The sequence below is a fragment of the Staurois parvus genome, unplaced genomic scaffold (assembly GCF_062004578.1).
Source record: "Staurois parvus isolate SC_StPar_1 unplaced genomic scaffold, SC_StPar_1.0 ptg001181l, whole genome shotgun sequence".
NCBI classification, from domain to species: domain Eukaryota; kingdom Metazoa; phylum Chordata; class Amphibia; order Anura; family Ranidae; genus Staurois; species Staurois parvus.
In genome coordinates, this window is record NW_028318977.1 from 1442203 (window position 1) to 1514291 (window position 72089).

The 72089-nt window shown below is 44.2% G+C and overlaps 1 protein-coding gene and 1 long non-coding RNA gene across 2 annotated transcripts in view; both read right to left on the reverse strand.

Moving 5' to 3' along the window:
* Positions 1 to 4127: 4127 nt before the first annotated feature.
* On the reverse strand, positions 4128 to 56295 carry LOC149438561 (uncharacterized). Its single transcript, XM_089659648.1, has 8 exons — positions 56146 to 56295; positions 53523 to 53618; positions 51573 to 51716; positions 39222 to 39368; positions 15247 to 15399; positions 12959 to 13105; positions 8721 to 8882; positions 4128 to 4286 (listed from the first exon to the last, which is right to left on the reverse strand). Exons 2-8 carry the CDS (start codon positions 53587 to 53589, stop codon positions 4282 to 4284), a joined length of 825 nt encoding a protein of 274 aa, XP_089515774.1. The 5' UTR covers positions 53590 to 53618; positions 56146 to 56295; the 3' UTR covers positions 4128 to 4281.
* Positions 56296 to 70740: 14445 nt separating this feature from the next.
* The window catches only part of LOC149438562 (uncharacterized), a 9040-nt gene continuing 7691 nt past the window's right edge, over positions 70741 to 72089 (reverse strand). The window contains exon 2 of the long non-coding RNA XR_016307889.1: positions 70741 to 70892. This is a non-coding gene — a long non-coding RNA (uncharacterized LOC149438562). The remainder of the gene's footprint in view (positions 70893 to 72089) is intronic.

Here is a 72089-nt window from a genome sequence, read left to right on the forward strand (position 1 = left end):
CCTCAGTAACAATTCTGTGTCCCTTAGTAACAATTCTGTGTCTGTCCCTGAGTAACAATTCTGTGTCCCTGAGTAACAGTTCTGTGTCCCTGAGTAACAATTCTGTGTCCCTGAGTAACAATTCTGTGTCCCTGAGTAACAATTCTGTGTCCCTCAGTAACAATTCTGTGTCCCTCAGTAACAATTCTGTGTCCCTCAGTAACAATTCTGTGTCTGTCCCTGAGTAACAATTCTGTGTCCCTCAGTAACAATTCTGTGTCCCTCAGTAACAATTCTGTGTCTGTCCCTGAGTAACAATTCTGTGTCCCTGAGTAACAGTTCTGTGTCCCTGAGTAACAATTCTGTGTCCCTGAGTAACAGTTCTGTGTCCCTGAGTAACAATTCTGTGTCCCTCAGTAACAATTCTGTGTCCCTCAGTAACAATTCTGTGTCCCTCAGTAACAATTCTGTGTCTGTCCCTGAGTAACAATTCTGTGTCCCTCAGTAACAATTCTGTGTCTGTCCCTGAGTAACAATTCTGTGTCCCTGAGTAACAGTTCTGTGTCCCTGAGTAACAATTCTGTGTCCCTGAGTAACAGTTCTAAGTCCCTGAGTAACAATTCTGTGTCCCTGAGTAACAATTCTGTGTCCCTGAGTAACAATTCTGTGTCCCTCAGTAACAATTCTGTGTCCCTCAGTAACAATTCTGTGTCTGTCCCTGAGTAACAATTCTGTGTCCCTTAGTAGCAATTCTGTGTCCCTCAGTAACAATTCTGTGTCCCTCAGTAACAATTCTGTGTCTGTCCCTGAGTAACAATTCTGTGTCCCTGAGTAACAGTTCTGTGTCTCTGAGTAACAATTCTGTGTCCCTGAGTAACAGTTCTGTGTCCCTGAGTAACAATTCTGTGTCCCTGAGTAACAATTCTGTGTCCCTGAGTAACAATTCTGTGACCCTCAGTAACAATTCTGTGTCCCTCAGTAACAATTCTGTGTCCCTCAGTAACAATTCTGTGTCTGTCCCTGAGTAACAATTCTGTGTCCCTCAGTAACAATTCTGTGTCTGTCCCAGAGTAACAATTCTGTGTCCCTGAGTAACAGTTCTGTGTCCCTGAGTAACAATTCTGTGTCCCTGAGTAACAGTTCTGTGTCCCTGAGTAACAATTCTGTGTCCCTGAGTAACAATTCTGTGTCCCTGAGTAACAATTCTGTGTCCCTCAGTAACAATTCTGTGTCTGTCCCTGAGTAACAATTCTGTGTCCCTCAGTAACAATTCTGTGTCCCTCAGTAACAATTCTGTGTCTGTCCCTGAGTAACAATTCTGTGTCCCTGAGTAACAGTTCTGTGTCCCTGAGTAACAATTCTGTGTCCCTGAGTAACAGTTCTGTGTCCCTGAGTAACAATTCTGTGTCCCTGAGTAACAATTCTGTGTCCCTCAGTAACAATTCTGTGTCCCTCAGTAACAATTCTGTGTCCCTCAGTAACAATTCTGTGTCTGTCCCTGAGTAACAATTCTGTGTCCCTCAGTAACAATTCTGTGTCCCTCAGTAACAATTCTGTGTCTGTCCCTGAGTAACAATTCTGTGTCCCTCAGTAACAGTTCTGTGTCCCTCAGTAACAATTCTGTGTCCCTGAGTAACAATTCTGTGTCTGTCCCTGAGTAACAATTCTGTGTCCCTCAGTAACAATTCTGTGTCTGTCCCTGAGTAACAATTCTGTGTCCCTGAGTAACAGTTCTGTGTCCCTGAGTAACAATTCTGTGTCCCTGAGTAACAATTCTGTGTCCCTAAGTAACAATTCTGTGTCCCTAAGTAACAATTCTGTGTCCCTCAGTAACAATTCTGTGTCCCTCAGTAACAATTCTGTGTCTGTCCCTGAGTAACAATTCTGTGTCCCTGTGTAACAGTTCTGTGTCCCTGAGTAACAATTCTGTGTCCCTGAGTAACAGTTCTGTGTCCCTCAGTAACAATTCTGTGTCCCTCAGTAACAATTCTGTGTCTGTCCCTGAGTAACAATTCTGTGTCCCTCAGTAACAATTCTGTGTCCCTCAGTAACAATTCTGTGTCTGTCCCTGAGTAACAATTCTGTGTCCCTGAGTAACAGTTCTGTGTCCCTGAGTAACAATTCTGTGTCCCTGAGTAACAGTTCTGTGTCCCTGAGTAACAATTCTGTGTCCCTGAGTAACAATTCTGTGTCCCTCAGTAACAATTCTGTGTCCCTCAGTAACAATTCTGTGTCTGTCCCTGAGTAACAATTCTGTGTCCCTCAGTAACAATTCTGTGTCCCTCAGTAACAATTCTGTGTCTGTCCCTGAGTAACAATTCTGTGTCCCTGAGTAACAGTTCTGTGTCCCTGAGTAACAATTCTGTGTCCCTGAGTAACAATTCTGTGTCCCTGAGTAACAATTCTGTGTCCCTCAGTAACAATTCTGTGTCCCTCAGTAACAATTCTGTGTCTGTCCCTGAGTAACAATTCTGTGTCCCTCAGTAACAATTCTGTGTCCCTCAGTAACAATTCTGTGTCTGTCCCTGAGTAACAATTCTGTGTCCCTCAGTAACAATTCTGTGTCCCTCAGTAACAATTCTGTGTCCCTCAGTAACAATTCTGTGTCTGTCCCTGAGTAACAATTCTGTGTCCCTGAGTAACAGTTCTGTGTCCCTGAGTAACAATTCTGTGTCCCTGAGTAACAGTTCTGTGTCCCTGAGTAACAGTTCTGTGTCCCTGAGTAACAATTCTGTGTCCCTCAGTAACAATTCTGTGTCCCTCAGTAACAATTCTGTGTCCCTCAGTAACAATTCTGTGTCTGTCCCTCAGTAACAATTCTGTGTCCCTGAGTAACAGTTCTGTGTCCCTGAGTAACAATTCTGTGTCCCTGAGTAACAATTCTGTGTCCCTAAGTAACGATTCTGTGGCCCTAAAGTCTCTTTGGCCCTAACTCTGTCCCTAATACAGAGAGGTCTGTCTCTCTTGAATGACCGGAGGCTAATGGAGAATTCTAAGATGGCCGCAATTTATAGCTCGACCATTACACAGTGCTGGCTGGCTGGCTGCTGATTGGCTAATGCGATCACATGTCATGAATGAATGCATTATGGGTCAGCGCGCCTTGTCTGCGCGCCTTCCCAGAGATCCCCGCTCCGTCGCCACACATGTCGCCGCCATTTTTGGAAAATTTCGATTCGCGCATCCGAAGTCTGCTAATATTTCCCAATATTCGAAACGAATTCCACTTCGCCATGTTCGATTCGCTCATCTCTAATCTCCACCTTGGCAATTTGACAACAATATACACTTTCAGCTATGTAACTCACAGGGTTAACTCTAGTTCCAGACTTCAGGGCACTGTGGATTGGATTAACTAAGGGGAGTTTCACAAATGTTTACACCTTCCATGTTCTTGTACAGCAAACATCTGGGTGAAGGTGTCGGTATTACCTGTGTGGCCAAGGTAGGTTCCTGACACTTGTTACGGCTGAGGAAGCCACCAGCTGCAAAACATCGCCAACATTACAGAACAAGGGGAGTTCCTCAAACTTTCACACCTCCCATGTTTTTGTACAGCAAACATCTGGGTGAAGGTGTCAGTATTACCTGTGTGGCTGGGGTAGGTTCCTGACACTCGTTACGGCCCAGGAAGCCACCAGCTTCAAAACATCTCCAACATTACAGAAGAAGACCAATTAAAGGTGACTAACTAGTATTAGAAAGAGGCCATCTATATCAACAATCCCTTAATTGTGGTTGGGGGGAGTTTGACACCATTGCCATCTTTATAAAATGCCATTTTAACATCTCCACCTTGGCAATTTGACAAGGTGTCGGAATCACCTGTGTGGCCAGGGTAGGTTTCTGACACTCGTTACGGCTAAAGAAGCCACCAGCTGCGAAACATCTCCAATATTACAAAAGAAGGGGAGTTTCACAAACTTTCACACCTCCCATGTTCTTGTATAGCAAACATCTGGATGAAGGTGTCAGTATTACCTATGTGGCTGGGGTAGGTTCCTGACACTCGTTACGGCTGAGGAAGCCACCAGCTGCAAAACATCTCCAATATTACAGAACAAGACCAGTTAAAGGTGACTAACTAGTATTGGTTATACTACGACCTGGACTCATGAGAATGTTCATAGATATCAAAACCACACAGAGAAGATTGAAATGGTTATTTATTAGTCATTGATATTAGTCATTTATTAGTAATTATTAGTCATTGACAGAATGATGCCCCACCACAAGGGAAAAGAATTAACGCCGTTCCCATCAATTGGAGCATCTTGAGACTTGTCCCGTCCTGCTGTGACTTCACTCTGGGATGAGGAGAAGATGAAGGTAGACATGAGCAATATAATGCCAACACATTACCAGTCAATATGTCACATAGAAGCGTTCTTACATGAAAAATGGACACATTGTATTTCAATTTCGGGTGGACACTATGGGGTTGAATGATCCTCCAGCTTCTTATATCAGAGTTTCCACCCACAATTATGAGACTTCCCCACTGTAGCTTGTAGACTTGAAAAAGAAAGGAAGGAGCACACGATGTCCGAAGAAAGGCAAGTTATAGGTAGGTTTAAAAGGCGTTTTTTGAAAGCAACATGTACATCAAGCCAACACGTTTCAGGGGAAAGGACTGCCCCTTCTTCAGGACTGTTTATGCACGCTATTAGATAGGAATGGTTCCCAAACTGGTATATTAATGGAAAGATTTCAAAGCAGGCTGACAGAGTGCAAGCTAAATTTGCAGAGGCAGCAATCTCTCCCATGTAATAGCATGCAGAAGCAGCCCTGAAGAAGGGGAGTCCTTTCCCTCGAAACGTGTTGGTTGCTGTACATGTCACTACTTTCAATAAATGCCTTTTAAACCTACCTAAAGCATACATTTCTTTGGACATCAGGCACTTCTTTCTGCTTCTTCAAGTCTACATGTGGAAATGACCATAGGGCCATGATGAAAAGGTAGCAGCTTAAGACCCAAGAGGGTTCACAGGCACCATCCACCATTGGGCACAACCTACTGGAAGGGATTTCTTCCTACTCGCCCACACAATTACCCACCCATTACCAGTGACTGATCCAGTCAGTCCAGCGCAGTTTCCCGCACAAATCAGATGCCACCAGGGCTTTTTTTTAATCAGAGGATAGGTGCAGGAACACTCCTCTGCCCCTACCCTGCTCTGAGTACCATTCCTTGGTTCCACCCCTACCCACCTTCCAGTCCGCCCCTTTTAGAGAGGACGGAACCAAGTATCATTTTGTGATGCTAAATAATTTGTATGGAATTTGTTCATTTTAACAAGAAAAGCAGTAAAATAGATCCCCTGCAGCCAGCAACAATAGATCCCCCAGTAACAATGGACCCACCCCAGCAACAATAGATCCCCCCCACAACAACAGACTCCACCAGCAACAATGGACCCTTCCCCAGCAACAATAAATCCTCCACACAACAATAGATTCCCCCAGCAACAATGGACCCCACCCCAGCAACAATAGGTGTCCCCAACAATGGACCCCACCCCAGCAACAATAGGTCTCCCCAACAATAAACCCAACTCCAGCAACAATAGGCCCCCGAACAATGGACCCCACCCCAGCAACAATAGGTCCCCCAACAAAAGACCCCACTCCAGCAACCGTAGATCTCCTACAGCAACAATAGACCCCCCCCCCACACAGCAACAATATACCACCAACAAAATGTAATTCCCAGAAACAAAAGATCCTCCCCAGCAGAAACAACAGATCTCCCAGCAGCCAGAAACCTCTCCCATCAACAGTAGATCCCTACCAGCAACATAAGACCCCCCCCCAGCAGCAATAGCCCCCACCAGCAACAATAGACCCTCACACAAAAACAGATCCCCAGCAGCCAGCATCAATAGATCCTCCAGCACACGCCACACTTCTTGCCATTACATACATTCAGTGCTGGAGGTGCCAGATCTGCGTTCTGCCGCGTTCTCGCTGAAAAAAACCCTGGTTACCAGTGTAGCTTGTGTCTCTGCTTCTCCTTCACAGCCCCTCCACCAGTAAGGACATTCCCTTTAACCACCTCCCGCCCACCAAAAAAGGAAATGCCGGGAGGGTGGCGGTTCTCTTGTTCTGGTAGGATGTCCTATGACATCCTCCTACTCTAGCTGTGCATGCGCACCCTGGCTATTGGTGTCCCTAGGACACAGTGGATCACCGATCACAGTAAAGAGCTGATGACGAAGGCTTTATCATGTGATCAGCTGTGTCCAATCACAGCTGATCACAAGTAAATAGGCAATGTCGGTTATCGGCAGTCCTCTACCTCACTGACAGTGCGTGAGGAGAGGAGACCCGGTAAGCGGCATGTCTCAGATGGGACATCTACACCGATCATCAGGGCACTGATGATCAGTGTAGCCCCATCAGTGCCACTTGTCGGTGCCCATCAATGCCAGCTGTCAGTGCTCATCAATGCTACATACCAGTGCCATCAGTGCACATCAATGCCACATATCAGTGCACATCAATGCTACATACCAGTGCACATCAGTGCCAATGATCAGTGCCAGTCAGTGTTGCCTATCAGTGCCACCTATCAATGCCCATCAGTGTCGCCAATCATTGCCGCCTATCAATGCCAGTCAATGCCACCTATCAGTATTCTTCAGTGCCCATCAGTGCTGCCTAAGAATTCCAATCAGTGCTGCCTATCAGTTTTTGTCAGTGCCTATCCATACCGCCTAACAGTTCCAATCACTGCCGCTTATAAGTGCCAGTCAGTGCCGCATATCAGTGCACCTATCAATGACCATCAGTGTCGCCATACAGTGCCACCTATTAGTGCCAGTAAGTGCCACCTATCAGTGTTTGTTGTTGCACATCAGTGCTGCCTAACAGTTCCAATCAGTGCCACCTATCAGTGTTCATCAGTGCCCATCAATGCCGTCTAACAGTTCCAATCAGTGCCACCTATCAGTGTTCATCAGTGCCCATCAGTGCCGTCTAACAGTTCCAATCAGTGCCGCCTATCAGTGTTCATCAGTGCCCATCAGTGCTGTCTAACAGTTCCAATCAGTGCCGCCTATCAGTGCCATATATGAGTGCTGCCTGTCAATGCCCATCAGTGCCACCTACTGTATCAGTGCCCATCAGTGCAGCCTTATTAACGCACATCAGTGAAGGAGAAAAATTATTTACAAAATTTTATAACAGAAACTAAGAAAAATCTTTTTTTTTTTCAAAATCGACTTGAAATTTTGAATTTCAAAGTTCGAATTTAGAATTTCTTTTTTTTATTCTATTCTATTCTTTCATTTATATTCTACTCTATTCTATTTTTTTTAATTCTATTCTATGCCTTTATTTTATATTCTAGTCTATTCTGTTCCATTCTATTCTATTCCTTTATTTTATATTCTCTTCTCTTTTTTTTTTTTTAAATTGTATTCTGATTTATTCCATTCTATTCTATTCCTTTATTTTATATTCTCTTCTAATCTTTTATTTTTCAATTTTATTCTGATTTATTTCATTCTATTCTTTTCTATTCTATTCTATTTTATTAAGCAGCCTAAGTAAGAATCATCTTATTTTATTATTTATTTATTACAGGTACTTATATAGCGCAGCGCTTTACATATATATTGTACATTCACATCAGTCCCTAACCCTCAAGGGGTGTACAATCTAAGGTCCCTAACTTACATTCATACATACACATACCAGGGACAATATAGACAGGAGCCAATTACCTAGCAGCATGTCTTTGGAGTGTGGGAGGAAACCGGAGTACCCGGAAGAAACCCACGCAGGCACAGGGAGAACATGCAAACTCCAGGCAGCTGGCATCCTGAATGACATTGGATCTACTTCGGAGGACGTTTTTGTTTTCAATAAAGGACTTGTCAAAGACCATTTTTTTGTGAATGGGTAGTGGTACCATGTACTCCATATGCATTCACATGAGGGGGGGGGATCTGGGAGCCCCCTTGTTAAAGGGGGTTCCAGATTCCGATAAGCCCCCTGCCCGCAGACCCCCACAACCACCGTCCATGGTTGTGGGGAAGAGGCCCTTGTCCTCATCAACATGGGGAACAGGGGCTTTGGGAGGAGCCACCCTGCCCCAAATCACCCCCCGTGTTAAGGGTATGTGACCTGGGATGGTTCAGGAGGGGGGGAACTTGCTCGTCCCTCCCCCCTTCCTGACCTGCCAGGCTGCATGCTCGGATAAGGGTCTGGTATGGGGGGGACTTCCCGCCATTTCTTTTTTAATCTTGGCATGGGGTTTACCTTCAAAATCCATACCTGACCTGAAAAATTTGGTATGGATGGGGGGGACCATTTTTTTTGCAAAATTTGTAATTGCCTGAAATTCTTTTTACATTCAGCTCTCAGTGGGGAACCCCGCTGACAGCTGAAACATTAAAGAATGTTTCACTACTAAGATACCGCATGACTTCATCATAGAACTCCAGATGCTGGATTTTTGTAACTGAGCGGGATCACACCACATGCTCAGATGCGGTATGATGTCGCTTAGTGAACTGTCCTGGTTTGAAGTTCGCGGTGGCTCGTTCGTTCATATGTTTGACTACGAACCAAACAGGGGGGTGTTCGGCCCATCAATAGACTGGAATAAGAAGAAAAGAGTGCTAAAAAAACCTGAAGAAATCAAAATGGAGATCGGACCATGGTGGGAACTTTCTATTTGGACCTTCTACAGTCATTTTGGACCCTGGACGTCATGTCAGTCCTTCACCTCCTACCTCTTGGGTCTGTGCATATATACTGGCAGCCGGACAGGCAGCACTTCTGTCTTCCTTTACAATCCAGGTCAGTGTTGCAGCGATGATCCTCCTTGGGTATCTTCTGCAGAGAGCAGGGGACATAGGGTATTGGAAATCTAGGACACGTTCCCGGCTTTGTCACTGGATGGATGGAGACAATCCATGTTAGAAGAACATCAAATGACATAAAGCAATAACAGCGATGTGTAGGGTCATCTCATCCATTTTCTTAGGCCCCTTTCACCCTAGTGGTCTGACCAGATCCACCTGTCCATTTTTCTCTATGGAGCGGAATCTGGTGGTGGAACGCCAGGGCCCATTGCAAGAATGACCTTTGCGACCCTGGTATTGCCGCCACTAGTGTTAGTAGATTTTTAGAAAGAAAGAGGGAAAGAAAAAGAAAGAGAGAAAGAGGGAGAGGGAAAGAAAGAAAGAAAGAAAGAAAGAAAGAAAGAAAGAAAGAAAGAAAGAAAGAAAGAAAGAAAGAAAGAAAGAAAGAAAGAAAAAAAGAAAAAAAGAAAGAAAAAAAGAAAGAAAGAGGGAGAGGGTAAGAAAAAAAGAAAGAAAGAAAGAAAGAAAAAAAGAGGGAAAGAAAAAAAGAAAGAAAGAGGGAGAGGGTAAGAAAGAAAGAAAGAAAGAAAGAAAGAAAGAAAAAAGAAGGAAAGAAAGAAAGAAGGAAAGAGGGAAAGAAAGAAAAAAAGAGAAAGAAAGAGGGAAAGAAAAAAAGAAAGAGGGAGAGGGAAAGAAAGAAAGAAAGAAAGAAAGGAAGAAAAAGAAGGAAAGAAAGAAATAGGGAAAGAAAGAAAGAAAGAAAGAAAGAAAGAAAGAAAGAAAGAAAGAAAGAAAGAAAGAAAGAAAGAGGGAAAGAAAAAAAAGAAAGAGGGAGAGGGTAAGAAAAAAAAGAAAGAGGGAGAGGGTAAGAAAAAAAGAAAGAAAGAAAGAAAGAAAGAAAGAGGGAAAGAAAAAAGAAGGAAAGAAAGAAAGAGAAAAAGAGGGAGAGGGAAAGAAAGAAAGAAAGAAAGAGAGAGAAAGAAAGAAAGAAAGAAAGAAAGAGGGAGAAGGAAAGAGAAAAAAAAGAAAGAAAGAAAGAGGGAAAGAAAAAAAGAAAGAAAGAGGGAGAGGGTAAGAAAGAAAGAAAGAAAGAAAGAAAGAAAAAAGAAGGAAAGAAAGAAATAGGGAAAGAAAGAAAGAAAGAGGGAAAGAAAGAAAGAAAAAGAAAGAAAGAGGGAGAGGGAAAGTAAAAAAAAAGAAAGAAAAGACAGGGATGGGGGGAGAGATAGGAGGGGTGGCCAGGCGGCACATAGAAGAACCGGACTGTGCATTTCTCTCCTGCCGCCACTGAATGTCTGCAGGAGAGAGAGGAAGAGAAGCGGACATTCAGTGGCGGCAGGAGAGAAATGTATGGTCTGACCAGATCCACCTGTCCATTCTCCTCTATGGAGCGGTGGGTGTAAGCCTTCATCCAATCCGATCCACTAAAAACAAATGGATTGGGATCCATTCCCCTCCATCTGGGCGGATCAGATGGCAGTTGGGTGGAAAAGGACAGGTGGTTCATTCAAACCTGACCACCAATAGAAGAGAGTGGGCTGTGTCTGTGTCCACTCTGCATAAGCGCAGCCAGGCCCAGACTGGGGCAAGAAATAGGCCCAGGAATATTGGACTGAGCAGCCCGAAGCTCAGAGGCCCTTTCCGCGGAATCCGGTGGTGGAACGCCAGGGCCCATTGCAAGAATGACCTTTGTGACCCTGGTAGTTCCACCACTAGTGTTAGTAGATTTTTATTTTATTTTTTACAATTTTTTTTACATTTTTTTGTAGGAGCCCTGTTGGGGGACATTGGTGAGGGAGAGAGAAAGAGAGAGAAAAAGAAAGAGAGAGAGAGAGAGAGAGAGAGAGAGAGAGAAAGAGAGATAGCAGGAAAGAAAGAGGGAAAGAGGGAGAAAGAAAGAAAAAAAGAAAGAAAGAGGGAGAAAGAAAGAAAAAAAAGAAAGAGGGAGAAAGAAAGAGAGAAAGAAAGAGAGAAAGAAAGAAAGAAAGGAAGAAAGAAAGAAAGATAGAAAGAAAGAAAGAAAGAAAGAAGAAAGAAAGAAGGAAAGAGGGAAAAAAAGAAAGAAAGAAAGAAAGAAAGAAGAAAGAAAGAGGGAGAAAGAAAGAGAGAAAGAAAGAGAAAGAAAGAAAGAAAGAAAGAAAGAAAGCGAGAAAGAAAGAAAGAAAGATAGAAAGAAAGAAAGAAGAAAGAAAGAAGGAAAGAGGGAAAGAAAAAAAGAAAGAAAAAAAAAAGAAAGAAACAAAGAAAGTAAGAAGGAAAGAGGAAAAGAAAGAAAAGAAAGCGGGAGAGGGAAAGAAAGAAAGAAAGAGAGAGAGAAAGAAAGAAAGATAGAAAGAAAGAAAGAAGAAAGAAAGAAGGAAAGAGGGAAAGAAAAAAAGAAAGAAAGAAAGAAAGAAAGAAGAAAGAAAGAAGGAAAGAGGGAAAGAAAGAAAAAAAGAAAGAGGGAGAAAGAAAGAGAGAAAGAAAGAGAAAGAAAGAAAGAAAGAAAGAAAGAAAGAAAGAAAGAAAGAAAGAAAGAGAGAAAGAAAGAAAGAAAGATAGAAAGAAAGAAAGAAGAAAGAAAGAAGGAAAGAGGGAAAGAAAAAAAGAAAGAAAGAAAGAAAAAAAAAGAAAGAAACAAAGAAAGTAAGAAGGAAAGAGGAAAAGAAAGAAAAGAAAGTGGGAGAGGGAAAGAAAGAAAGAAAGAGAGAGAGAAAGAAAGAAAGATAGAAAGAAAGAAAGAAGGAAAGAGGGAAAGAAAAAAAGAAAGAAAGAAAGAAAGAAAGAAGAAAGAAAGAAGGAAAGAGGGAAAGATAGAAAGAGAGAAAGAAAGAGAGAAAGAAAGAAAGAAAGAAAGAAAGAGAGAAAGAAAGAAAGATAGAAAGAAGGAAAGAGGGAAAGAAAAAAAGAAAGAAAGAAAAAAAAGAAAGAAACAAAGAAAGTAAGAAGGAAAGAGGAAAAGAAAGAAAAGAAAGCGGGAGAGGGAAAGAAAGAAAGAAAGAAAGAAAGAAAGACAGGGATGGGGGGAGAGATAGGAGGGGTGGCCAGCCAGCACATAGAAGAACTGGACCGTGCATTTCTCACCTGCCTCCACTGAATGTCTGCAGGAGAGAGAAGAGAAGCCAACATTCAGTGGAGGCAGGAGAGAAATGCACGGTCTGGTTCTTCAATGTGCCGCCTGGCCACCCCTCCTATCCAGGCTGCCCCGGCCCACCGGGCAAATACCCGCTGTGCCCTACGGCCGGTCCGGGCCCGAGCGCATTGGACATGTAGCAGTCATCCACCTACTCAGTGGGGGATTAGCGGATCGATCCCCTGATGAGCAAGCAAACTCCTGGTGGAGCCTCTCCCTTGTGAGGGGGCCACAAGCTCAGAAGGGTGGTCTTATCTCCTGAAAAGGTATGCTGCCATCCCATCTGATCGATGTTTATAAACAATGTTACTTTGTATCTCTCTATCTCCCGTCTGATCGATGTTTATAAACAATGTTACTTTGTATCTCTCTATCTCCCGTGTGATCGATGTTTATAAACGATGTTACTTTCTATCTCCCGTCTGATCGATGTTTATAAACAATGTTACTTTGTATCTCTCTATCTCCCGTCTGATCGATGTTTATAAACAATGTTACTTTGTATCTCTCCATGTCCCGTCTGATCGATGTTTATAAACAATGTTACTTTGTATCTCTCTATCTCCCGTCTAATCGATGTTTATAAACAATGTTACTTTGTATCTCTCTATCTCCCGTCTAATCGATGTTTATAAACAATGTTACTTTGTATCTCTCTATCTCCCGTCTAATCGATGTTTATAAACAATGTTACTTTGTATCTCTCTGTCTCCTGTCTGATCGATGTTTATAAATAATGTTACTTTGTATCTATCTCCCATCTGATCGATGTTTATAAACAGTGGTGGGGAAGAAGTTCAGGATGTACTACACACTCCCTGATGGCATGTGTAGCACTCCCAATGTGTACAATTGGATGAACACTTTTACAAAGCTGCTCAAAGCTGGACCAAAGCTCTGCAGATCTTTCTGTACACACTGTTCTTATACCAGCTGCACCGGGAGATGGAAAGGGAGGATCTGATTGGCTCCTCTGGGCAATACAGACAGCTCCACCCTCACATTTGGATGAGATCTGGTCTGTAGACCAATTAATATTTGGTCATCGACTTACTGATGGGATCCCAGCAATCAACAGAGCAGCCTGTTGCACAGCATTTCTTCTTCCCGGTACAATCCGAGTCCAATTTGCAGTTCTTGGGGATGGGTTCCTTACATGCTACAAAGGTGTAGACCACGGGACAGATGCCGTCTTTCTCCGCTGCAGGAAAGAACATCATCAGCTGCATTCCCAGCAACCACAGATATGACATTTTCAGAGTCCATTTTTCACACCTACGCTGGCTGCGTTTGAGCCGTTTGTGCATTGGATTTTGCGTTTTTCATGCGTTTTGCGTTTTTCCCCCATTTTTTTTTGTTGCTAGGCAAATTTGAAACACAAAATGCATCAAAAACGCAATACATGCAGGTTACGTTTGAACCGTTTCTGCATTGCATTTAACATTTTTTTGCCACGTTTTTCATGAGTTTTGCATTTTTTCCCCCGTTTTTTTTCATTTTTTTTTGTTGCTAGGCAAATTTGAAACACAAAATGCATCAAAAACGCATTTTGCGTTTTGCATTTTTTTGCCGCAATTTTTATGAGTTTTGTATTTTCCCCCCCATTTTTTCCCCTATTGTTGCTAGGTAGATTTGAAACACAAAATGCATCAAAAACGCAATACAAGCAGGTTGCGTTTGAGCCGTTTCTGCATTGCGTTTTTGATAAATTTTGTGGTTTTTTTCTTTTTCTTGTTGCTAGGCAGATTTAAAACACAAAATTAATAAAAAACACAACAAAAACGTAATACATGCATTTCTGCAGCGTTTCCATTGAAGTCTATAGAACCAAAAATGCAACCTTTTAAAAAGAAAAGTCCCTGACCCTTTCCAAAAAACGCACGGGGTGAAAACGCACAGGTGTGAACATGTCCCATAGGAAATCGTGTTAAATGGACTGTACTGCGTTTCTGCAAAACGCTGCAGAAAACGCATAGGTGTGCACTTAGGTATAGGCTAGGTTCACACCTATGCAGGTTGTGTTTGAGCCATTTCTGCATTGCATTTTGCTTTTTTACGTTTTTGCCACGTTTTTCATGTGTTTAGCATTTTTTTCCTCATTTTTTTTGTTGCTAGGCAGATTTAAAATGCGAAACGCATAAAAAATGCAACAAAAATGCACTCTACGCTTTTCTGCAGTGTTTCCATTGAAGTCTATAGAATCAAAAATGCAACTTTTTGCGTTAAAAAAGTGGCTGACCCTTTCCAAAAAAAGCACCGGGTGAAAACGCACAAGCTGTGAACCTAGGTACAGGCTAGGTTCACACCTATACAGTTGCGTTTGAGCAATTTCTGTATTGCGTTTTGCATTGCATTTTGCGTTTTTGCACTTGCCTGTTTGCCACGTTTTTCATGTGTTTTGCGTTTTTTCCCCATTTTTTTTTGTTGCTAGGCAGATTTAAAATCAAAAACACAGCAAAAACACAATACATGCTTTTCTGCAGCGTTTCCATTGAAGTCTATAGAACCAAAAACGCAACTTTTTGTGTTAAAAAAAAGTTCCTGACCCTTTCCAAAAAACGCACCGTGTGAAAACGTGGAGATGTGAACCTGTTCCATAGGAAATCGTTAAATGGACTGTACTGCGTTTCTGCAAAACACTGAAGAAAACGCATAGTTGTGAACCTAGGGTTAGGTAGGTTCAAACCTTTGCAGGTTGTGTTTGAGCCATTTCTGCATTGCGTTTTGCATTTTTGCAGCGTTTTGCATTTTTCTTTTTCTTGTTGCTAGGCAGATTTAAAATGCAAAATGCAGCAAAAACGTAATACATGCTTTTCTGCAGCGTTTCCATTGAAGTCTATAGGTTCACACCTATGCAGGTTGTGTTTGAGCCATTGAGTCACCTCAAACGCTGCTATGAAACCGTGCGACTTACAGTGAAATCACAGGTTTTCAAAGTCGGGTGATGCGCCGATTTCAGGGGAAATTTGCAAGACTTCTGATACAGATGTCTATGCAAATCGCACCAAAAGCAGTGCAGGTACTACTTTAGAAATCAGTGCAGCTCCGACCTAGTCGGAACGGCACCGATAGAACCGCACTAATTGCAGACAATAGGCATGCGATTTGCAAGTTGCATGGCATGCAAATCGCATGCCAATTCGCATCCGGTGTGACCAGGGTTACCCTTTACAAAAAACGCACCGGGTGAAAACGCACAGGTGTGAACATGTCCCATAGGAAATCATGTTAAATGGACTGTACTGCGTTTCTGCAAAACGCTTGGGTGTGAACCTCGGGTAAGGGTCCGCGGCTTCGGCAGTCACTTGGATTTGTGTGCCACAGGTGCTGTGTCTTACTTACATTCAGGCTCTTTACACATCTTGTTACAGAGGGAGTTGCAGCACTTCTTCGTCCCCATACAGTCAGAGTCCTGATTGCACTGGATGAGCGCTTTAATGTGTTTACAGCTGGCAGGCCTGGCCGGAGCCGCGGGGCACGAGCCCCTCTTGTCCACTGGAGAAGGAAACACATGTTTATTGCTCATCGTGACAACATGGACTTGTGAATACTCACATTTACTAAGCAGTGAAAAGGAAGAATTTAGGCTGGGAAGGGAAATTTGGAGGGGGTTGGGCCCAACCTAGCCCAATCTAGCCCAACCCCCTCCAAATTACCCTTCCCAGCCTAAATTCTTCCTCCCCACCCAAATCCCCCCTCCTAGCAGAAATCCTCCCAATCTCACCTCCTAGCCCAACCCCCTTCAAATTACTTTTCCCAGCATAAATTCTTCATCACCTGAACCCCCCTCCTAGCAGAAATCCCCCCAATCTCATCTCCCAGCCCAACCCCCTCCAAATTACCCTTCCCAGCATAACTCCTTCCTCTCCACCCAAAACCCCCCTCCTAGTATAAATCCCCCCAATCTTACCTCCTAGCCCAACCCCCTCCAAATTACCCTTCCCAGCATAAATTCTTCATCTCCACCCGAATCCCCCCTCCTAGTATAAATCCCCCCCAATCTCACCTCCTAGCCCAACACCCTCTAAATTACCCTTCTTATCATAAATTCTTCATCTCCACCTTAATCCCCCCTCCTAGTATAAATCCCCCCAATCTCACCTCCTAGCCCAACCTAGCCCAACCCCCTCCAAATTACCCTTCCTAGCCTAAATTCTTCCTCCCCACCCAAATCTCCCCTCCTAGTATAAATCCCCCCAATCTCACCTCCTAGCCCGACCCCCTCCAAATTACTCTTCCCAACATGAATTCTTCCTCTTCACCCAAATCCCCCCTCCTAGCAGAAATCCCCCCCAATCTCACCTCCTAGCCCAACCCCCTCCAAATTACCCTTCCATACATAAATTCTTCCTCTTCACCCAAATCCCCCCTCCTAGCAGAAATCCCCCCCAATCTCACCTCCTAGCCCAACCCCCTCCAAATTACCCTTCCCAACATAAATTCTTCCTCTTCACCCAAATCCCCCCTTCTAGCAGAAATCCCCCCCAATCTCACCTCCTAGCCCAACCCACTCCAAATTACCCTTCCCAGCATAAATTCTTCATCTCCACCCGAATCCCCCCTCCTAGTATAAATCCCCCCCAATCTTACCTCCTAGCCCAACCCCCTCCAAATTACCCTTCCCAACATAAATTCTTCCTCTTCACCCAAATCCTCCCTCCTAGCAGAAATCCCCCCCAATCTCACCTCCTAGCCCAACCCCCTCCAAATTACCCTTCCCAACATAAATTTTTCCTCTTCACCCAAATCCTCCCTCCTAGCAGAAATCCCCCCAATCTCATCTCCTAGCCCAACCCCTTCCAAATTACCCTTCCCAGCATAACTCCTTCCTCTCCACCCAAAACCCCCCTACTAGAATAAATCCCCCCCAATCTCACCCCCTAGCCCAACCCCCCTCCAAATTACCCTTCCCAGCAAAAATTTGTTCTCCGCACCCAAATCCCCCCTCCTAGTATAAATCCCCCCAATCTCACCTCCTAGCCCGACACCCCCCAAATTACCCTTCCCAGCTTAAATTCTTCCTCTTCACCCAAATCCCCCCTCCTAGCAGAAATCCCCCCCAATCTCACCTCCTAGCCCAACACCCTCTAAATTATCCTTCTTATCATAAATTCTTCATCTCCACCCAAATCCCCCCTCCTTGTATAAATCCCCCCAATCACACCTCCTAGCCCAACACCCTCCAAATTACCCTCCCCAGCATAAACTCTTCCTTTGCAACCAAATCCCCCCTCCTAGTATAAATCCCACCAATCTCACCTCCTAGCCCAACCCCCGAATTACCCGTCCCAGGATAAATTCTTCCTCTCCACCTGAATCCCCCCTCCTAGCATAAATCCCCCCCCCCAGCACAACCCCTCCCAATCCCTCCTCTTAGCACAGCCCCCCATCCTCTCCTCTAACACATTCCCCCCCATCTCCTCTCCTAGCACAAGTCCTCCCAATCCCCCCTCCTAGCACAAATCCCCCCAATCCCCTCTCTCGGCACCAGTCCAGTGGCCATGGCTGTGCCCTAGGCAGCAGTTACCCTAGGTGGCTGCTTAGTTTTCCTGCCTTTAGATGGATTGTCTGAGGGTGACTGTTGCCTCGTGCTTGATGGGAAATCTGTGAGGAGTGTCAGTGATATGTAAATGTATAAATCTAGGGTCACATCTACACAGGACGTGGCTGATGCTAATTTCCAGCTTGTTTTGCGGTGTGTTGGTGAAAACATGTCTTTTACTGCAATTTGTGTTTTTTTTGGGAGACTAATAAGAAAGTATGACAGTCCTGTTCATGTAGTGCGACTTTGATGCGACTTTACACTCTCTGGCACTCAAGTAGCATCAAAGTAGTGCGGGAACCTTTATGTGTCTCTGACCACAACCTGATTACCTTCTCTATCTCCTCGTCCTCCAACACCTACCCCTCCAAATGTCACACTACTACCAGCCGTAACCTCCGCAACCTTAACCCTGCCCCCCTCCGCTCTGCAGCTGATCAACTCCATGACCGCATCCTCCCCCTGTCCTGCCCTGTCTTGGCTATGACCGCCTACAACAACGCGCTCTCAACAGCCCTTGACTCATTAGCGCCTTTAACCACACGCAACATCAGACCCCGACCGCTCCAGCCCTGGCAGACTGATCACACCAAAACCCTCAAACGACACAGTCGTGCCCTGGAGAGACTATGGCGCAAAACCAAATCCCAACAAGCCTTCACCCGCTACACATCTGCCTTCCACACCTACACCTCCTCCCTCCACGCAGCCAAACAAGCCTACTTCCTGACCCTCATCAAGACCCTCTCCTCCAACCCTCGCTGACTCTTCTCCACCTTCAACTCTCTACTCTCGCAACCCCCACCTCCACCCAGCACCTCACTCATTGCCCTTGAGATTGCCAATCACTTCAAAAACAAGATTGACACAATTCGCAAGGACATTGCCGCAACTCACACGCCCTCTCAACCCGTCCCCTCTCACACAGCTACCTCCTCATCCCCCCTCCCCCTCGACATAACCCACAGGGACTTCGTCGCTGCTCAAACTCTCTCCTACCCCCTTCACCCTCACTCAGCTACCCCCTTATCACCCCTCTCCCACGGCCCCACCACTGCTCTGACCTCCTCTTCCACCCCACCCTACATTCCTCATATTGAAGCCCCCACAACACGCCGCACCTTTGACCTTACTACCATCGAGGAAGTCTCCAAGATCCTCTCTGATGCCCGCCTCACCACCTGCCCCCTCGACCCTATCCCCTCACAACTCCTACGACCTCCCTCCCCCTCCATCCTACGCTCTCTCACCCACATCTTCAATCTCTCCCTCTCCTCTGGCACTTTCCCCTCCCCTCTGAAACATGCACACATCACCCCCATACTTAAAAAGCCCTCCCTGGACCCCAATGACCCGAACAACCTCAGACCCATCTCCCTGCTCCCATTTACATCTAAACTCCTTGAGCGCCTAGTCTACACCCGCCTATGCTCTCACCTCAACGACAACCACCTCCTCGATCCCCTACAGTCCGGCTTCCGTCCCTTACACTCCACTGAAACCGCCTTACTCAAACTGTCCAACGACCTGCTAACCGCCAAACCTAATGGCCATAATTCAGTGCTCCTACTCCTTGACCTCTCTGCGGCCTTCGACACAGTCGACCACCCCCTCCTCCTCAAAAAACTACACTCCCTCGGCCTCAGAGATTCTGCTCTCTCCTGGCTCTCATCCTACCTGTCACAACGCTCCTTCAGCGTTACCTATAATGCTACCACCTCCCCCTCACTCCCCCTCTCTGTTGGGGTCCCTCAAGGCTCTGTCCTCGGGCCCCTTCTCTTCTCCATCTATACCTCCTCCCTTGGCCAACTCATACACTCTCACGGCTTCAACTACCACCTCTATGCCGACGACACACAAATCTATCTCTCAACCCCCCACCTCACCCCCTTGGTCTCAGCCCAAATCACACACCTGCTGAGCGACATATCAGACTGGATGTCGCTCCACTTCCTTAAACTGAACCTCTCCAAAACCGAGTTTCTTGTCTTCCCCCCAGCCCGGACCCCACCCCCCATTGATTTCTACATCACATCCAACAACGCCACCATCAAACCCGCCCCGCAGGCCAGAGTACTTGGCGTTATTCTGGACTCCAACCTATCCTTTCAGCCCCAAGTCCAATCTTTAACAAACTCGTGCAGACTCCACCTCTGCAACATCGCCAAAATCCGCACGTTCCTAACCCCAGAAACCACTAAACAGCTCATCCACTCCCTCATCATATCACGACTTGACTACTGCAACTCCCTCCTCACTGGCCTGCCTCGCCGCTGGCTATCCCCGCTTCAGTCCATCCTGAATACGACTGCCAGACTCATTCTCCTCACCAACCGCTCCGTCTCCACCACCCCCCTCTGCCAATCCCTCCACTGGCTTCCGATTGCGCAACGGATCAAATTCAAAATCCTAACACTGACGTACAAAGCCGTCCACCACACTGCCCCGAACTACATCACTGACCTAATATCCAAGTACCGCCCAGCACACACACTCCGCTCCTCACAAGACCTCCTTCTCTCTAGGTCTCCTCCTCCCATGCCCGCCTCCAGGACTTCTCCAGGGTGTCATCCATCCTCTGGAACTCTCTGCCCCAACCCATCAGATTATCACCTACCCTCCTCTCCTTTAGGCGCACCCTGAAAACCCATCTCTTCAGGGAAGCCTACCCCACCCCCTGCTAACTAGCCGACCTCCTCCACTCTTCCTACCACTCCATCCCCCACAGCTATCTCCTCCTGTACCACCATCCCCTCCCTCCTAGATTGTAAGCTGGAAAGAGCAGGGCCCTCGATCCCCTCATGTTTTGCATTGTATTGGTATTGTTCTGTCACATGTTCTGTCCCCCTCTGTAATGTACAGCGCTGAGCGAACTATTGGTGCTTTATAAATACTGTATAATAATAATAATAATAATGTGTCCAAAGTCGCATGTTAGGGTTAAATGTTAGGTTTAGGGTTAGAGTTGGGGTTAGCGATAGTCATTAGGGTTCTTAACCCTTAACTCTAACCCTAATAGTTAACCCTAACCCTTAACCCTAACCCTAATATTTAACCCTAACCCTAGCTCTTAACCCTAACTGGTAACCCTCGCCCCTAACCCTTAACCCTAACGCTAACTCTAACCCTAATATTTAACCTTAGCCCTTAATGTAAACCCGAACATTTGCCCTTAGCCCTAGCACTAATATTTAACCTTAACACTAACATTTAACCCTAACCCCTAACCCTAACATTTACCTCTAACCATTAACCCTAACATTTACCTCTAACCATTAACCCTAACATTTAACTCTAACCATTAGCCCTAACATTTAACTCTAACCCTTGCCCTTAGCCCTAACTCTAACATTTAACCCTAGCCCTAACCATAACCCTAGCCCTAAACCTAAATCTTAACCTTAATAGTTAACCCTAGCCCTAACCCTAATATTTAACCCTAACTCTAATATTTAACCCTAACCCTAATATTTAACCCTAGCCCTAACCCTAACTCTAAACACTAACCCTAACACTAATATTTAACCCTAACCCTAATATTTAACCCTAGCCCTAACCCTAACTCTAAACACTAACCCTAACCCTAACATAGCCCTAATATTTAACCCTAGCCCTAATATTTAACCCTAACCCTAATATTTAACCCTAGCCCTAACCCTAACTCTAAACACTAACCCTAACCCTAACATAGCCCTAATATTTAACCCTAACCCTAATATTTAACCCTAGCCCTAACTCTAAACACTAACCCTAACCCTAATATTTAACCATAGCCCTAATATTTAACCCTAGCACTAACCCTAACTCTAATATTTAACCCTAACCCTAATATTTAACCCTAATCCTAACCCTTAAAGCGAACCCTAACCCTAATATTTAACCACAACCCTAATATTTAACCCTAGCCCTAACCCTAACTCTAAACACTAACCCTAACCCTAATATTTAACCATAGTCTTAACTCTTAACCCTAACTTTTAACCCTCGCCCCTAAACCTAATATCTAACCCTAATATTTAACACTAGCTCTAGCTCTTAACACTAACTTTTAACCCTAGCCCTTAACTCTAACCCTAATATTTAACCCTAACAATTATTATTATTAAACAGTATTTATATAGCGCCAAAGGGTTTGCTCAGCGCTGTACATTAAAGTGGGGGGACAGTACATAAGACAATACAGTAACAATACAATACACGAGGGGTATGAGGGCCCTGCTCTTTCGAGCTTACAATCTAGGAGGGAGGGGGTAGAGGTACAGGAGGAAGTGGCTGTGGGGGATGGAGTGGTAGGAGGAGTGGAAGAGAACGGCTGTTAGGTGAGGGTGGGGTAGGCTTCCCTGAAGAGATGGGTTTTCAGGGTGCGCCTCAAGGTGAGGAGGGTAGGTGACAGTCTGATGGATTGGGGTAGGGAGTTCCAGAGGATGGGGGAAGTCCTGGAGAAGTCCTGCAGTTGGGCGTGGGAGGAGGAGACCAGGGAGCTGGAGAGTAGGAGGTCTTGTGAGAAGCGAAGGGCACGGGTAGGGTGGTATTTGGGTATCAGGTCAGTGAGGTAGTTTGGGGCAACGTTATGAATGGCTTTGTATGTCAGAGTTAGTAATTTGATTTTAATGCATTGGGCAATCAGGAGCCAGTGGAGGGAATGACAGAGGGGGGTGGAGCCAGTGGAGGGATTGGCAGAGCGGGGTGGCCGAAGTGGAGCAGTTGGTAAGGTGGATGAGTCTAGCCGCTGAGTTCAGGATAGTCTGGAGCGGGGACAGCGTTCGTTTGGGTAGGCCGGTGAGAAGGGAGTTGCAGTAGTCCAGGCGTGAGATGATGAGGGAGTGTACGAGTTGTTTGGTGGTGTCTGGGGTGAGGAATGTACGTATCTTGGAGATGTTGCGGAGGTGGAGCCTGCATGAATTTGATAGTGATTGGACATGAGGTTGGAAGGAAAGGTTTGAGTCCAGGGTGACACTTAGGGCTTTGGCGTGTGGGGTGGGATTGATGGTGGCGTTGTTAGTCATGATGGAGAGGATGGGGGGGGGGGGTGCGGGCTGGGCTAGAGTGTAAGCGCCTCTGGTACAGAGACTGATGTGACTGGCTCAGTGTTCTCTGTACAGCGCTGCGGTATATGTCAGAGATATATGAATGTATAATAATAGTGTGTGACTGTGGGGGGACATTAGAGTGTAAGCTCCTCTGGTACAGAGACTGATGTGACTGTGGGGGGACATTAGAGTGTAAGCTCCTCTGGTACAGAGACTGATGTGACTGTGGGAGGACATTAGAGTGTAAGCGCCTCTGGTGCAGAGACTGATGTGACTGGCTCAGTGTTCTCTGTACAGCGCTGCGGTATATGTCAGAGATATATGAATGTATAATAATAGTGTGTGACTGTGGGGGAGACATTAGAGTGTAAGCTCCTCTGGTACAGAGACTGATGTGACTGTGGGGGGGACATTAGAGTGTAAGCTCCTTTGATACAGAGACTGATGTGACTGGCTCAATGTTTTCTTTACATCTCTACGGTATATGTCAGAGCTATATGAATGTATTATAATAATAATAGTGTGTGATTGTGGGGGGGAGGACATTAGAGTGTAAGCTCCTCTGGTACAGAGACTGATGTGACTGGCTCAATGTTTTCTTTACATCTCTACGGTATATGTCAGAGCTATATGAATGTATTATAATAATAATAGTGTGTGATTGTGGGGGGGGGGACATTAGAGTGTAAGCTCCTCTGGTACAGAGACTGATGTGACTGGCTCAGTGTTCTCTGCACAGCACTCCGGTATATGTCAGAGCTATAGAAATATATAGTAACCTTAGCACATTATCACATTATTATTATACAGGATTTATATAGCGCCAACAGTTTGCGCAGCGCTTTACAATATAAGGGAGACAGTACAATTACATTTCAGTACAGAAGGAATGTGAGGGCCTTGCTCGTGGAGCTTACAATCTAAAGGAAGGGGGAGGTGATAGCTGCGGGGGATGATCTGGCGGAGGTGATTCAAGTACAGTTCTTAGGTGGAGGTGGGGTAGGCTTCCCTGAATAAGTGAGTTTTCAAAGATCGCCAAAAGGCAGACAGCGTGGGGGCTGACCGGACATGCTGTGGTAGGGAGTTCCAGAGGATGGGAGAGGCTCTGGAGAAGTTCTTGAGGCGAGTGTGGGAGGAGGTGATGAGGGAGCTAGAGAGGAGGATATCATGGGAGGAGCGGAGTGGGCGATTTGGGCGGTATCTGTGGATGAGGTTGGCGATATAGCTAGGGGCAGTGTTGTGGATGGCTTTGTAAGCTGTGGTTAGTATTTTGAATTTTATATGTTGGGTAAGTGGAAGCCAGTGAAGGGATTGGCAGAGAGGGGCAGTCACTGATCAGTTGGTAAGGTGTATGAGTCTAGCAGCAGTCGCTGATCGGTTGGTAAGGTGTATGAGTCTAGCAGCAGTCGCTGATTGGATGGTAAGGTGTATGAGTCTAGCAGCAGTCGCTGATCAGTTGGTAAGGCGTATGAGTCTAGCGCAGTGTTTCTCAACTCCAGTCCTCATGGACCCCCAACAGGTCATGTTTTCAGGATTTCCATTATTTTGCACAGGTGATTTGATCAGTTTCACTGCCTTAGTAATTACCACAGCTGTTTCATCTGAGGGAAATCCTGAAAACATGACCTGTTTGGGGTCCATGAGGACTGGAGTTGAGAAACACTGGTCTAGCGGCAGTCGCTAGTCGGTCGGTAAGGTGTATTAGTCTAGCAGCAGTCACTGATCGGTTGGTAAGGTGTATGAGTCTAGCAGCAGTCGCTGATCAGTTGGTAAGGCGTATGAGTCTAGCAGCAGTCGCTGATCGGAAGGTAAGGTGTATGAGTCTAGCGGCAGTCGCTGATCGGTTTGTAAGGTGTATGAGTCTAGCAGCAGTCGCTGATCAGTTGGTAAGGCGTATGAGTCTAGCAGCAGTCGCTGATCGGATGGTAAGGTGTATGAGTCTAGCAGCAGTCGCTGATCGGATGGTAAGGTGTATGAGTCTAGCGGCAGTCGCTGATCAGTTTGTAAGGTGTATGAGTCTAGCAGCAGTCGCTGATCGGTTGGTAAGGTGTATGAGTCTAGCAGCAGTCGCTGATCAGTTGGTAAGGTGTATGTGTCTAGCAGCAGTCAATGATCGGTTGGTAAGGTGTATGAGTCTAGCAGCAGTCACTGATCAGTTGGTAAGGTGGAGGAGTCTAGCAGCAGTCACTGATCGGTCGGTAAGGTGTATGAGTCTAGCGGCAGTCAATGATCGGTTGGTAAGGTGTATGAGTCTAGCAGCAGTCACTGATCAGTTGGTAAGGTGGAGGAGTCTAGCAGCAGTCACTGATCGGTCGGTAAGGTGTATGAGTCTAGCGGCAGTCGCTGATCGGTTGGTAAGGTGTATGAGTCTAGCAGCAGTCGCTGATCAGTTGGTAAGGTGTATGAGTCTAGCAGCAGTCACTGATCAGTTGGTAAGGTGGAGGAGTCTAGCAGCAGTCACTGATCGGTCGGTAAGGTGTATGAGTCTAGCAGCAGTCGCTGATCGGTTGGTAAGGTGTATGAGTCTAGCAGCAGTCACTGATCGGTTGGTAAGGTGTATGAGTCTAGCAGTAGCATTCATAATAGACTGAAGGGGGGATAGCCTGTGTAATGGTAGACCAGTGAGGAGGGAGTTGCAGTAATCGAGGCGGGATATAACCAAGGCGTGGATAAGTTGTTTTGTGGTGTCATTGGTCAGGAAGGGGCGGATTTTGGAAATGTTCTGGAGGTGAAGGCGGCATTTAGCCAGTGAGTGGATGTGGGGCCCAAAGGAGAGGTCAGAGTCTAGGATTATGCCCAGCACCCTGGCATGAGGGGAAGGACCAATGGTTGTGCTGTTGATCTTAATGGTAAAGTCATGAGTGTGGGATCGGGGGGGAGGTAATATTACAAGCTCAGTTTTTGAAAGATTGAGTTTAAGGTAGTGATGTGACATCCATGCTGATATGTTGCTTAGTAGATTTGTGATACGTGAGAAGATTGAGGGGGTGAGCTGGAGAGTGGAGAGATAGATCTGGGTGTCATCAGCATAGAGGTGGTATTGGAAGCCATGGGAGGTTAACAGTTGGCCCAGGGAGGAGGTATTGAGAGAGAAAAGGAGGGGCCCAGGACAGAACCTTGGGGAACCCCAACAGAAAGGGGAAGAGGAGCGGAGGAGGAGGAGTTGTATGTGACACTGAAAGTGCGCTGAGAAAGGTAAGAGGAGAACCAGGAGAGAGCAGAGTCATGGAGACCGATGGAGTGGAGTTTACTGAGGAGGAGTGGGTGGTCGACTGTGTCAAAGGCAGCGGAAAGGTCAAGGAGTATGAGTATGGAGTAATGGCCATTATCACATACCTGCAGTCACAACTTGGAGCAGTAGCGCCCCCAGAAGGATACATAGGGTCCGTCCCGCCAGTCTCATGTTTGCAGTCTGGATGGAATACATTCTTCCTCCGTTGTGTGGATGCTTTTTATATCTCTTTCCTAGAAGGAAGAGCGTTCAGGGCTGAGCCAGAAACCTCTCATCATGTTTTATGGTTTTCCCCAATTTCATAACAATCTTGTATCTTTGGTGACATCACACCCATCTCACCAGAGCCTGATCCCTTACATGCCTTAAAGCCTGTATTCCAATGTACACCTGTGACATGTATGACACATGAGGAACTAGAGGGGTGTGCCACACGTCAGTCCCTAATACTCATAACCAACCTACCTCTGGTTGCCTCACAAACAAGGATTCTTGATTTGCATGTTTTGCAACACATGTTTCAGCAAGTGCTTTCTAGGAATTTTTTTTTTAATTTGAACTTTTTATAAGGGAGGAACAGCAACATTTTATTGGGAATTGATGTAATTTAGGGCGACAATAAAAAGAATGGTCCTTTCATGATATGTTCGCCAGTTTGGGCAGATGGGCGAGTGAAGGAGATGAGAGAGAACGGACGCTGATCTTCTACATGACGTTCGCTATCATGTTCATCTTGGCACTTGCGACCCAATGAAGACCTTGGTTCCACAGACTGGGATCTTCCTATTCCTGAATAGTTCTTCAATGATCTGAATTGTTTATTGTTCATCTGGACAAAGCTTTTTGCTTAACCCCTCGCCTACCGGGCACTTATACCCCCTTCCTGCCCAGGCCAATTTCCAGCTTTCAGCGCTGTCACACTTTGAATGACAATTGTGCGGTCATGCAACACTGTACCCATATGACATTATTAGCATTGTTTTCACACAAATAGAGCTTCCTTTTGGTGGTATTCACTCACCGCTGGGTGTTTTATTTTTTCCGCTATAAACAAAAAAAGAACAAAAAATTTGAAAGTTGTTTCTATTATAACATTTTGCAAACAGGTAATTTTTCCCCTTCACTGATGTGCACTGATGAGGCTGCACTGATAGGCAGCACTGATGGGCACTGATAGGCAGCACTGATGGGCACTGATAGGCAGCACTGATGGGCACTGATAGGTGGCAATGATGAGATGGCATGGATAGGTGGCACTGATAGGCAGTACTGATGGGCTCTGATAGGCGGCACTGATAGGTAGCACTGATGAGCTGGAACTGATGATGGGCACTGATGTGCGTTGATGAAGCTGCACTGATAGGCAGCACTGATGGGCACTGATAGGCAGCCCTGATGGGCACTGATAGGTGGCACTGATGAGACGGCACGGATAGATGGCACTGAATGGCACTGATAGGCAGCACTGATAGGCGGCACTGATAGGTGGCACTGATGAGCTGGAACTGATGATGGGCATTTATGGGCACTGATAAGCAGAAGTGATGGGCACTGATAGGCAGCACTGATGAGTTGGTACTGATGATGGGCGCTGATTGTTGGCACTAATGGTCACTGACTGATGGCACTGATGGGCACTGATAGATGGCACTGCTGGGCTGCACTGATGGGCACTGGTGAGCCCAGGTGGGTGGAGCTGCTGGGCACAGGTGGGTGGCACTGCTGGGCACTGATAAGTGGCACTGATGGGTACTGACAGATGGCACTGACTGGCGACACTGCTGGGCACTGATGGGTGGCACTGCTGGGTGGCACTGATGGATGGCACTGCTGGGCTGCACTAATGGGCACTGGTGGATGGCACTGGTGAGCACAGGTAGGTGGCACTGCTGGGCACAGGTGGGTGGCACTGCTGGGCACTTGTGGACATCACTGGTGGGTGGCACTGCTGGGCACCAATCATCCATGCCCTGATGATCAGTGCCGATCCCTCCTCTGACAATTGCCAGTTATCGGCAGTACTTTCCTCACGCTGTGACAGCATGAGGAAAGTGCAGCCAATAACCGTCAATTGCATTTCCCGGTGATCTGCTGTGTCATTGGACACAGTTGATCACATGGTAAAAGGCTGCTTTGATTGGCCTTTTACCATATCACGTGATCAGCTGTGTCCGCAGGACACAGCGATCACGGAAATCGCCGGGTGCGCGCCCGTAGGGGCATGCAGGAGAGCACGTTCTGGGAGGACATCATATGACACCCTCCCAGAACTGGCCGGCCGCAGTGAAGCTGCCAGTGGCTATCTGTGGTCAACAAGTAGTTAATAAGTGCTTTGGTGAAGCTGTGCTTTAATTAAACCCCTGGGTGCAGGAAGCCTCAGCTTATACTTAGCTTCAGCTAATCTTACCACCGATAGGGACCTAGTTTGCTTCTCTTTGACTCTCACTTCAGAAAGGACCCGCTGATTTGCTCTGGGTTCTTTTCCCAAGTTAGTGTAGTGGCAGCCAAGAACACAGCAACAGTCACTCTTTAGGTTTAGGTCCCCCTCCCATCCCACCCCATAGTTTTTTTTGTCCCTCAAGGACAGTGCCAGTGGGATATCTGCAGCAGTCACACTTTAGGTTTAGGTCCCTCCCCATCCCACCCCATAGTTTTTTTTGTCCCTCAAGGACAGTGCCAGTGGGATATCTGCTCTTGTGTTCCCAGCTCCACCTGCCTGCCATGCCATTACGAAGTGTTCTCACTGTCTTCATTAGATCACTCTTTCTGGCTCAATGAACAGTCTTGGGTTTGTGTTTGTTTTTAGATTTATTGCTGAAAAAACTTGGATGGGGTGCAGGGAGCTGTTTGATACTCTAGTGCCACTGTACAGTGATAAGAGGGCGCTCTCCACTTTGTCAATGCTTCTTAGCACAATCCGCAGTAGCAGCCAAGGGAATGATCAGCAAGGGGATACTGTAAGGATTGCACCTGTTACAAAAAAACACCCGCACTGGTGCACAAGGGATAGTAACAGTAAGAAGTCACTAGGATACAAAACACAGGACTCTACTCACAATGTCCTTGGATACGTGGACGCTTCCTTCCAATATCAGCCAGACATTTCTTCCATGATCTCTCCAGACCAAATCCCCACCGAAGTCCCTTAAGTAGTCCCAAAGGTTATCAGGAAAAATTGACCCCAGATCTAGCATAGCTGCATGAGCGCATGTAGAACTTTAGTTGGGCAGCCTAGTAGGGCAGCATCCCTTCAGATTGGGAACTTCTCCTCCTGGACAAGAACAGAGCTGCCCCACGCCCAAGACTATATTTATGTACTCCCTAAGCCACCTACTGGGCACCCTCCCCCAGGGATTGGCAGAAACAGCATACATATTCAGACTGCTGATTTGCCTTTTCCAGCCCACTACAGTTTAGAATCCTCCGGAAGGCAGGGGGAAGCAATGAAACCTGCAGCAAATGAAGCCCAGAACAGTCTAACGCAATCAAAAATGGCTTCACTGATTAAGAAAGCAGCCAAAAAGAACACAATGTATCCAATCATCCTAGCAACCTATTTAGGAGGGTGCTACACATTAATTCCTTTCTGTGGGTTGCTGCACTTATGGCAGCCTCAGGCAGTCGCTTGGGTACACTCTCTTCCATTGGAACCAACAGGCCATGGGGCCCATGTAATTCTGTTTGTGCGGATGTAGGCAGGTTTAGGTCCCCTCCCCATAGTTTTTCTGTCCCTCAAGGTCTCTGCCAGTGGGATATCTGCTCTTGTGTTCCCAGCTCCACCTGCCTAGCATGCCATTATGAAGTGTTCTCATTGTGGATCCTTCCACTATTGACCATTGAGAGTGCAAAGGAGAAGAGTTGAGACCCTGTGGCAGATGGGCAGATTGAGCATCAGAGTGGATTGATCACTGATGGGCCTCTAGGATAGAAGAAGACTCTGTAATATAGGTGATTCAGTATTACAGTCTGTTCGGGGTGATATGGGCAGTTTACTGGATAGAATGTATTGTATGTCCTCTGAACAGGTATTAAAACTGAAGGTTTGGACTCATGATACTACTGAAACTGGTTCTGTTGGGTGGAGGGACTGGGCCTTTCTGTCCCTATGTGATCAGTAAGACCTGGTTGACATTTAACTGCCTTATTCCTCCCAGAATCTTTGTAGATGGAGCCAGGGACAGACTGACAACTCATGGGGCCCCCGGGCAATAGGGGATCATGGGGCCCCTGTGTCCTTGCCCAAACTCAAAAGCCTATGAAAAAGGTACCAGGGACATCTCATGGGGCCCTTTCAATGAGCACATCTGGATTGCATTCTGTCCTAGATACCTTTTCTTACATCTGAACATTTCATGACATGTTGTAATCTTCACTGCCTTTCTCCAGACCCCCTTTATTTTGGTTTCCAGGAAGGGGACAGGGATTGCATTGTATTGTTGTTACTGTCCTGTATTTTAGGGGTGTCTAGTAAATTTGCATTTCCTGGGTAGTAAAATTACTTTTTTTTATATGTTAAAAAAAATCTGAAGAATATATTTTAAAAAATATATATTTTTAAAAATATATATATTTTTAAATATATTCTTCAGATTTTTTTAACATATAAAAAAGTCATTTTAACATATATTTATAAATGTATTCCAAAAAATGTAGATTTGTATTTTTAAAGACATACAGTATATTTGAAATGTATTTTAAGAAATAATTTTCATATATTTTGTAATAAAAACGCATTTCAACCGTGTACAGTGAGGAACAGAAGTATTTGAACACCCTGTGATTTTGCAAGTTCTCCCACTTAGAAATCATGGAGGGGTCTGACATTCACATTGTAGGTGCATTCCCACTCTGAGAGACAGAATTTTTTTAAAAAATTCAGGAAATCACATTGTATGATTTGTAAAGAATGTATTTGTCTTGCACTGCTGAACCAGGGGCGGACTGACAACTCATGGGGCCCCCAGGCAATAGGGGATCATGGGGCCCCTGTGTCCTTGCCCAAACTCAAAAAAGCTTATGAAAAAGGTACCAGGGGCATCTCATGGGGTCCCCTACTGACCCCGGGCCCTCGGGCAGTGCCCGAGTTTCCAAATGGTCAGTCCACCCCTGTACTGAACATAAGTATTTGAACACCTGAGAAAATCAGTGTTAATATTTGGTACAGAAGCCTTTGTTTGCAATTACAGAGGTCAGACGTTTCCTGTAGTTCTTGACCAGGTTTGCACTGCAACAGGGATTTTGGCCCCCTCCTCCACATAGATCTCCTCTAGATCTGTCAGGTTTCGGGGCTGTCGTTGAGCAACACAGAGTTTCAGCTCCCTCCAAAGATGTTCTATTGGATTTAGGTCTGGAGACTGGCTAGGCCACTCCAGAACCTTGATATGCTTCTTACGGAGCCACTCCTTGGTTATCCTGGCTGTGTGCTTCGGGTCGTTGTCATGTTGGAAGACCCAGCCACGACCCATCTTCAATGCTCTGACTGAGGGAAGGAGGTTGTTGCTCAAAATCTCACAATAAATGGCCCCATTCATCCTCTCCTTAATACAGTGCAGTCGTCCTGTCCCCTTCGCAGAAAAGCACCCCCAAAGCATGATGTTACCACCCCTATGCTTCACAGTAGGGATGGTGTTCTTGGGATGCAACTCATCCTTCTTTTTCTTCCAAACATGACGAGTGAAGTTTAGACCAAAAAGTTCTACTTTGGTCTCATCTGACCACATGACTTTCTCCCATGCCTCCTCTGGATCATCCAGATGGTCATTGGCAAACTTCAGATGGGCCTGGACATGTGATGACTTGAGCAGGGGAACCTTCCGTGCAATGCATGATTTGAAAGCATGAAGGCGTAGTGTTCTACCGACAGTGACCTTTGAAACTGTGGTGCCAGCTCTCTTCATGTCATTGACCAGCTCCTCCCTTGTAGTTCTGGGATGATTCCTCACCTTTCTTATCATCAGTGATACCCCATGAGGTGAGATCTTGCATGGAGCCCCAGTCCAAGGGAGACTGACAGTCGTCTTTAGCCTCTTCCATTTTCTAACAATTGCTCCAACAGTTGATCTATTTTCACCAAGCTGCTTGGCAATTGCCCCGTAGCCCTTTCCAACCTTGTGGAGGTCCTCAATTTTGTCTCTGGTGTCTTTTGACAGCTCTTTGGTCTTGCCCATGGTAGTAGTTGGCGTCTGACTGACTGTGGGGTGGACAGGTGTCTTTAAAGAGCTCAGACAGGTACTACTAAGTTAGATTAATGAGTGGAGTAGAGGTGGACTTTTTAAAGGCACAGTAACAGGTCTTTGAGAGCCAGAATTCTTGCTGTTTCTTAGGTGTTCAAATACTTCTGTTCAGCAGTGCAAGACAAATAAATTCTTTTAAAATCATGCAATGTGATTTCATGAATTTTATTTTTAAATTCTGTCTATCAGAGTGGGAATGCACCTACATTGTGAATTTCAGACCCCTCCATGATTTCTAAGTGGGAGAACTTGCAAAATTGCAGGGTGTTCAAATGCTTCTGTCCCTCACTGTATATACTATATATATATATATATATATATATATATACACATACACAGTATATGTGTATTTATTGAAATATATTTTGAAATATATTGAATATGGGCAAAATTGTAGCATTTCAAATATATTTTTCTTCCATGTAAGTAAGACCATGTGCTCTGCAAATCCCAGCACCGTGAAGATGCCGGGGATGCAGGAGTAGCTGGGCATGCTGAGCTCTGCATCATCATCTACAATAAACCTCAGAAATCTAAAATAATAATGTTTCTGAGAACCTGGAAACAATGATTTGATAAGATGTGCTTTGATGTGGGGCAAAGTCTAATTGTGGCTTTTAGTCCCACATGGAAGAAAAATATATTTGAAATATATTATAAAAATATTCTTCCCAAATATATTGCCAAATATTTGAAATGATAACATTTTGCCCATATTCTATATATATATATATATATATATATATATAAAATATATATATATATATATATATATATATACATATATACACTGCATGTTGAAATGCATTTTTATTTGATTTGATAAGATGTGCTTTGATGTGGATTAAAGTCTGATTGTGGCGTTTAGTCCCACATGGAAAAAAAATATATTTGAAGTATATTTTAAAAATATGTTACATATATTTTGTAATAAAAATGCATTTCAACATGCAGTATATATATATATATATATATATATATTCTACATGTTGAAATGCGTTTTTATTACAAAATATATGAAACATATTTTTAAAAATACATTTAAAATATACTATATGTCTTTAAAAATACAAATCTACATTTCCAATATGTAAATGTAAAAATATATATTAAAATTACTTTTTAAATATATATATATTTTTAAATATATTCTTCAGATTTTTTTTAATATATAAAAAAGTTATATTAACATCTATTCTTACATATATGTGTAAATGCATTCCAAAAATGTAGATTTGTATTTTTAAAGACATACAGTATATTTGAACTGTATTTTAAAAAATATTTTTTCATATATTTTGTAATAAAAACACATTTCAACATGCAGTATGTATGTGTGTATATATATATATATATATATATATACATACTGTATATATTGAAATGTATTTTAAAATACATTGAATATGGCCAAAATTGTAGCATTTCAAATACATGGCAATATATTTGGGAAGAATATTTTTAAAATATATTTCAAATATATTTTTCTTCCATATGGGGTGCCACTATAATAAACATATAGATACACTCACAAATCATTATGGAACACAATTTAATTATTCTTTTATTGTGTATATTAATGTCATATTCAGGATGACATCTCCTTGATCACAAAGGGTTAATTCCACCATTGTGTCTCTTTAAGCATCTTGTGTCCCTTCTTGCCGCGACCTCAATCTGTGGATGGGAAGACAATGAGAACATTACCTGAACGCTGTTTTTGCCATACAAATGTCTGTTCTCAGCACTGAGGTTTTTACTACAAAGAAAAGTCTTCCCCTACACTCCTTAACCCCTTGCCTACAGGGCACTTATACCCCCTTCCTGTCCAGGCCAATTTTCAGCTTTCAGCGCTATCACACTTTGAATGACAATTGTGCGGTCATGCAACACTGTACCAGGGGCGGACTAACAACTCATGGGGCCCCCGGGCAATAGGGGATCATGGGGCCCCTGTGTCTTTGCCCAAACTCAAAAAAGCCTATGAAAAAGGTACAAGGGGCATCTCATGGGGCCCCCTACTAACCCCGGGCCCTCGGGCAGTGCCCGAGTTTCCAAATGGTCAGTCTGCCCCTGCACTGTACCCATATGAAATTTTTATCATTTTTTGAGACAGATAGAACTTTATTTTGGTGGTATTTAATCACCTCTGGGGTTTTTTTTGCTAAACAAATCAAAAACAACTGAAAATTTTGAAAAAAAAAAAGTTTTTTTCTTAGTTTCTGTAATAAAATTTTGGAAATAAGTGATTTTTATCCTTAGGTGGCACTGACTGGCACTGATAGGCGGCACTGACTGGCACTGATAAGTGGCACTGATTGGCAGCACTGATAGACGGCACTGGCTGGCATTGATAGGTGGCACTGACTGGTACTGATAGGTGGTACTGAAAGGCAGCTCAGATGGACACTGATATGTGGCATTGATATGGATTGGTAGACACTGATATATGGCATTGATATGGATTGGTAGACACTGATATGTGGCATTGATGTGGCACTGGTGGGCACTGGCAGGTGGCATTGATGGACACTGACAGGTGGCACTGCTGGGGCCACACTGATCATCAGGGCACACTGATGTGATTGGACACAGCTGATCACATGACTGAGCCGACATCTTCAGCTTTTTTCATTCATCGGTGATCCGCTGTGACCCAGGGACACAGTACACCACCAATCGCCGTTCTCCGCGCCCCCAAGGGCGCTCACGTGCGATTAAAGTGGGAGGACATCATATGATGTCCTCCCAGAACAAGAGAACTGCCTTGCGACCGTCATTTCCTTATATGGCAGGCAGGAGGAGGTTAAGGAAAGTAGACAGTCCAAAGTATTTGCAGTAATTAGAGGCATGGTGACTTTTCTGATGTTGTAATTTTTTACCTCAGTTTTTCAGAAAATGAAGTTAAATACATTTGTTTTCACAAAGTTGCCATTTTAACAAGTTATTTCTCACACATAGCATGGGCATCCTTACAAATTACACTCAAAAACACATTCAGCTATGCCTCTTGAGTATGGGGATACCACATGTGTGAGACTTTTTCACAACCTAGATGCATAGGGGGACCCAAAATCCAAGGAGCACCCTTGGGCTTTCAAGGAGCATAATTTACACATATATTTTACTGACTACCTCTCATATATTTGGAGGCCCTGGAACAGCAGGACAGAAAAAAACCTCAAAATTACCCCATTTTGAAAAGCAAACACTACAAGGTATATTGTGAAAAACATAATGGGGTATGGGGCAGCACAGTAGCTAAATGGTTAGCACCTCCACCTGACAGTACTAGGGTCATTAGCTCAAATCCCAACCACCGCACCACTTGCCTGGAGCCTGCATGCTCTCACTGTGCCTGTATGGGCCTCCCCCAGGCATTCCAGCCTCCCTCCACACCCCACAGACATGCCGGTAGGTTAATTTGATCCTATCTAAATTGCCCCTAGTAGGTGTATGTATGAATGCTGCCACCACCATGCTTCACTGTAGGGATGGTATTGGCCAGGTGGTGAGCAGTGCCTGGTTTCCTCCAAACATGACGCTTGGCATTCAGGCCAAAGACTCAATCTTTGTTTCATCAGACCAGAGAGTTTTGTTTCTCATGGTCTAAGAGTCCCTCAGGTGCCTTTTGGCAAACTCTAGGTGGGCTGCCATTTGCCTTTTACTGAGGAGTAGCTTCCGTCTGGCCACTCTACCATACAGGCCTGATTGGTGGAGTGCTGCAGAGATGGTTGTTCTTCTGGAAGGTTCTCCTCTCTCCACAGAGAAATGCTGGAGCTCTTTCACAATGACCATTGGGTGCTTGGTTACCTCCCTGGCTAAGGCCCTTCTCCCTCAATTTTGGCCTGGTGGCCCGTTCTAGGAAGATTCCTGGTGGTTTCAAACTTCTTTCATTTACAGATGATGGAGGCCACTGTGCTCATTGGGAAACCCATACATCCCATAATAGTTTGCTCCCAAGCAAGACACACAATAGAACAATGGGATGCAGCCACATGGCAGTGAACAATGAACACCCCCATCCCAATATTGGAACATTCCACCCTGTACCCCTAACAGGCACAGGGTGACTTACACATAATAGGGAAATGGGGATCTGAGACAGGGGTCTCCCCACCCCTCCAAAGTGAGCTGTGTTCCATGGGCCCCCCCCCACCCAAAGTCACTCCCGTCACAACTGACTCTTACCCCCCTTTTTTTCTCCTTGGGATATTGATGGGAGATATTCTTGCAGTCAGGTTATATGATTCCTCAGCAAACATTTGCTGTAGACTACCAGGTTTAGGTATACCTCTGGTTATGAGCTCAGTGTTTCTTCACAATATCACTCTAGACCAGTAGTCTCCAAACTGCAGCCTGGGCGCCAGATGTGGCCCTTTGCTCGCTTTTATCAGGCCCTTGGGGCACTACTAATCCCCTGACACCAACAATTTCCTCCCAATGATACTGACGATGGGGAACAATTCCCACCAATCACACCAACGATTGGTCACAATTCCCACCAATGACACCAACGATGGGGAACAATTCCCATCAATGATACCAATGATGGGGCACAATTCCCATCAATGATACCAATGATGGGGCACAATTCTCACCAATGACACAACAATGGGGCACAATTCCCACTAATGAAACCAATGATGAGGCACAATTCCCACCAATGATGGGGCACAATTCAAACCAATGACACCAATGATGGGGCACAATTCCAACCAATGACACCAACGGTGGGGCATAATTCCCACCAATGATACCAACGATGGGGCACAATTCCCACCAATGACACCAACGATGGGGCACAATTCCCACCAATGGCACCAACAATGGGGCACAATTCCCACCAATGACACCAACGATGGGGCACAATTTCCACCAATGACACCAATCATGGGTCACAATTCCCACCAATCATACCAATGATGGGGCGCAATTCCCACCAATGGCACCAATGATGGGGCACAATTCCCACCAATGACACCAACGATGGGCAAAGTTCATCCCAATAATACCAAGAATGGGGCACAATTTCTCCCAATAACACCATCGATGGGGCACAATTCCTCTCACTAACACCAAAGATGGGGCATTGTTTACTCCCACTCAGGGGTGGACTGACCATTTGGAAACTCGAGCACTGCCTGAGGACTCGGGGTCAGTAGGGGGCCCCATGAGATGCCCCTGGTACCTTTTTCATAGGCTTTTTTAAATTTGGGCAAGGACACAGGGGCCCCATGATCCCCTATTGCCCGGGGGCCCCATGAGTTGTCAGTCCGCCCCTGCTCCCACTGATACCGGAACATTTTCCAGTCCGGCCCTCCTAAAGTCTGTACTACAGTAAACGAGCCCTTTGCTTAGAAAGTTTGGAGACCCCTGCTCTAACAGCCAATCATAACAATTGATTCCTGTTCAGCGGACCCCTGCTATTATGACACTGTGCACTGTTCCTTGTTTGGACGTCGTTTGTTATGTACCGCTTTTGCTCTCATGCTTTGTTACTCTTTTCAACAAAGATCTTTTGGTACCAGAAAAAAGGAAACACGTTCTTACAACACAAAATGTCAAATGAAATTCTTTGAGAGCATAACCCAGCTTAAGGATTCTGTTATCGGCGTGCCAATTCAGAAATGACTTCTCATTAACAAACATACCAAACTTATTTCATGGGGCACACAAGGCTTTTATGTGATGATACTGCTATATTACTGGTGAGAATGCTTGTCATTTTATTGTTTATGGAACCTATGTTACTTTGTATCTCTCTATCTCCCGTCTGATCGATGTTCATAAACAATGTTACTTTGTATCTTTCCATCTCCCGTCTGATCGATGTTTATAAACAATGTTACTTTGTATCTCTCTATCTCCCGTCTGATCGATGTTTATAAACAATGTTACTTTGTATCTCTCTATCTCCCGTCTGATCGATGTTCATAAACAATGTTACTTTGTATCTCTCTATCTCCCGTCTGATCGATGTTCATAAACAATGTTACTTTGTATCTCTCTATCTCTCGTCTGATCGATGTTTATAAACAATGTTACTTTGTATCTCTCTATCTCCCGTCTGATCGATGTTTATAAACAATGTTACTTTGTATCTCTCCATCTCCCGTCTGATCGATGTTTATAAACAATGTTACTTTGCATCTCTCTATCTCTCGTCTGATGGATGTTTATAAACAATGTTACTTTGCATCTCTCTATCTCCCGTCTGATCGATGTTTATAAACAATGTTACTTTGTATCTCTCTATCTCCCGTCTGATCGATGTTTATAAACAATGTTACTTTGCATCTCTCTATCTCTCGTCTGATCGATGTTTATAAACAATGTTACTTTGTATCTCTCTATCTCCCGTCTGATCGATGTTTATAAACAATGTTACTTTGTATCTCTCTATCTCCCGTCTGATCGATGTTTATAAACAATGTTACTTTGTATCTCTCCATCTCCCGTCTGATCGATGTTTATATACAATGTTACTTTGTATCTCTCCATCTCCCGTCTGATCGATGTTTATAAACAATGTTACTTTGTATCTCTCTATCTCCCGTCTGATCGATGTTTATAAACAATGTTACTTTGTATCTCTCTATTTCCTGTCTGGTCGATGTTTACAAACAATGTTACTTTGTATCTCTCTATCTCCCGTCTGATCGATGTTTATAAACAATGTTACTTTGTATCTCTCTCCCGTCTGAGTGATGTTTATAAACAATGTTACTTTGTATCTCTCTATCTCCCGTCTGATCGATGTTTATAAACAATGTTACTTTGTATCTCTCTATCTCCCGTCTGATCGATGTTTATAAACAATGTTACTTTGTATCTCTCTCCCGTCTGAGTGATGTTTATAAACAATGTTACTTTGTATCTCTCTATCTCCTGTCTGATCGATGTTTATAAACAATGTTACTTTGTATCTCTCTATCTCCCGGCTGATCGATGTTTATAAACAATGTTACTTTGTATCTCTCTCCCGTCTGAGTGATGTTTATAAACAATGTTACTTTGTATCTCCCGTCTGATCAATGCTTACAAAAAATGTTACTTTGTATCTTTCTTTTTCTTGTCTGATCGATATTTATAAACAATGTTACTTCAAAGCTCTATATTTTTCCTATTTATTTTGGTATTTTTCTATCTCTGGGAGAAGGAAAGGGAAGATCTGATTGGATTCTATGGGCAATACCAACAGTTCCCCCCTCACATTTGGATGAGATCTGGTCTGCATCGGGTCAATTAGTATTTTTTTAATGCAGAGGTACACTTACCTTCGGGAACCAGGCACTTCATATTACAAAGTATTACACAGCATTTCTTTTTCGCTGAACAATCCGAGTCCCCTTTGCACCCTCTGTAGGAGGGCCTCATACATGATCGGGAGGAGTATTCCTTTGGACAGGTTCCCGCTTTCACTTCTGGAAAGACAATTATTGTTAGCTGCATTTCCCAGCAATGGCCATCTATACTGAGAATGGGGAATGCACACAGAGTATTTTGGTAGATATCTTGTGTGACATTTTAGGAGTCTTCAGTTCTGTGACACTTCCAGAACTAAAAAAAAAAAAAAAAAGTAAACACTTTGATAAAATAGCTTTGCCTTACCATTTGACTGTCATTAAAGTTGACATGTTATAGTTTTAGATGAAGTAGGGAAGGGTAAAAGCCCCCTCTAAGGTTTTTACTGTGCTGTTTGTGTCCCATTGAGGAGATCTCCCATCACTTCCTGCCCCATATAGGAGGAAACCCTTCTAAAGTGAAGGCAATTCCAATTTTCGACAGTTGTCACCAAACAGGTGTCCCCAATAGATAAATGTCCTGGAGACAGTGGTCACCAGGACAAACATGGAGTGTTATTCTCCCCAGCTTGGATACAAACAGCAATAAAAAAACCCCAACAGAGTTCTAATCCTTAACCACTTTCAAAATTAGAAAAATATTTTTGCTAGAGATATACTTTACATTTTTAAAACACAGCATACAGTCATTCATAACACGGGATTCTAAAGAAAGCTTAGTAGAACATATTTGCTTTAGGACTGTCTCTTTCTAATTGACCGTCCATACACACTCAAAATAGGCCAGATGGTGTGGAGGGGTCATTTTTCTGATTCATACCAGACATCAACCCTACTGAACACCTCTGGGCCTTGGCCCTACTCGATGATGCCTATTGTGCGCCAGATCTTCTTGATTACATCAGTACTTGACCTGACAAATGGACACAAATCCCAGACCTCGACCCTACTGAACATCTCTGGGCCTTGACCCTACTCGACAATGTCTATTGTGAACCAGATCTTCTTGATATCATCAGTACTTGACCTGACAAATGGACACAAATCCCAGACCTTGACCCTACTGAGCTCAACCCTACTTGATACCTTTGGACCTCAACCCTACTGAACTCCTTTGGACCTCAACCCTACTGAACTCCTTTGGACCTCAACCCTACTGAACTCCTTTGGACCTCAACCCTACTGAACGCCTTTGGACCTCAACCCTACTGAACTCCTTTGGACCTCAACCCTACTGAACTCCTTTGGACCTCAACCCTACTGAACTCCTTTGGACCTCAACCCTACTGAACTCCTTTGGACCTCAACCCTACTGAATACCTTTGGACCTCAACCCTACTGAATACCTTTGGACCTCAACACTACTGAATACCTCTGGACCTCAACCCTACTGAATTCCTTTGGACCTCAACCCTACTGAACTACTTTGGATCTCAACCCTACTGAACGCCTTTGGACCTCAATCCTACTGAACACCCTTGGACCTCAACCCTACTGAACTCCTTTGGACCTCAACCCTACTGAACTCCTTTGGACTTCAACCCTACTGAAGTCCTTTGGACCTCAACCCTATTGAATACTTTTGGACCATAACCCTACTGAACTCCTTTGGACCTCAACCCTATTGAACACCTTTGGACCTCAACCCTACTGAACTCGTTTGGCTCTTAACCCTACTCAACTCCTTTGGATCTCAGCTCTACTGAACTCCTTTGGACCTTGACCCTACTGAACACCTTTGGGCTTTGACCCTACTGAACACCTTTGGGCCTTGATCCTACTCAACACTTTTGGACCTCAGTATTACTCAACACCTTTAAAATGCATTGCAATGCCAATTGTGAGCCAGATCTTCTTGACCAGCATCAGTACTTGACCTCACAAATGGACACAAATCCCCACAGACACCCTCCAAAATTTTGTGGAAAGCCTTCCAAGAGAACTAGAGGCTGTTATAGTCCCAAAAGGGGGCCAACATCATATGAATGGTCATGGTTTTGGAATAGGTGTGATGGTCAGGGGTCCACAGACTTTGGGCCATATAGTGTACAGTCTCTATTCATACTTATGTGTTGTGGTAATACACAATAAAGTGCACATTGCCCCAATACATGGGTGATAGCAACGCACTTGCTTCATGTGCTTTGCTTTGAGGTGCTGGTCATTGTCAGTGGGACTTGCATGCATTGTATAGTAGAGAACAACATACCACAGTTCCCCAAAATGAACATAGCGTGCATTTTGAAAAAGGGCCATGCAAGTTTTTGATTGATTGAGACTTTACACAACTTTTTTCAACTTACTGAACAGCTTTGGACCTCAATCCTACTGATCTCCTTTGGACCTCAACCCTATTGAATTCCTTTGGACCTCAACCCCTGCTGAGCTCCTTGACCTTGACCCTACTCAACACTTTTGGGCCTTGTCCCTACTCAACACTTTTGAACATCAGTCCTACTCAACACCTTTAAAATGCATTTCAATGCCAATTATGAGCCTGATCTTCTTCAGCATCAGTACTTGACCTCACAAATGGGCACAAATCCCCACAGACACCCTTCAAAATCTTGTGGAAAGCCTTCCTAGAGAGCTGGAGGCTGTTATAGCCCCAAAAGGAGGCCAAAAGTACAGTACCTATTCATACTTACTGTATGTGTTGTGGTAATACATGCTAAAATGCACCTTGCTCCAATACACCGGTGATGGCAATGCACCTGCTTCATGTGTCATGTGCTGTGCTTTGAGGTCATATGTAAGGTCATGGTTTTGGTTTTGGAACAAGTCCTCTCCACCCCCCACCTCACCCCCTCACTCTCTGCCCGCATCGCCCACCTCCTAAACGACATATCAGACTGGATGTCGCTCCATTTTCTCAAACTTAACCTATCCAAAACCGAGCTCCTGGTCTCCCCCCCACCCCATGCCCCCCCATCCTCTCCATCACTACTAACAACGCCACCATCTCTCCCACCCCACACGCCAAAGTCCTGGGTGTCACCCTGGACTCCCACCTCTCCTTCTTACCCCACATCCAACTGCTATCCAGATCTTGCAGGCTCCACCTCCGCAACATCTCCAAGATACGCACATTCCGTACCCCAGACACCACCAAACAACTCGCACACTCCCTCATCATCTCACGCCTGGACTATTGCAACTCCCTTCTCACTGGCCTACCTAAACGAATGCTATCCCCACTCCAGTCTATCCTGAACTCAGCGGCTAGACTCATCCACCTCACCAAGAGCTCCACATCTGCCACCCCTCTCTGCCAATCCCTTCATTGGCTCCCGATTGCCCAACGCATCAAGTTCGAGCTGCTAACCCTGACCTACAAGGCCATTCACAATGCCGCCCCGAACTACATAACCGACCTGATACCCAGATACTACCCTACCCGTGCCCTCCGTTCCTCACAGGACCTCCTGCTCTCTAGCTCCCTGGTCTCCTCCTCCCACGCCCGATTGCAGGACTTCTCCAGGACTTCCCCCATCCTCTGGAACTCCCTACCCCAATCCATCAGACTGTCACCTACCCTCCTCACCTTCAGGCGCACCCTGAAAACCCTCCTCTTCAGGGAAGCCTACCCCAACCTCACCTAACACCCGACCTCACCTAACAACTAACCTCCTCCACTCCACCCACCACTCCATCCTCCACTGCCATCTCCTCCTGTGCCACCTTCCCCTCCCTCCTAGATTGTAAGAGCAGGGCCCTCGAACCCCTCGTGTATTGTATTGTTACTGTCTTGTCTCATGTTATGTCCCCCTTGCTACTGTACAGCGCTGAGCATACCCTTTGGCGCTATATAAATACTGTATAATAATAATAATAAAAGTCCATACAGGTGTGAGGGTCAGGGTCTGCAGGCTTTGGGCAATATAGTGTGCAGTCTTCATTCATACTTATGTGTTGTGGTAATACACGCTAAAATGCAAATTGCCCCAATACACGTGTAATGGCAATGCACCTGCTTCATGCGCTGTGCTTTGAGGTGCTGGTCATTGTGAAGGGGATTTCCATGCATTGTATAGCAGAGAACTGCATACCACATTTCCCGAAAAACGAATATAGCATGCATTTTGAAAAAGGGTCATGCAAGTTTTTGATTGATTGAGACTTTACAAAACTTTTTTCAACTTGCTGAACAGTTTTGGACATCAACTCTACTGAACTCCTTTGGACCTCAAGCTCAACTGAACACCTTTGGGCCTCAAATCTGCTCGAGAGTGCTAACTGTGAGCCAGGTCTTCTTGACCAGCATCAGTACTAGACCTCAGAAATGGACACATATCCCTACAGACACCCTCCAAAATGTTGTGGAAAGCCTTCCCAGAGGACTGGAGGTTGTTATAGCTCCAAAAGGGGGCCAATGTCATCAGGGCCGCCATCAGGGGGGTACCACTGGTACTCCTGTAGGGGGCCTGGGCACACAGGGGGGCCCGGACAGCAGGAGAATCAGTGGGGCAGGGGAGGGCAATTACAGATTGATGCATTGGATATCTCTACCTCCAGCAGCCGAAAGCCGGTTTCTACCTTCTCCCCCAGATCGAGGGGTGCCCTATTGTTCCTGAGTGGCGTGCACAATATGAATATCATCCCCTACCCACATTTTGTGCTGCTGGGAGATGAGCAGCCCTTGTAGGAAGTAGGGAGCGGTAATCATGCTGTGTGTGTGTGTGTACAATCCAATATGATCTAACAGTGATCCTGTCTCATGTGCTGCATGGACAAGCGCTGTTCTGTCAGGAGGGAGAGCCCGGAGAGCACAGCTCACCTCCTCCTGTCTCTTTCCTCTTCACCATTTCTGGGAAGTGTAATAGGGATTTGTGTGTGTGTGGGGGGGGGGGTATTTTCTAGAAGGAGGAATGAAGGGATTGTGTGCTAGTAGGAGGGTTTGGGGGATTTAAGCCAGGAGAGGGGATTGGGGGGAATTTGATGAATTTGTGATTAAAGTAGGGAGGAAGAATTTGTGCTGGAAAGGTTAATTGGGAAGGGGTTGTGCATTTGTAGAGGGATTTGTGGAATATTAATGCTAGGAGGAGGGATTGGGGGGAATTTGTGCTGGGGGGGAGTTAGGGGAGATTTCTCGTGAGATGGTGGTTTGGGTGTGTGTGCTGGGAGGGGGGATTTGCTGTGAGATGGTGATTTGGGGAGATTTGTGCTGGGAGGGGGGATTGTGCTAGGTGGAGGGATTAGGGAGGATTTGTGCTGGGAAAGGGGTCTGGGGGGGAATTGTGCTGGGAAGGTGGATTTGGGTGGGATTTGCGCTAGGAGCAGGGATTGGGGGGATTTGTATTGGGAGAGGGGTTGGGTGGGATCTGTACTAGGAGGAGGGATTGGGGTGGGATTTGTGCTAGGAGGAGGGGTTGGGGTGGGATTTGTGTTGGGTGGGATTTGTACTAGGAGGAGGGATTGGGGTAAGATTTGTGCTAGGAGGAGGAATTGGGGTGGGATTTGTGCTAGGAGGAGGGGTTGGGGTGGGATTTGTGTTGGGTGGGATTTGTACTAGGAGGAGGGATTGGGGTAGGATTTGTGCTAGGAGGAGGAATTGGGGTGGGATTTGTGCTAGGAGGAGGGATTGGGGTGGGATTTGTGCTAGGAGGAGGGATTGGGGGGATTTGTGTTCGGAGAGGTGTTGGGTGGGATTTGTGCTAGGAGGAGGGATTGGGGTAGCATTTGTGCTAGGAGGAGGGATTTGGGTAGGATTTGTGCTAGGAGGAGGGACTGGGGTGGGATTTGTGCATGGAGGAGGAGTGTTAGGGGGGTTTATGCTAGGAGGGAGCATTTGGAGGGATTTGTGCTGGGAGGAGGGATTGGAGTGGAATTTGTGCTGGTAGGGGGGTTTGGGGGGATTTGTGCTGGAAGGGGGGTTTCGGGGGATTTGTACTGGGAGGGGGACTGGGTAGGATTTGTGCTAGGAGAGCTTTATTTATTAACACAGTACAGATATATATTTTTAATTTAGCAGGTATGTTGTATGCTATGTTATGTTTGTGCCTGTTAATGATATTTGTGTATTTTAAGTGATAATACAGTTTTCATATTTTTGCGGGGGGGGGGAGGCCTGTCATCAGGTAGGTTGTGTGGGGCCCCTGGGATTTCTAGTGGCAGCCCAGAATGTCATATGAATGGTCATGGTTTTGGAATACGTTCATATAGGTGTGATGGTCAGGGGTCCACAGACTTTGGGTCATATAGCATTCAGTCTCAATGCATGTTAGAAGTGGCGGAGCAGATTATGGCAATGGAGGGGGGAGCACATTTGGGAAGGGATGGAGTCTATCAGGACTCTTTTTGTAATGCCAAGTACCATTTCTACGCCACTCCTATTGTTCATGAACCTCTTCAGAGCCTTGTTGGAGCTATGGGACATGAACCCTTCTATTCCACTAGAGAAGCTAAACCATCCTTTATCACTTGATCCCATAACTAGAACTCATATGAATTCTCAGATTCACTAAGCATGAAAAAACATATGAATGGATCCAGGTAATAATAATAATACATGAATAATGTGTGATTAAAATGGAAACATTAGAATGTAAGCTCCCCTGGTGCAGAGACTAATGAAACTAAGTCAGGGTTCTCTGTACAGCACTGCAGAACCTGTCAGAGCCATAGATATCAAAAGAAGCTATAGCAGAACATCACACTTACCTACAAACACCACTTGGAGTAGTAGCGTCCCCAGGAGGATGCATAGGATCACTTCTGTCAGTCTCATGTCTGTGGTCTGGAAGGAATATCTCCACTCTGCGGATGGATTTTATATCCCAATCTTAAAAAAAAAAAAAAAAAAAAAAAAAGGAGGTCAGCACCCCAAACTTCCAGTTCAATCGTCATATTTCACAATAGACGATTACATTTTTTTGCCATCAGCCAGGCTTGCAGGAGTCTACTTCCATTTATTTTATTGTATAATTACCTGGAAAGCTGTATTAAAGCCTCTTGTTCCAACCACTCCTCTGCTATGTATAGAGTATGAGCTGTTGGGAGGGCTGGGACCGTGTATCAACCTCTAAGTCTCATGATTAACCCTCTGCATGCTGCTGGTCTTCCATATACTCCTCTAGGAAATGTTTGCAGGTTTCTTGTATGGCGTATATACATCAAAGTGATCCATCTCTATTCATGTCCATGGAAGTGTTTGGCCTTTTGCTGGTATAGGAGGTATTAGAAAGAATGTGAGCCCGGAATGCCTCATACAAAAGTCTACAAGAAACTCATAACGGGGATCATAGTGCACAGACGGTTAATACAGAATATTGACAGTGAACTCGTGGACGCCCTGCAGATTGAACAGACATCACCTGATATTATCACATGGGGTTTCTGAATACGATACCTGATAATATCTTCAGCTTTGTCAGCTTAATACTAATCATTCGATCATGGTCATCTAGAGAAAAAAAATCTCAGTTGTCACCAGAACAAGAAGGAAATCTCCCAAAAGGGACATCTGTCCCTGTGACAATTGTAAAAGTTTGGGAGATATCCTCTCTCTGGTTCCATATTTAGGGTGTATCTGGTCTATAAACTAGAGGATGTACACTTGGATAAATGGTTTGTTTTTTTGTGGTCTGTATACCAGATGTTCTGGATGGACAGTTGGATTAATGGCTCATAAGGTTGGACAAATGGGTCTATATTTAAGACTGAGATTGATGCAGAAGCTTATACATCCAAGATCTCCACCCAGACTTGATATTTGCAATAGTGCAGCGATGAATTTAAAGATCTGTACAATAGGAAGACAAAACAATCTGCCAAGAAATGAATGGCCTAATATTGAAGGGTAAACGGTGTCGGTCAAGGACTCGGAGGTCTTCCTACACCTTAAATCATATGTTAAGCCAAGATTTTTTTTCAGTTTTAGGTCGAGTAAGAAACACTTAAGATCCCTGTCAGGTTTTCTTTTGCTGTCTATGTACCCTTGCTTAGATTTCTCTTTACATTCTGTACCAGAGATACAAGAAGTAAGAGAAGATCCCTTCAAAGTGAGGAGAAATCACCTCTTAGACAGTTGCTACTGGTTTTTACCATCAAAGAATTTTCCCTTTTCGTGACAACTCAAACATGTTGTATTTCCCTTCACCTCCTATACCATAGTCCAATGGTGGCTAATGGGGATGTAGACAGCAAAAAAACCCCAAACAGGTTCTAACCCTCCCATACTTCCTACAAAATTAAAATAAGAAGCTTTGACTTTGTATACACTGTGAGGAAAAGGGACATCCTTTTGAGGACACTGAGGTGCACATTTTGGAAAAATGGTTTGAGGAGATGTGAAATAGGCCATCTACATCAACAATTACTAAACAGGGGTGGAGGCCTTTGAAAACATTGTCATCTTTATATAATGTCATTTTAACATCTCTGCCTTGGTGATTTGACAAAAATATAGACCTTTAGCTTTATAACTCAAAGGGTTACCATCAGTTCCAAACTTCATGGCATCATGGGATTGGATTATATAATTAGAACAGGGCAAGTTTCTCAACATTTCACACCTCCTTTTTTGGTCTTTTACAAAAAACATCTGCCTTGATTGGTGGTGATGGTAATATCTGCCTTGATTGGTGATGGTAACATCTGCCTTGATTGGTGGTGGTGGTAACCTCTGATTGGTGGCATTGGTAACATCTGCCTTGATTGCTGGTGGTGATAACATCTGCCTTGATTGCTGGTGGTGATAACATCTGCCTTGATTGGAAGTGATGGTAACATCTGACTTGATTGGTGGTGGTGATAACATCTGCCTTGATTGGTGGTGGTGTAACATCTGCCTTGATTGGTGGTGGTGTTAACATCTGCCTTGATTGGTGGTGGTGATAACATCTGCCTTGACTGGTCATGGTGGTAACATCTGCCTTGATTGGTGGTGGTGATAACATCTGCCTTGATTGGTGGTGTTAACATCTGCCTTGATTGGTGGTGGTGATAACATCTGCCTTGATTGGTTGTGGTGGTAACATCTGCCTTGATTGGTTGTGGTGGTAACATCTGCCTTGATTGGTGGTGGTGGTAACATCTGCCTTGATTGGTCGTGGTGGTAACATCTGCCTTGATTGGTTATGGCAACATCTGCCTTGATAGGTGGTGGTGTTAACATCTGCCTTGATTGGTGTTGTTGTTAACATCTGCCTTGATTGGTGGTGGTGGTGGTAACATCTGCCTTGATTGGTGATGGTAACATCTGCCTTGATTGGTCGTGGTGGTAACATCTGCCTTGATTGGTGATGGTAACATCTGCCTTGATTGGTCGTGGTGGTAATATCTGCCTTGATTGGTGATGGTAACATCTGCCTTGATAGGTGGTGGTGTTAACATCTGCCTTAATTGGTGGTGATGTTAACATCTGCCTTGATTGGTGGTGGTGGTGGTGGTAACATCTGCCTTGATTGTTGGTGGTGATAACATCTGCCTTGATTGGTGGTGTTAACATCTGCCTTGGTTGTTGTTGGTGGTAACATCTGCCTTGATTGGTGGTGGTGATAACATCTGCCTTGATTGGTGGTAGTGGTGGTGGTAACATCTTCCTTGATTGATGGTGGTGTTAACATCTGCCTTGTTTGGTGGTGGTGGTAACATCTTCCTTGATTGGTGGCGGTGATTCAATGTGCCTTGATTGGTGGTGGTGGTAACATTTGCCTTGATTGGTGATGGTAACATCTGCCTTGGTTGGTGGTGGTAACATCTGCCTTGATTGGTGGTGGTGGTGGTGGTAACATCTGCCTTGATTGGTGGTAACATCTGCCTTGATTGGTGGCAGTGGTAACATCTGCCTTGATTGGTGATGGTAACATCTGCTTTGATTGGTGGCAGAGGTAACATCTGCCTTGATTGGTGATGGTAACATCTGCCTTGATTGGTGATGGTAACATCTGCCTTGATTGGTGGTGGTAGTGATTGGATGAAGGTGATTGAATTACCTGTATGGCTTTAGATACTGAGGTAGGTTCCTGACACTCATTACAGCTGAGGAAGCAACGTAAGTGAGCTGTGAAATGTCTCCACTATTACAGAACAAGACCAGTTAAATGTGACTAACTACTATTAGCTACAGTATACTGTGATCTGGATTAATGAGAACCTTCACAGATGTATAGATATGAAACCACACATATCATCATGGAGCCAATTGGGAATGATAATTTATTCATCATTGACAGGGCAATGTCCCTGTAATGGACAAAGAATTAACATCGCTCTCTTCAACTGGAACATCTTGTGACTTGTCCCACCCTTCTGTGACTTCACTCTGGATGAGGAGAAAATGAAGACAGACATGAAGAATATAATCCCAACACATTACCAGTCAATATGTCAAATATAAGCGTTATTACATGAAATAAGGACACATTGTATTTCAGTTTTGAGTGGACACTACTGAGTTGAAGGATCCCTCAGCTTCTTATATAAGAGTTTCCTCCCAAAGCTGTTAGACTTCCCCTTTGTAGCTTGTAGACTTAGAAAAGAAAGTAGCAACATCAAGTCAATGAGTTTCGGGTTGAAAAGAGCCCTTCTCCAGGGCTGTTTGTGCATGCTATTAGATAGAAATGGTTCCTAAACTGGATATATTCATTGCAAGATTTCCGAAAGCAGGCTGACAGAGTGCCGGATATAGCTGCAGAGGCAGCAATCTTTCACATCTAGTAGCATGGAGTAACAGCCCTGAAGAAGGGAAGTAATTTCCCCCAAAACACATTGGCTTTATGTACATATCGCTACTTTCAATAAACACCATTTAAACTTACCTAAAACTCTCATTTCTTTGGAAATCAGGTGCTCTTTCCTTCTTTTCTAAGTCTACATGTGGAAACAACCATAAGGCCTTATCAAAAAGGTAGCAGTCCAAGCTCCAAGAGGGTTCACTGCCACCAATGGGCACAATCTACAGGTTGGAAGGGATTTCTTCCAACCTGCCCACACAATTACCCAGCAATGACTACTGACTGATCCAATGGAAACACTGTGTTATAGCATTGGGTGGACACCACTGGGTTGAATGAACATTTAGCTTCTTATGTCAGAGTTTCCTCCCACAGTTGTGAGTCTTCCCGACTGTAGCTTGTGTCTTCTCCTTCAAATCCCCTCCACCAATAGAAAGATTCCTTTAAAGTAGTTTGTCTTTGTCCCTCCCACAAAACCATAGCAAGGATGTCACCCACTCACAGCTGAACTCCTACAAACCTATCTTTATTCAACATTATAGAAAATCCATTAGTGGGTGAGACCATGATATGTGTTTGTACTGGATACTGGAATTGGGTGGAACTTGGACAAGTAGGGGAAACTCAACACTGCCCTCCCCAAAACGTTACAAGGGTGTCATGAGTGCTCATTTTAGAGTACTAACAGCATTGATCACTCCCCTTCCACAATCCTCTTCTAATGCCTCTAGTAACTGGGTTTAGTGCCTGCCCCTTGCAGAGGAACTGTCTAGGCAATGGTGGTCTATATGGTAAATACATCAATGGTCACACTTCCCTCTTCACTGCCACTCTGGATGAAGAGTACTTATGGACCACATAGTCTTGCCTGGTCTTGTCCTGCCATCAACTGGTCAAAAAGGCTGTTCATCACATTATGTGATTAAAATGGTGTCTTTGGAGGCAGGAGGAGGAAGGGTCAAGCTTGACTCTTACAGGAAAAGTCAAAGTTTGCATATACCTTTGGTTGCCTCTATCTCCAGATCATATAAATGTATAATAGTCATGACTGTATGCTGTGGTAAGGATATTAGAGTGTAAGCTCCTCTGGTGCAGAGACTGATCAGACTGGCACAGTGTTCTCTGTACAGCATTACGGTATATATCAGAGCCATATTTATCTATAATAATAGTGTGTGTGTGCAGGGGCGGACTGACAACTCATGGGGCCCCCGGGCAATAGGGGATCATGGGGCCCCTGTGTCCTTGCCCTGTGTCCTTGCCCAAACTCAAAAAAGCCTATGAGAAAGGTACCAGGGGCATCTCATGGGGCCCCCTACTGACCCTGGGCCCTTGGGCAGTGCCCGAGTTTCCAAATGGTCAGTCCGCCCCGTGTGTGTGTGACAGTGGGGGGATATTAGAACAATGATTTCATGATAAATCTTTATTAATCTTTAGGTCGGGGTTGTGTGGAGCTTAGACATAAAGGAAAGGCTGAGTAGACCCAGTTTGATGTCATGGCTGTTTCTGTGGTCAATGCATTTCCTAAATTCGTCTTGTGTCCTTCATGGTTTTACACATTAACCATCACACAGCTCAATACACAAAGAATACAATATTACCCCCCCAAAGATCGGAAAGACTCTATATTCGGGTGGGGTGGTAGTACCTGGCGATGATGAGTCTACACACATCTTCGTGCAAAATTCACAGCACTTCTCCTCTCGGGGGCAGTCTTCATCCTCCTGACAGTTATGTTCCGTTTGATAATTGTGGCAGAAATTGCGAAACACTGGGCAGTTTCCAGGTTTGTCTATGGAAAGAGGACAGAGGGGACAGTTGGTGATGCTCTACACATCATACATGAACGGTGAATCTCCATCTACTGGTTCTGGTACCTCTGAGTTGAGGTTTCACAAGATAGGTGGACCACATTTGTACACATTGTACATTGAAAAACCTCACTGCTAGGCAAGACAATGACACTCTCAACTGTACCCTGCACAGAGATTTCCACATCACATGACAATGAACTAAGTGCCGGCATGTGTATAATAATACTGGGGACATTAGAGTGTAAGCTCCTCTGGTACAAAGACTGATATGCCTGGCTCAGGAGAACACTCCTCTAGTCTCAATCACTCCTCTAGTCCCAACCACTCCTCTAGTCCCAATCACTCCTCTAGTCCCAATCACTCCTCTAGTCCCAGGCATTCCTCTAGCCCCAGGCACTCCTCCAGTCCCAGGCACCCCTTCAGTCCCAATCACTCCTCTAGTCCTAGGCATTCCTCTAGTCACAGGCACTCCTCTAGTCAAGGCACTCCTCTAGTCAGTGTACTCCTCTAGTCCCAGGCACTCCTCTAGTCACAATTACTCCTCTAGTCCCAATCACTCCTCTAGTCCCAGGCACTCATCCAGTCCCAATTACTCCTCTAGTCCCAATCACTCCTCTAGTCCCAATCACTTCTCTAGTCCAAATCACTTCTCTAGTCCCAGGCACTTCTCTAGTCCAGGCACTCCTCCAGTCCCAATCACTCCTCAAGTCCCAATCACTCCTCTAGTCCCAGGTATTCCTCTAGTCCCAGGCACTCCTCTAGTCCCAGGCTCTCCTCTAGTCCCAGGCACTCCTCCAGTCCCAGGCACTCCTCCAGTCCCAATCACTCCTCTAGTCCCAATCACTCCTCTAGTCCCAGGTATTCCTCTAGTCCCAGGCACTCCTCTAGTCCCAGGCACTGCTCCAGTCCCAGGCACTCCTCCAGTCCCAATCACTCCTCTAGTCCCAGGTATTCCTCTAGTCCCAGGCACTCCTCTAGTCCCAGGCTCTCCTCTAGTCCCAGGCACTCCTCCAGGCCCAATCACTCCTCTAGTCCCAGGCACTCCTCTAGTCCCAGACACTCCTCCAGTCCCAATCACCCCTCTAGTCCCAGGCATTCCTCTAGTCCCAGTCACTCATCTGGTCCAGGCACTCCTCTAGTCCCAGGCGCTTCACTAGTCAAGGCACTCCTCTAGTCCTAGGCACTCCCAGGACTCAATCTAGCCTGTCTGATGTGTGGGTGCAAGAAAAAAGTCAGGGGGCAGAGGATGGGAGATAAGCAGTTTACAGGACAGGGGCAGGGCAGAAGACAGGGGTCACTGCTGGCAGGGCAGAAGACAGGGGTCACTGCTGGCAGGGCAGAGGACAGGGATATAGCTCTTTCTCCCATACCTGCACTGCACACAGCCTGGGCACAGGCAGAGCTCTTCCTCCCCACACAATGCATAACTGAGATCAGTATAGTGTCAGGCTAGGGCGGTAAAGTGTAAGATTAGGGCAGTATAGTGGCAGGTTAGGGCATTATAGTGGCAGGTTAGGGTTGGCTTTTGTGGGGAACAACTAAAATCTGCCCACCCCTGCACCCCCCTAGATGAAGCCATGGGCACTCCTTTACTGCCATGCATTACTTGCTGGAGGGGTGGGAATGTTATGTATAATAACAGTGTGTCACTATAGTGGGGACATTAGAGTGTAAGCTCCTCTGGTACAGAGACTGATGTGACTGGCTCAGTGTTCTCTGTACAGCACTGCAGTATATGTCAAAGTTATAGATATCAGTAAAAGCCATAGCAGAGCATTACTTACCTGCAATCACAACTCGGAGCAATAGCACCCCCAGGAGGATGGATAGGGTCACTGCTGTCAGTCTCATGCCTGTGGTTTGGAATGAATACCTCTGCTCTGTGGATGGGGAAATAAGAGCAGTCAGTGCTTCAAACTTCCAATCATAACTTAGGCTAGGTTCACATCTATGCAGGTTGCGGTTGATGTGTTTTTCCAGCACATTTTGCAGCACGTTTTCGAACATCCATCTTTGATGTGTTCTGGATGCTATTTTGAATGCGTTTTGCGGGTTGTTTTAACTAATCGGAATGTATGACAGTTCTGTTCATGTAGTGTGACTTTGATGCAACTTTGATGTGACTTTACACTCTCTGGCACTCAAGTAGCATCAAAGTATTGAAGGAACCAAGGGTTAAGTGTTAAGATTAAGGGCTAGGGTTATGGTTAAATGTTAGGGTAAAGGTTAGGGTTAAGAACTAGGGTTAGAGTTAAATGTTAAGATTAAGGGCAAGGTTAGGGTTAAATGTTAGCGTTAGGGTTAAATTTTGGGGTTAAGGGCTAGGGTTAGGGTTAAATATTAAGGTTAGGGTTAAGGTTAGGGTTAAATGTTAAGATTAAGGGCTAGGGTTAGGGTTAAGGGCAAGGTTTAGGGTTAAATGTTAGGGTTAAGGACTAGGGTTAGGGTTAAATGTTAAGATTAAGGGCTAGGGTTAGATGCTAGAGATAATGGCTAGAATTAGGGTTAAGGGCAAGGTTTAGAGTTAAATGTTAGGGTTAAGGGCTAGGGTTAGGGTTAAATGTAAAGGTTAAGACTAGGGTTAAGGGTTAGGGTTAAATGTTAAGATTAAGTGCTAGGGTTAGGGTTAAGGGCTAGGGTTAGGGTTAAGGGCAAGGTTCAGGGTTAAATGTTAGGGTTAAAGGATAGGGTTAAGGACTAGGGTTAGGGTTAAATGTTAAGATTAAGGGCTAGGGTTAGGGTTAAGGGCTAGGGTTAGATGCTAGAGTGAGGGGTAGGGTTAGGGTTAAATGTTTAGATTAAGGGCTAGGGTTAATTGTTAGGGTTAAATGTTAGGGTTAAGGGCTAGGGTTAGGGTTAGATGCTAGAGTTAAGGACTAGGGTTAGGGTTAAATGTTTAGATTAAGGGCTAGGGTTAGATGTTAGAGTTAAGGGCTAGGGTTAGGGTTAAGGGCAAGGGTTAGGGTTAAATGTAAGGGTTAAGGTTAGGGTTAAGGACTAGGGTTAGGGTTAAATGTAAGGGTTAAGGTTAGGGTTAAGGACTAGGGTTAGGGTTAAATGTAAGGGTTAAGGTTAGGGTTAAGGACTAGGGTTAGGGTTAAATGTTAAGATTAAGGGCTAGGGTTAATTGTTAGGGTTAAGGTTAGGATTAAGGGCAAGGGTTAAGGGCTAGGGATAGATGCTAGAGTTAAGGGCTTGGGTTAAGGTTAAGGGCAAGGGTTAGGGATAAATGTAAGGGTTAAGGTTAGGGTTAAGGGCTAGGGTTAGGGTTAAGGGCTAGGGATAGATGCTAGAGTTAAGGGCTTGGGTTAAGGTTAAGGGCAAGGGTTAGGGTTAAATGTAAGGGTTAAGGTTAGGGTTAAGGACTAGGGTTAGGGTTAAATGTTAAGGTTAAGGGCTAGCATTAGGGTTAAGGGCTAGTGTTAGGGTTAATTGTTAGGGTTAAGGTTAGGGTTATGTGCTAGGGTTAGGTTTAAATGTTAAGATTAAGGACTACAGTTAGGATTAAGGGCTAGGGTTAAATGTAAGGGTTAAGGTTAGGGTTAGGTGCTAGGGTTAGGGTTAGGGTTAAGGGCAAGGGTTAGGGTTAAATGTTAGCATCAGGGATAAGGGTAACCCTTTACCTTAATATTTAACCCTAAGCCTAGCCCTTAACCCTAACCCTAGCATTAGCCCTAGCCCTAGTCCTTAACCCTTTGAGGACCATAAGATTACGGAACGCCAAAAGAATCAATTTTTTGTTTTTAAAGTTTGTACACTTCAGTTGTTGTAACTAAGCCATTTCATGAAATAATTGGCAAAAAGCTAGACCCATTTGTTGTTTGTTGATAGGAACTAATATTTTGACTCAAACCAAAAAAAAAGAAAGATTTTTAAGTTCTTAATCAGATGATACAGGCAATTAAAAACATGGGACAAATAGTCCCTTGGTCCTCAAAGGGTTAACACTAACCCTAACATTTCACGCTAACCCTAGCTCTTAACCCTAACATCAAACCCTAACCCTAGCCCCTCACCCATGTGTGTAAAGTCACATCGAAGTTGCACTACATGAACAGAACTGTCATACTTTCTTATAAGCAAAAAAACCCCCACAACATTCATCAAAAACTCAACACTTGCGTTTTTGGTGACGATCCACTGAAGTCTATTACATGCAAAATGCAATCTGCTGCAGGAAAAAAAAGTCCCTGATCCCTTCCAAAAAATGCACTGGCTCAAAACGCACAGATGGGAACTAGATCCATTGGAAACCATGTAAAGTGTGAACCAAGGGTTAAAGCTTATCTCCATGTTTTAGTGAAGTTCAGATAGTTAGTTTAGACCAAGATGGGCCAAGCTATGAGCAATAATAGTTCATAATCAAAAAAACAATGTATTTCATCAGACCAGCCTTCTATAGTCTACCTCCAGTTATTTTCTTGTGTAGTTAGCTGGAAAGCTGTATTGAAGACTCCAGTCCCAGGAGCTCCTCTAGTCCCAGACACTCCTCTAGTCTCAGGCACTCCTCTAGTCCTAGGCATACCTCTAGTCCCAGGCACGCCTCTAGTCTTAGGCACTCCTCCAGTTCCAGGCATTCCTCTAGTCCCAGGCACTCCTCTAGTTTCAGGCACTCCTCTAGTCCTAGGCATATATCTAGTTCAGGCACTCTTCTAGACCCAGGCATCCCTCTAGTCCTAGGCATATCTCTAGTCCAGGCACTCCTCTAGTCCCAGGCATCCCTCTAGTCCAGGCACACCTCTAGTCTTAGGCACTCCTCCAGTTCCAGGCATTCCTCTAGTCCCAGGCACTCCTCTAGTCTCAGGTACTTCTCTAGTCCAGGCACTCCTCTAATCCTAGGCACTCCTCCAGTTCCAGGCACTCTTCTAGCCCCAGGCACTCTTCTAGCCCCAGGCACTCCTCTAGTCCCAGGCACTCCTCTAGTCCCAGGCTCTCCTCTAGTTCAGGCATTCCTCTAGTCTAGGCACTCCTCCAGTCCCAGGCACTCTTCCAGTCCCATGCACTCCTCTAGTCCCAGGCATTCCTCTAATTCAGGCATTCCTCTAGTCTAGGCACTCTTCCAGTCCCAGGCACTCCTCTAGTCCCATGCACTCCTCTAGTCCCAGGCATTCCTCTAGTCCCAGGCACTCCTCCAGTCCCAGGCACTCCTCTAGTCCTAGGCAGTCCTCCAGGCCTAGGCATTCCTCTAGTCCAGGCACTCCCCTAGTCTCAGGCACTCTTCTAGTCCTAGGCATTTCTCTAGTCAAAGGCACTTCTCTAGTCCATGCACTCCTCTAATCCTAGGCACTCTTCCAGTCCCAGGCACTCCTCTAGCCCCAGGCCCACCTCTAGTCCCAGGCACTCCTCTAGTTCAGGCATTCCTCTAGTCTAGGCACCCCTCCAGCCCCAGGCACTCTTCCAGTCCCATACACGCCTCTAGTCCCAGGCATTCCTCTAGTCCCGGGCACTCCTCCAGTCCCAAGCACTCCTCCAGTCCCAGGCACTCTTCCAGTCCAAGACACTCTTCCAGTCCCAGGCACTCCTCTAGTCCCAGGCATTCGTCTAGTCTCGGGTACTCCTCTAGTCCCAGGCACTCCCAGGACTCGATCTAGCCTGTTTGATGTGGGGATGCAGTACAAAATGTCAGGGGGCAGAGGATCGGAGATAAACAGGGCAGAGGACAGGGGTCAATGCTAGCAGGGCAGAAGACAGGGGTCACTGCTGGCAGGGCAGAGGACAGGGGCACATCTCTTTCTCCCATCCCTGCACTGCACACAGCCTGGGCACAGGCAGCAGAGCTCTTTCTCCCCACACAATACATAACTGAGATCCGTATAGTGTCAGTCAAGGACAGTATAGTGTCAGGCTAGGGCAGTAAAGTATCAGATTAGGGTGGTATAGTGTCAGATTAGGGCAGTATAGTCGTAGGTTAGGGCAGCATAGTGACAGGTTAAGGTTGGCTTTGGAGGGAACAACTAAAATCTGGGGGGGCATGCCCACCCCTGCACCCCCCCTTGATCTGGCCGTGAGCACTTCTTTATCCCCAGGCATTACTTGCTGGAGGGGTGGAACTGCATGTCAATCCCTACAACTCGTGATTAATCCTCTGTGTGCTGATGGTCTTCCATATACTGTACACCTCTGCGATGTTCAGAGGGTTAATGGAGAATATTGGAGGTGAATGCGTAAACATCCTGCAGACTGAACAGACATCACCTGATATCACATGGAGTTTCAGCCTATTATACATGATAATATATTCAGCTTTGTCATTGTAACATTAAATATTCGAATATTGTCATCTAGAGATAAAGTCATGGGAAAGCCAAGAATTTTGAGCTGCACCTGAAAAAGAAGTGAGAAAATCTTCCAATGGGGATGCTTATCCCTATGACTTGAGTCAAACTTTTGGAGATATCTTCTCCATGGTTCTATATTTAGGATGTATCTGGTCTATAAACCATTGGCTCTGGATGGACAGTTGGATAAATGGTTCTATATTTAGGAAGTATCTGGTCTATAAACCAGAGGCTCTGGATGGACAGGTGGATAAATGGCTCTATATGTAGGATATATCCGGTCTATAAACCAGAGGCTCTGGATGGACAGTTGGATAAATGGATCTATATTTAGGATGTTTCCCATCTATAAACCAGAAGCTCTGGATGGACAGTTGGATAAATGGTTCTATATTTAGGATGTATCTGGTCTATAAACCAGAGGCTCTGGATGGACAGTTGGATAAATGGCTCTATATTTAGGATGTATCCGGTCTATAAACCAGAGGCTGTGGATGGACAGTTTGATAATTGGCTCTATATTTAGGATGTATCCGGTCTATAAACCAGAGGCTCTGGATGGACAGTTGGATAAATGGTTCTAAATTTAGGATATATCTGTTTTATAAACAAGAGGCTCTGGATGGACAGTTGGATAAATGGTACTATATTTAGGAAGTATCCAGTCTATAAACCATAAGCTCTGGATGGACAGTTGGATAAATGGCTCTATATTTAGGATGTATTCGGTCTATAAACAAGAGGCTCTGGATGGACAGTTGGATAAATGGCTCTATATTTAGGATGTATCCGGTCTATAAACCAGAGGCTCTGGGTGTACAGTTGGATAAATGGCTCTATATTTAGGATGTATTCGGTCTATAAACAAGAGGCTCTGGATGGACAGTTGGATAAATGGCTCTATATTTAGGATGTATCCAGTCTATAAACCAGAGGCTCTGGGTGTACAGTTGGATAAATGGTTCTATATTTAGGATGTATCCGGTCTATAAACCAGAGGCTATGGATGGACAGTTGGATAAATGGCTCTATATTTAGGATGTATCCGGTCTATAAACAAGAGGCTCTGGATGTACAGTTGGATAAATGGTTCTATATTTAGGCTGTATCCGGTCTATAAACCAGAGGCTATGGATGCACAGGTGGAAAAATGGATTTATATTTAGGATGTGTCCAGTATATAAATCAGAGGCTCTGGGTGTACAGTTGGATAAATGGTTCTATATTTAGGATATATCCGGTCTATAAACCAGAGGCTCCGGATGGACAGTTAGATAAATGGCTTTTTATTTGGGATATATCTGGTCTACAAACCAGAGGCTCTGCATGGACAGTTGGATAAATGTTTGTATATTTAGGATGTTTCCCATCTATAAACAAGAGGCTCTGGATGGAAAGTTGGATAAATGGCTCTATATTTAGGAAGTATTCGGTCTATAAACCAGAGGCTCTGGATGGACAGGTGAATAAATGGCTTTATATTTAGGATGTTTCCGGTCTATAAACCAGAGGCTCTGGATGGACAGTTGGATAAATGGTTCTATATTTAGGATGTATCCGGTCTATAAACCAGAGGCTCAGGATGGACAGTTGGATAAATGGTTCTATATTTAGGATGTATACTGTCTATAAACCAGAGTCTTTGGATGGACAGTTAGATAAATGGCTCTATATTTAGGATGTATCCGGTCTATAAACCAGAGGCTCTGGATGGACAGTTGGATAAATGGTTCTATATTTAGGATGTATCCGGTCTATAAACCAGAGGCTCTGGATGGACAGGTGGATAAATGGCTCTATATTTAGGATATATCTGGTCTATAAACCAGAGGCTCTTTCTGTACAGTTGGATAAATGGCTCTATATTTAGGATGTATCTGGTCTATAAACCAGAGGCTCTGTATGGACAGTTGGATAAATGGCTCTATATTTAGGATGTATCTGGTCTATAAACCAAAAGGCTCTGGATGTACAGTTGGATAAATGGTTCTATATTTAGGCTGTATCCGGTCTATAAACCAGAGGCTATGGATGCACAGGTGTAAAAATGGCTTTATATTTAGGATGTGTCCAGTATATAAATCAGAGGCTCTGGGTGTACAGTTGGATAAATGGCTCTATATTTAGAATATATCCGGTCTATAAACCAGAGGCTCTGGATGGACAGTTGGATAAATGGCTCTATATTTAGGATATATCCGGTCTATAAACCAGAGGCTCTGGATGTACAGGTGGATAAATGACTCTATATGTAGGATGCATCCGGTCTATAAACCAGAGGCTCCGGATGGACAGTTAGATAAATGGCTTTTTATTTGGGATATATCTGGTCTACAAACCAGAGGCTCTGGATGGACAGTTGGATAAATGTTTGTATATTTAGGATGTTTCCCATCTATAAACAAGAGGCTCTGGATGGACAGTTGGATAATGGCTTTATATTTAGGATGTATACGGTCTATAAACCAGAGGCTCTGGATGGACAGGTGGATAAATGGTTCTATATTTAGGATATATCCGGTCTATAAACCAGAGGCTCTGGATGGACAGTTGGATAAATGGCTCTATATTTAGGATGTATCCAGTCTATAAACCAGAGGCTCTGGATGTACAGGTGGATAAATGGCTCTATATGTAGGATGCATCCGGTCTATAAACCAGAGGCTCTGGATGGACAGTTAGATAAATGGCTTTTTATTTAGGATATATCTGGTCTATAAACCAGAGGACAGTTGTATAAATGCTTGTATATTTAGGATGTTTCCCATCTATAAACAAGAGGCTCTGGATGGACAGTTGGATAAATGGCTCTATATGTAGGATGTATCCGGTCTACTAACTAGAGGCTCTGGATGGACAGGTGGATAAATGGTTCTATATTTAGGATGTATCCGGTCTATAAACCAGAGGCTCTGGATGGACAGTTGGATAAATGGCTCTATATTTAGGATGTATCCGGTCTATAAACAAGAGGCTCTGGATGGACAGTTGGATAAATGGCTCTATATTTAGGAAGTATCCGGTCTATAAACCAGAGGCTTTGGATGAACAGGTGGTTAAATCAAAATAGAAAAAAACAACAGTGAGCGCTAATCCTGAAAGCGGCTAGGCACTCTAAGCAACCAATATATACTTAAGTGAAATAACATAAAATAAGTGCAGCGCTAAAAGTAATAAAACAGATATAAGTCCACTAAAAGTCTTGGTCATATGGACGTGTCCAGCGACAAATGAGGATTCAGAATTGGTGATCCGTGTGGAAACGGCTGAAAAACGCACTCACCAGAAGTAAGACATATAAACGCAGTGTGCATCTAGTGCTCATGGATCCTCAATCCAGAGGGGTAAAGCTGGTCCGGTTGAAGGAATGGTGGGTCCCTCCTCTGTGGATGCAGCAACAGATCCTCCTGCTCCCGATTAGGTGTAGGATTCCAAGATCAAGATTCTGCAAGCAAAAGCTCCACAAGGGAGTTGTAGGGAAGGACACCCATAGTGTAGTAAGGTTATAAAAAGCAGCTTTATTAAAATAATATCCAATTCAAAGTAGGCAGGTATCATACAGATGTGTCAGCAAGACAAACTAACCCTGACACTCTGAATAATGGCCGCCGGGCCTCCACGTGGCTCCGGCGGCGTAGCGTCTCGACGTCCAGGCTCCTCCTTACGCGTTACGTGCGCACGCACATCTTCAGAGGTATGGAACCATTGGCGTGATGACGCGAATAGGCGCATATAAATAGGCATAATGACGCATGCGCGGTTACGTATGCGCCAGTGTGCAATAACCAAGGCGCATGTGCGTGGCTCCGTCTTCCATTTTAATGGAGCTCGGAGACACAGGATGGAAGGGCAAGGATGCCCTATGCTTGACAGATGAATGTCAATGAAGACAAGTTCAACAACGGTGTGTAATACACCCATATTGAAGACAATCTGATTCAGATCTATATAAAAATATCAAATAGGCGCGATAGCGCCAATGTGTTGAACTTATTTCCAGTTAGATAGTATAATTTCAGTAAATGTATATACATGCGTCATTATATCTTTGCAAATTAAAATTTATCAATATTCAAAACGACATCATATATATAAAAGTTTGTGCCAGGAAGAAGTTCTCAGAGGGTGAAACTAAAATCAAATAAAAAGACTGCAGAACTGAGTCTGCACCAACCTCGAAACCAATGACACATGTGGGAATCATTAAAAGATCAATAAAAAATATTTAGATAGAAACGCATGTGTGAAGGTCAAACCATGCGTCTATAACATGGAAAAAAGGGGGGAGAATAATAGTTAAATTCACATCACCCATTAGCAATAAAGCAGTTAAGGTCTAAGTCTATATTGAGCCCCGCTGGATGGGAAGTACCCAATTCAAAAATGTGTTTAGTCTCCAGCTGGGAAACTGCTCTCGCTTTATGTGTACCCCTCCAATGAGGGGTGACTAAGTCGATCCCCACAAACTTGAGTGATGTGGGATCCCTATGGTGAAAACGTCTGTAATGTAGGGATAATGAATGGTCTTTATATCCTTTTCTCATGTTAGCAATGTGTTCACGAAGGCGGTCTCTAAGCCTCCTGGTGGTCCGGCCAATATATTGTTTGGAGCACGGGCATTCAAGCAGATAGACTACAAATTTGCTGTCACAACTAATAAATTTATCTATTTCATATGTCTTGTGTGTTTGGCTAGAACTATAGGAATAAGTTTTCTTCTTTCTACTTCCATTGCACTTACAGGCGATGCACCTATTACAGGGGTAAAAACCTTTCATATTAAACAATGTGAGTGATTTAACAGGAGGGTTAATAATGTTAGGAGATATTTTATCTCTAAGAATGGCTGGTCTCCGAAAAATTACTTCAGGTGTATCAGGAAGTATGTTATTCAAAACTGGATCTGATTTTAATATATTCCAATTTCTCCTGATAATATGTTTGACCGCTCTATGTTGGACAGAGAAGGTAGTGATAAACGGACAAAAAATGTCATTGATTTTCTTAGAATTGGTACCTAAAAGTTCCTCCTGGCTAATCTGGGTGATATCTAAGATAGTGTTATCTAGGGATACCCCATTATAGCCCTTCTCCAAAAAGCGTTCTTTCAAAATATTGGCTTGTATCTGAAAATCTGAGGTGTTAGTACAATTTCTTCTCAGTCTAAGCAATTGTCCTTTAGGGACGTTAGCAAGCCAACTGGGATGGTGGCAACTATCCAAAGGAATATAACTATTCCGATCGGACGACTTGAAAAACGTTTTGGTGATAATTTTATTGTCTACCTTCACCAAGGTGAGGTCTAAAAAACTAACTTCTTCATGACTGAAGTTATAGGTGAGTCTAATATTTTGATTATTGTAATTCAAGGTAGTGAAAAAGTTTTCTAGCGATTGTGTATTCCCATTCCACAACAAGAGAATGTCGTCAATATATCTCCTATAGAAGACCAATTCTGGCCAGTCCCTAGAGTATATAATCTCTTCCTCCCAGAAGGACATAAATAGATTGGCGAGGCTGGGGGCGAATTTCGCCCCCATAGCCACACCCTTTACTTGTAAATAGTATTTGCCATCAAACCACATGTAATTCTTAACCATTGCAAATTCAAGTAGTTCTATAATGAAATCAATATGTGTAGAACCAAGAGAGCTTTGTTGTCTTAGGTAACATTCTGCGGCTCTCATCCCATCTGCATGGTTAATGTTACTGTACAGCGATTCAACATCTGCTGTAACCAATATTGTAGATGGAGTGATAACTGCATCCTTAATGGCATTTAGGACCTGTTTGGTGTCCTTGAGATATGAAGGGGTGTGGACCACTAGTGGCTGGAGATAATGGTCTATGTATTGTCCGATCTTGGAGCAAAGGGAATTGATCCCACTGACAATTGGCCTTCCTGGGGGTCTCAAAGGGTCCTTATGAATCTTAGGTAAGATATAGAGGATTGGTATTTTAGGTGCCTTGGGACAGAGAAAGTCCCTTTCTTTTTTGTTGATGGTATCTCTCTCAAAACCTGTCTTTATGATAGCTTTCAGGGCGTTCTTAAAGGTCGTTGTAGGATTATAATTGAGGGGAAGATAAGTGGAGGAATCTTTCAAGATATTGTATACTTCCTCCATGTAATCCTGTTTGTTAAGGACTACTATTCCTCCACCTTTATCCGCAGGGCGGATGACCAAGTCATTTTTCTCTAGCAGTGTTTTAGTTGCATGTTTAAGACTTGCATCCGCATAAACTTTTTTAATCTGTAATTTCTGTAAGTCTCTTAAGGTTTGATCTCTAAAAAGACCCACTGCAGAATTCGTTTGTGGTGGAGGGTTGAATGTGGATGCGTTACTGAGGTTAGAAGAATTCCTATTTTTATTCATAGTTAAATCTTTAGCAATGGGATTAGTTAGAAAATGTCTTTTTATGGACAATTTTCTAGCGAACTTGTGCACGTCTATGAACGTCTCAAATTTGTTAAGGGATATAGCCGGCGCGTACTTTAATCCTTTGTCTAGGAGCTTCAGTTCATTATCTGAAAGGGATGTAGTACTCAAATTAAAAATACCTTTACCTATTATACCTTCCTCCTTTTTTGGGTATCTATGTATTCTTCTTCCTCCTCTCTTTCCTCTTGGTCTACGCTCCTTTTTCTTATCCTGCCTGGTCCTAAAAAACGTTGTTCCTGATTATTATAATAGTGGTAATCATTAGTATTATAAACCCTAGGAGTTATTGGAGGGTAATAGTTAGGAGCAGGATTTCTCGGAGGGTTGTAAGATTTTTTGTGTGGTTTCTTATAGTTCTTATTATGATTCCTTGGAGAGGGGTAGTACCCTTTATCATTAGATTGTATCTCAGGTCCCTTACGGTGATACCCCCCATGTTGAGCTGGTCTAGCAGGGCTGTGTTGATAATTCCTCTCAAGAGGATATGGTTGGTTAAAATTTTGCGGCGTCTGATAGTTATTGGGGTGCCACCTAGAGTCTCTAAAACCCACATTAGTGTCAGGTAGATTGGATAGTGGTTCAAACCTATTAGAGGTTTTGATCTGATGGTCATTCTTATTGCTATTAGCATTTCTATTCCTATTTTTATTAGAATTTTTCCCTTTTGGGAGTGGTAGCTTAGGTATAGGAGGTTTTGGGGACCTAGGTGTAGGTGCTGTAACAGGTATTTGCATGGCATCTAGGGGGTCCTCTTGCCATTTAAAAATCAGATTAGACTGGTAATCATTTAGATCACGTTGATACTTTTTTCTTTTTTTATTTTTTCGTTCGTTTTCTATGTGCTCCAGGTGTTTCTTTAATTTGTTAGACTCAGAGGTATATTCCTCATTACTTTTGTAGGGGATTAACCTTTCCCTAACTAAGTTAATTTCTTTGTCTAACATGGCCAGTTTCTTTTTCTTTCTGGCAATGATGAACTTCAGCAGATCTAAACCAGCTAAGTTAAAATACTGGTGCCATTCTGCCACTGCTGCAGTGTCATCAGAGTCAGGAGTAACATTCCACCTAAGGGCTCTCGGGACCATATGTTCTCCAACATATCTCTCTAAGAAGGAGACGTCCCATAGAGTTTTAACCTCCGTGGTGGTGAGATTGTTAAGATGTAAAAAAATACCCCTAAGGTCATTTGATTCATGGGTATGGGTGAAAAAATCAATAGGTATGGCAGCTCTTGAGGCTCTAACATCAAAAATATCACCCATCCTAAATAGGAAAGCAGCTTCAAACTAAAATCGGTAACAGACGGATAAATGGCTCTATATTTAGGATGTATCCGGTCTATAAACCAGAGACTCTGGATGGATAGTTGGATAAATGGCTCTATATGTAGGATGTATCCGGTCTACTAACTAGAGGCTCTGGATGGACAGTTGGATAAATGGTTCTATATTTAGGATGTATCCAGTCTATAAACCAGAGGCTCTGGATGGACAGTTGGATAAATGGTTCTATATTTAGGATGTATCCGGTCTATAAACCAGAGGCTCTGGATGGACAGGTGGATAAATGGCTCTATATTTAGGATGTATCCGGTCTATAAACCAGAGACTCTGGATGGATAGTTGGATAAATGGCTATCTACATAACTTACCTTATCATGTTCATGTTGCCACTTGCTACACAGTAAAATATTAGATCCTCAAAGGTATGGATAGCATGTATAGGTTCAAAATGGTTTGAATTTCTTTATTGTGTATCTAGGCAGTTTTTTGCTTAATATGGACTTTGGTGAAGGTATCCTCCTACTAAACCTGGAGCCTTGGCTTCAGTTACTATCTTACCGCTGATATGGACCCAGCTGGCTCCTCTTCATTTTAAACATTCATTCATTTCTGTGGGTAGCTACACTCATAATGGTTCCAGCGGTCGCTTGGAGAACAGCTCTCCCCAACATTAAAATCAACAGACCATGCTATTCTGTTTATGTGCATGTAGCTAGGTTTAATCCCCCCCCCCCGGGTTTATAAGAGTCCCTCAGGCTCTGGCAGTGTGTTCCTAGCTCCATCTCTGGCCATGCAATTATAAGGTGTTCTCACTGTCTCCACTGGATCCTCTTACTATTATCCATTACAATGGAGGGGAGTAGGACTCTGTGGCAGGTGAGCAAATTGAGCATTATAGTGAAGAGATCACTGATGGGCCCTCACCTTTCATCTGGCCCAGGTGTAGGAATGCTCACACTGTCCTGTCAGCATGGTGGATTGGTAGGTGCTCAGGATGTCCTCCCTAAGAGACCTTGGGCATAGTGAAGATCCTTCTTTTCAGCATCCTGCCTGTAGGTTGGCTTCCCTCCCTGGGGCCCCCTCCCAGACTCCACACTCTAGCCTTCTCTCAATCCATCTTCCCTCTGACTTCCCTGCTGCAAAGACTCTGCCACATTTAAAGGTTGCTCTTAGCCACCATGCCCAGCCTCCTGTATGGGTATTGGCCACATGCCCTCAAACATGCATATCTGGGCCTCCTCCCCTCCTCCGCCCCACTTCCAGAATATTCTCTAAGTTTTAGAAGGGTGGTAGGGCTCCAAAATCCCTGACCTGTAGAGCCTGTTCTGAGGTGAACTCACTCCCTCCCTCCCAGGCTGACTCATCCCAGGCTGCTATCCAGCCTGACTAACAAACAAAAAAACCCCCACCCTAACTACCGAGAGGGCGCTACATAGGTGATTCAGAATTACATTTTGTTCAGGAAGATATTGACGGTTTGGCTGTGTAGAATTTGCTATATGTCCTCTGAATAGTTATTAAAGCTGAAGGTTTGGACTTATGATACTGCTGAAATTGAATCTGTTGGGTGGTGGGACTGGGCCTTTCTGTCCTTATGTCTTTGGGAAGACCTTACTGTCAACTGAATGTGGTGAACTGCCTTATTCCTGCCAGAATCTCTGTAGGTGGAGCCCATTCAATGAGCACATCTGGAATGTATTCTGCCCCAAGTAGTTATTCCTTCATCTGAAGATGTTATGGCACATTGTAATCTTCACCACCACCTTCCTCCAGACCTCACCCTTTAATTCTGGTTTAGTAAGAAAGGGGCAGGGATTAAAATAGGGATTACAATGTTTCTTGTATCATATTGTATTGTTCTGTCATAGCCTCCAGTCTTCTAGGAAGGCTTTCCACAAACTTTAGGAGTGTCTGTAGGAATTTGTGCTCACTTGTGAGGTCAAGTACTGATGATGGACGAGAAAAACTAGCTCACTATCATCGGTCCAATATTGGTACCTGAATATGGGTACAAGATCCCTCAGACGCAGCCCAAAATGTGGAGACTGATATAAACACAAAGTGGGACAACCCAATGATAGCAGTCATGGTTTTGAAATGGGAAGTCCAACAAGATCATATAGGTTTAGAAGATGGACGCCACTAAACCGACCCCAGGAGTCAGATGCATGGATGGCTTGGCCTCAGCCTCTGTGATTAAGCCCCGATGGCTGTGGCAAAATGTGTCAGAGGGCCAAGTCATCCATGCGTCTGGACCATGGGGTTGGTTGAGCAGCATCCATCTCATCCTATCAGATTCAATTGATCAAATTAGAATCAAATCCCCCTGATGAAGCCACGTGACCAGTGGCGTAACGCGTAGGGGTGGGACTGTAACGTCACTCGGAGGGAGTCAGTTCGTTTGCCGGACCACGGGTGTATGCCTCTGACAGTCAGCGGAGGACTCGGTTCACATTGTGAGAAGATTTTTGAATACAACACATGTGAGTGTTATACTTGGAGTCAATAAAGCCAATCTGTATAAAGGATAAAACACCATGTTGAGATCTTTTTCCTATGTGGAGAGTCGCATGGAGATGAGAGCATAGAGGAGTTGAATCCTCTGGAGAAGGGATCAATCCCACAGCACATATCAGTTACAACGGATATCTATTATTCCAAAAGAAAAAGTCCTAATCAAGTAGGTTCCATAGGAGGAGAACCAAAAGCGTATATAGCCTAATTGCAGGCAGATAAGGAGGTGAGCGTACATCTGCACTAATGGGAGGATTCACAATCAGTCACGGATTTACATGCAATATGGATTGAAGATTAATTTACAGCACAAAGTCACTTTTATTATATGGGACATTATTTTCACAGATGCATTTATTTATTTATTCATGCACATTGATTATTTGAATAATTTTTTATTAGTATAGTAATATTCATTTTTAATCACAGTATTATTTTAGTATAATCATGGAGGTTTTTCAATAATTTAATTTTTTATGTCATTTGATTTATCATATATACAATTTTTTTCTGCATATGGTTTTTAAGACTTAGATCAAGTGATTTCATATATAAATTTAAGTGTTTTGGGAGCGCAACATTATAGGATTTTATTTCACATTTTTTCACATTGGTAGTTATGTGGTAAATGTTTGCGATCCGATCATATAGAGGACATATATTTTATGGTGTATATTAGGGAGACTTTCTTTCCTTTTTTTGTTTTCTGGCTCGCAAGACGTTATAGAGTGGCCAGCCCAATCCTCGGATCTTCATCCAATAGAAAACTTGTGGGGTGACATCAAAAATGCAGTTTCTGAGGCAAAACCAAGAAATAGAGAAGAACTGTGGAATGTCGTCCAATCATCCTGGGCTGGAATACCTGATCACAGGTGCCAGAAGTTGGGTGACTCCATGCAACACAGATGTACAGCAGTTCTCAGAAATAGTGCGACTACAACCAAATATTCATGAAGTCATTCAAAGGAAAGCAAAATCTTAATTTTTCAGTTTATATAGTGAATGTTTGAGTTTGTAAAGAAGAATACAAACACTGCAATTTTTTTGAACAGTCTAATATTCATTTTTCTTAAATTTTTTTTAGAGGAACAACACAAATTTGATGTATTTTTCTTCATGTTTTGATTTGGAATAGAATGTGTCGTGTTCCCAATGCATTTGTGTGGATGGAAATAAAAGCTATTAGAAGGATTTTGAGCTTTATTCACTTTTTTCAACACACTGCTATTATTTTGAACACAACTGTAGGTGTGATGGTCAGGGGTCCACAGACTTTTCATCATATATATTACTTTACACTGCAAGCTTTTTTTTTTTTTTTTTTAAGAGAACATGGTGCTCCTTGAACTTTCCTTTAAGGAAGAACTCCAGGAATGAGATGAGTTTAAACACATACTTTTGGCCAGCTTGGCTCAAATGAATTATCCAGATGCCCCCTCCGTGTTGCCAATGGTGAAGCTGTAGTTCATTGTTGTGGCCTATGCTATATACAGGAAGTGGCATCCTCTTCCAGCTGGTGCTCAAGCACCTTACCCTATGTGCACCAAATACAGAGAGTAGCTTGCTGCTGCCCATCTGATAAAGTTAGAAGCAGTTTGTGTATACTGTAAATATGAATACCCGAACTGTGCACAAGGAGAAAACATACGCGTGAAGGGTGGAAGTTTTCTCAGTTTATTTTATGGTCTTCTAAAGACATTATACAGTTAAGAGATAAGAGTTAGATCAACGTGTCAGTTGTCAAAACAAGACACGTCTCTATTTTAGGTGCTCAAGGTACCTGTTAGCCATATGCCCATAAGAATAAGGAACAATCTTTGTATTCCTGTGAATGCAGCTGGAAAAAGAATACTTTAAAAGGGGATTCTGCATTTATACCTGATACAAAATGGGGTCTCCTAAGCATAACTCTGAGCGAGTCCTACTTGCTCACTCCAACACTCAGGAGAAGCCTTGTATTTGTTTCAATGCATACATGGTGTTCTCTGATTGGAGAGGGACAGCCAATTACACCACAATTTCATCTTTGAGAATGCTGAGTTCTCAAAGAGTTATTGCCTGCCTCACCATGCACAAGACTGTACCCTGCAGAACCCTCCCTTCCTGCTCCATCTTTTATCCATCCTGGTGCCTACTTTCTACATGCCTTCATCCTTCCTCCACTGATGGCATCAATAAATTCTGCGCATGCCAAACCTCACCTGAGATCTGTCAGGGTGGGCACCAATGCAAGAGTCGACACCTGACGCCACTCAGATTACGTGATCTGCAGATCCTGCCACAATGAGGATGCCGGGGACCCAGTAGCAACTGGGCATTCTCATCTCTGCATCCTCATCAGAAATAAACTTCATCATGCTTCAGAGAACCTGGAAACAACAATTTGGAAACATATAAGATGTACTTTGATGTGGGGAAAATTCTGATTGTAGAGTTTTGGTTCCACTATAAAAAAAACCCCTGTAAAGATGCAGCCACAAATCATCATGGAGCAGAATTGAATTATCCTTTATTATGTATAGTAGTGTCATATACAAGGTGACCTCTCCCTGATCACAAAGAGTTAATTCCACCATAGTGTGTCATCAATCAACTTGCAGCTTCAAGCTTCTTGTTTCCCTTCTTGCCGTGACCTCAATCTGTGGATGGAAAGACAATGAGAACATTAGTCAAACATTGTTGCTGCCATCCCACCATCAGTTCTGGGCACTGAGATCCTGGCTATGAAGAAAAGTCTTCCCCTACGCTCCTTAAAGCCCTTACCTTAACTAATGTAACCCTAAAACATTTACCCTAAATATAAAAACCTAAGCACCAACATAACCAAAACCCCAACACTAGATATCCCAGTTGGAAATCATACTTACATTGTCATTAGGGATGAGCTCTGTTCTGGGCACTGAGATCTGGCTACAAAGAAAAGTCTTCCCCTACACTCCTTAAAGCCCTCACCTTAACTCACATAACCCTAAAACATAACCAAATATTTACCCTAAATATAAAAACCTAAGCACTAATCTAACCCAACTCCCAACACTAGATATCCCAATTGGAAATCATGCATTGTCATTGGGGATGAGCTCTGTTCTGGGCATTGAGATTCTGGCTACGAAGAAATGTCTTCCCTTAAATTTCTTAAAGACTTCACCTTAACCCAACCCTTAGACTACCACCCTTGCCTTTAACTTCAAAACCTCATCGAAAAATGAAACCTTCACCTAAAACATAACCAAATATTTACCGTAAATATAAAACCCTAACCACAGTCTAACCCAACCCCAACACTAGATATCCCAGTTGGAAATCATACATTGTCATTAGGGATGAGCTCTGTTCTGGGCATTGAGATTCTGGCTACAAAGAAAAGTCTTCCCCTTTGCTCCTTAAAGCCCTCACCTTAACGCACGTAACCCTAAAACATAATAAATATTTACCTTAAATACCAAAACCTAAGCACCAATCTAACCCAACTCCCAACCGTAGATATCCCAGTTGGAAATCATACTTACATTGTCATTAAGGATGAGCTCTGTTCTGGGCACTGAGATTCTGGCTACGAAGAAACGTCTTCCCTTACTCTCCTTAAAGCCCTCACCTTAACTAACATAACCCTAAACCATGACCAAATATTTACCTTAAATATAAAAACCCAATCACCAATCTAACCCAACTCCCAACACTAGATATCCTGGTTGGAAATCATGCATTGTCATTAGGGATGAGCTCTGTTCTGGCCACTGAGATTCTGGATATGAAGAAAAGTCTTCCCTTACACTCCTTAAAGACTTCACCTTCACCCGACCCTTAGACTACCACCCTTACCTTTAACCTCAAAA

Coding starts and splice junctions, on each gene's coding strand:
- LOC149438561 (XM_089659648.1), bottom strand. CDS start 53,589: ATGAGACTGACAGCAGTGACCCTATCCATCCTCCTGGGGGTGCTATTG. Junction 39,369..51,572: donor TGTAGACTCATCATCGCCAG/GTACTACCACCC, acceptor TTGTCTTTCCAG/AAGTGAAAGCGGGAACCTGT. Junction 15,400..39,221: donor GAAGTGCCTGGTTCCCGAAG/GTAAGTGTACCT, acceptor TTCCTTCTCCAG/TGGACAAGAGGGGCTCGTGC.